The following is a 63636-nucleotide window of genomic DNA, read 5'->3' as shown; positions in this document are numbered from 1 at the left end:
TCTTCCTCCCATGTAAAAAGTGTCATTATTTTCTATTTTGCAACTTTATTTAAGAAGTTAGAACATGACTAAATACTACCTTCCCAAGTTGTTAACTTGAATTATGTTATACATCTATGTAACATGTATGTTAGATCAACCTTTGCCACCTCTTAGCTTATTAGTATTTTTCATGTAAGAGATAATACGTGGTGGAGCATCTTATCTCATGACTATGCTTTTAGGTTTTAAAAAATGGTAATTAAAAAATAAAATAAAAAATATATTCCTAAAATTTGAGTTTACAATACAAAATTAATTTATTTCTTTTCTCATTTAATTAAGATTTCCCCTTTCAAAAAAAAAAAAAAATTAAGATTTCTCTTTGGGCTGCAATACATAAAGTATAGAATAAATACTACTTTGTAATATAGTCAATAGTACTAAAAAAAATTAAGGGGGGTGTATTCAATCATGACTTTCATAGAATTTTAAAGACTTTTACGAATTTTAAAAGTTTGGGGGTATTCAATTCAAACTTTTAGAGAGTCTTTAAAAGTCAGACGGTATTCAATCAAGTTTTATCAAGATTTTTAAAGAGTCTTTAAAAGTCGTGTGATATTCGATTAAGACTTTTATAGAGTCTTTAAAAGTCATGTGGTATTCAAAAAGTTATGAACTTTTGTAGACTTTTTAATTTTAAGACTTGTAGACTTTTCCTTCTCAAATATAAATAGTTGAAATCTAACCATCAACCTCAAGATTTCAAAATTTTCTTTCTAACAACTTTGAATGTTTTCTCTCCCTACTTAAACTCTATTTTTCTCCCTATTTAAACTTTATAAACCTATCTAAATTTAATAAAATTAATTTTTTCTTCATTATCTCATATTTTCCTCATACCTAAAAGTCTACCATTTTTCTCTCTCTCCTAAACTTTACAATCTTCCTCTAAAAATTCAAAATAATATTATTTTTACTTCATTATTGCTTGTTTATATTGATTTTTATTTTTTTCAATGAATTTTTTATCCCTAATTTTCTCTAATTCTCCCTAAATACATGAACAAAGCAAATTTCTCATCATCAAATTTTAGTATATGTTTCATAATATTCATATAAATACTTATATCTTTTGATTTTTATTCTTTTTATGTTTATATTCGTAATATATATTTTTCATATTTTTAACAAGTTACTATGAATAGCGAACTACTGTTCGCAACAACAATTTGGGGTTGCAACCCGTAGCACCTTCTTGTTGTTCGGAGTTTCTTATTGCAAATAATAGTTCTTTGCGTGATGCCTAGCAATATATCATGTATAATTATATATATATATATATATATATATATATATATATATATATATATATATATATATATATATATTATAAATATTAAATTTTTTATTTTATTTTATGCAACTTGTAATTATATTTTTAAATATTTTATTTGATCAATTTTTTTATTATAAATTTTATTATTCAATATTGTTATGAATTTCTAATGAAATAATTTTTTTTTATGTTTATTAATAGTTTATATAAGTAATTAGCATATAAGTCTCAACCTAGCTACATACTATGGAGATAAATAATAATGTTGATGTGGGTGAAGAACTATATAATAAGAAAATTTTATGATATATTATAAATGTTTTGTAAGAAAATTATATAAATGATAAAAATCAAAATCATTGAAAGTTTGTAAGGATGTATTCAATTTAGAATTTCAATGACTTTTGTAGACTTTTTAAAATAAAAAGTTGATAAAAGTCTATTTTTTATAGACTTTTATAGAGTCTTATAACATTTTAAAAAGTTTTGAACGACTCTATGAAAGTCAATTAAAGTTTATTAAAATCTATCATTTTAAAAGTCTTTAAAACTCTACAAAAGTCATGATTGAATACACTCCCCTAAGATTTGATTTGCATCTACGCGAGACAACTTCTACGCTATACAATTCAAACTTCTTAAAAAGGTAAATTGTGTTTATAGTACTAGTGCAAACTCACATGTTTTTCCAATGCGAGACAAATGCTACATACTTTTCTCAAATTTCATTTTTCCCACCTAAATATTGGGTACACTTTGATAATCATTTTATCATTCACCTGTTATTATCCATTTTAAGCGTATAATATATTAAATTCATCATCTCAATTAGGAGAATCAAAATATATTTTGATTCGATCCCATCCAAATTAACAATAAATCCACTCAAATTAATACCTCAAAATGACCACTTAACATACAAATTATATTTATGCTATTTTTTTTTCAACATAAGATTGGCATAGTCACAAAAATAACAATCATTATGCTATGGACACGGGTAACAGTGCCGTTAGTGGCACTGTTATTTTTCACTTTTTTTTTTTTTAAATTTCAAACTGCTTCGTTATAGGAGTATATGTTCATAATTTTATTACTATATGTTCATAATTGTAAGTTCATAATGTCAGAGCTCTATGTTCATAATTCTATAACTGTACATTCATACTTCCATAACTGTACATTCATAATTTCGTAACTGTACATTCATAATTCAATAACTGTAACTTCATAATTTTTGAAACTCTATGTTCACAATTTTAGAGCTCTATGTTCATAATTTTATCACTATATGTTCATATTGTAAGGTCATAATGCCATAGCTCTGTGTTCATAATTCCATAACTGTACATTCATAATTGCATAACTGTACATTCATAATTGCATAACTGTACATACATAATTCTGTAACTGTACATACATAATTCCGTAACTGTCAATTCATAATTCAATAACTGTAAAATCATAATTTTCGAAGCTCCATGTTCACAATTTTATAGCTCTATGTTCATAATTTTATCACTATATGTTCATAATTGTAAGTTCATAATGTCAGAGCTCTGTGTTCATAATTGTATAACTTACATTCATAATTCCATAACTGTACATTCATAATCCTATAACTGTACATTCATAATGGCACAAACGAATAACGCCGTTAACGGCGAGACAAAATTAATTTTTTTTTTTAAACTGGAATAACGCGTTTTCCTTTAAAACGACGTTGTTTTGAACTCGTGTCCACAATGCATTGTGGACACGGGTCCATGGCATAATTTGCACAAAAATAAGCTACATAAAATTTTGTGTATAAATGGAGAAACAATAATACTTGAAGTCTTGAACTAACATTTTTCCCATATAAGGATAAACCATCAACCTCATTTCACACACTAGTGTAAGATTTGTTCTTAAATAGGTCAAGAATATATAATACCATTTCACATAATAATCTTACTTTGTTGTTTGGTTCGTTAGTTTCCTACTGTGCAAAACAAAATTCCTTAGAATGGGGGACCATCATCTTCACAATGGGTCCATGGGAATGCATGCATGCATGCTCCAAAAGAGACAGAGAAATATCTCCAATTTTTTATATTGTTTTGAGAATACTATTTATTATTATTATTATTATTATTATTATTATTATTGTTATTATTATTATTATTATTATTATTATTATTGTAAAACATGCATATTGTTGTTATATTGTCAGTAATATAATGAACATTAGAGAATAATTTTATAACGAAAAATGTGTCGTATTACTCATCATCTTACAAACTATTTTCCCAATCAAATTTGTGTGAGATTTGACCTAAATTCAATTTTTAAATATAATGGTCCAAATTAAATAACATGAAACTAATTAGAGTATATAACATTTACTAGTACGTAAAGATGGTGCACTTCAATTGAGTTGTTACATTTGTAGACTTGACATTGGAAATCAAAGATGGAATTCCTTTGTCGATTAGGGTTACAACCACCGCTGAAAATTATGGAATTTTCGACCACCTGAAAGTGATCTTAAATCAAGTTGAAAGCAAAAAAGATCGGAAATAGCAACAAAGGTTTTTCCAGATATTAAAAGTGGTCGGAACAAGACTTTCGACTTGATTTAAGATCACTTTCAGGTGGTCAGAAATTTCATAATTTCCAGCAGTGAACACAAAGTTTACCCAATAATGTATACCAATCCCCCACCAAAAAAAAAAAATAATAATAATGTATACCAATGGATAGTGACGGTGGATTTTCCTCGTCACCTAGAAAAACAAAGAAAGCTAATAAAGAGCTCTTACAGAGTGTTGAACTTAGATATGATATAATGATAATTGCCACTTACAAGTAGTTGCTTTTTAAGATGACAAAATACCACATTATAAATATACAATAACTACTTAAACATGCAATTGTCACATCAAAGAGGGACTATATCTATAAGTAATAAATGTATATGTGTGTAACATGGTTCAACTTCAAATAATGTGTTGCGACTTTTGGTGCAATTGCTACGTGGTAGCTACTTGGAAAACAAAATGAAATTTGAAAATTCTTTTGTGTGTGAGAGAATGATGTAGATAGTTTTGTAGCTAGTTGAAAACAAAATGAAATTTGAAAATTCTTGTTTTTTTTTTGGAAAATGATGTAGATAGTTTTTTTTTTTCCCTGTTGCATTAAATTTCTTGCACTAATGTGCATACTTCCTTATGAAACTATAATCCAATAATTATTTCAAGAATCTAAACCATACCATCAACCCAATTAGGATGCTTATTATTTATAAAATTGTAGTTAATCTTTAGTGTATTTATTCTTGAGATTTAGTGATATATATATATATATATATACTAGTATTTGTCCCGTGCGATGCACGAAAAATATGTTATAAAAATATACCCTATATGAGGTTTATTTATATATAAAATTTTTGTTATTTAATAATTATTATGTGTGAATTCCTATGATAAAATTATGAACATAAATATATTTACAATTAAAATAATATTTAAGGTGGGTGATTACTACAAATCTTAAACTATATTAAAAATTTAGTACATAGTATTTAATATTACAAATTTTTAAGGATTTAGTAAACTACAATAGTAATTGAATTACAATTTTAGAGTCACCACGGATCACAATTTTTAGACCTTTGAGATTTCTAACTCTAGATATAGCAACATACAATTGACCTTTAAAGACCAAAATCACAATCTTAGTTCAAACATTGATTTTTTCTTCCAAATACTATCGAATTAAGTGTGTAATCAATAAAAGATGAGAACTAAAAATTCGAGAATATAATCTTAATGTTACTAAGCCTACTTCACGTCAATTAAGTTGGAGAGTGTTGTTGGATAGTATCCGATGAATCCACGAATAACGCATCTTTGTCTCCGTAGTCCTCAATATGCACATCAACAATCTTAAATATTAGGCCGCCTAGCTATGCCATATAGTAATTTCAAACTTATGAACTTTGAGGTTGCATGCAATAAAAAGTATATTTTAAATATACTAAGGATACATTATATATGTATGTAAGGTACTTTCAATATAAAAATAATGTATTTTTAATATATTAACAATGTATTTGATATTCATGATCCATACAATTATGTGGACAATCGTTCACACGATAATTTGCAAGTAGAAATTGAAATATAAATGAATATCATAAATAAATAAATAAATAAATAAATATATATATATATATATATATATATATATATATATATATATATATATATATATATATATATTATGTGAAAATATTATGTTTTATATACAATTTAAATTTAAGAAGTTATTTATTTCTCTATATGAATAGTATAATATAATTTGTGTCACTGTGATTCCTCCCCCACAACAAAATTTATTCCACATGTAGGTATGGATGTCGATACAGGTACGCACTATTGTCATCCCTATACTTGACTTCATTATTATTATTTTTTTTTCATGATCACATTTCTATAAAAATCCAAATTATAAACCTTCACATATGAAAATTTTATGTGATATAATATTATTATATTGGTCGAGTTCGATCCGATCCATTCAAGAAAAGTGTATATACAACTATATTTAAATGTAAACAATTTTTTTTAGAAGAGTATAACATTAATTATACGATACTTTATCAAATTATTCTATGCATACATGCAGTAATTGTTTTTAAGCTGTATTTTGAATGATTTTAATTTCCTTCAACTTAAAGTAAATACCCCTCAACCTCGAAGAAAGTTCAAAGAAATTCGCATCACCTTGGACTGTATTTGGTCATACATCACTACTATATTTTCAACCTCTCTTCAAATAAAAACTAAACCAAAAAAAGTTCCAAAAAAGAGTGGTCGGATTGAATGGTGAAACATTATTCGAAGCAAACATATTTTTTAGTCAATAAGTTCGTCGCATAAGTATTCCTAGTGTGATTTATGATTCATATTTACTTCTCCTATATCATTTGCGGACTATTATACAAGCTAAGAGTACGTGCACACTTTCTAAATCTCTAATGTCTCTGCAAGTAGTGGATGGTTCCAAGTTTCCCTTGTCACCAAAATAAAAACTAAAAAAAGTCACGAGTTTGACTCCTGCCAACACCATTTTCGATCAAACTCGTTGCACATAGTCTTCCTAGTGATTTGTCTGTCTGTAGGCTATTGCAGTATTACATATAGAAACATAATTTACCAAGTGCAAAGCTTTGAGTAGGGGTTTTGGGTTTCCCTCGTCACAAAATAAAAATAAAAAATGGATGAAAATAAATTAAAAGCTTGTCAAGGCCTGTGATCAATGATCAAACAGTATAACTATGACTCTCCCAAATGAAAAGTCACATGTTCTAATCTCCGTGAAACATTAACTCTTTGTGTTTCTTGAAAAGATATTGCATTCTAATAGAGTAGAAGTACTTAAAAAACAAAAATAAAAAACAAACGTGTTTGAAGGATTAAACTCAAGAGTCAATCGATTCAAACTTTTCTTGTGGTCCAATCTGATTAGTACAAAATTTAGAATTCAAACAAATTGAACGTAACCCAACTTAAACTACAACAACCCCTAACTATATAAGTACCCATGCAACCCTTCAAAAAAAAAAAAAAACACCGTATTTATCTTACGATCTTTTGCATAGTGTTAATTACATACGTACTTAGTGAAATAATCACGTACATAAAAGTTTAATAAATTATATTACGCCCCCATAGCTAGCCATGCAACGTTACTTGTCCACAGCCAAGAACGCCGGCAGCCAGATTGTCCGGCGCCACCGGAACAGCAACTTCCGGCCGCCGCCATGCGACGTGTTCGTCAACCACCGGGGGATCGACACGAAGCGGAACGTGGCGGGGCTGCTTTACGACCACCTGCGGAGGGCGGGGCTGCGGCCGTTCCTGGACAGCAAGAACATGAAGCCGGGGGACAAGCTGTTCGAGAAGATCGATCCGGCGATCCGAGGATGTAAGGTCGGGGTGGCGGTCCTGTCGCCGCAGTATTGCGACTCGTATTTCTGCCTGCACGAGCTGGCGCTGATGATGGAGTGGCGGAAGAGGGTTATTCCGGTGTTCTGCGACGTGAAACCGTCGGAGCTTGCGGTGGCGGATAAGTGGAATGGGGTTTATCCGGCGGAGGATTTGGAGAGATTTAGGTTGGCTCTAGAGGAGGCTAAGTACACCGTTGGACTCACATTTGACACCTTGAATGGGTAAGCATGAAGGAATATTGGTATTACATGAAATGAGAATAATTTTTAGTAAGATATATACTCATGGGTTCCACTTTATGTGTCTATCGACTAACCAGTCTTGACTGAAAGTTATTTTTAATTCAATAGGGAGAATATATAATTTTTTATGAGTTAATAAATATTACATTTTAATTAATGCTTCTAAGGAACACAAGTAATATTTTTGAATACAAATTTATATATACTTGTTGTCTTGTTGACTCGTATATAAATTTAAAAATATTATATTTATTTTTTACTAAAATGTATTATATAGTTGAAATTCGTTTCAGGTAAAATTGTTCTATAGAAGTTTTTTTTTTTTTTTTTTTTTGGGTGGATTTAACCAAATCAATTATCACATTTCTAATATTACATTTTCTCAAGATTCGAATCTACAAATTTAAGAGGATGCATGCATGAGATTGACAAAAAATAACTATTTTTTTTTTTATTTCATACTATTTATGAAAATATTACCATCTATATATATATAAGAATTTCGAATTCTTGATACTATATGTATATATAATATATAATTAACTCAAACTAAATGTACATTTAGTACGGAAAACTTGCACCTAGTAGGCAAATGTGTACATTAAATACTTTTAATTTCTTCGATACTATATAATATATAATATAACAATATATAAACATGTAGTAATTAAATATATATTAGTAAAGCCCTTACAACTAATTAATCAGATAGTAAATATCATATCATCTTTTTTGAGTACTTAAAAAAAAATCATATCATCGATCTATATATAGTAATATACGAAACTAATTTAACAAGACATTGGAGGTTGTAATTTTGTGTGTTTATTTGTGTAGGGATTGGTCTAACTTCTTAGTTTGTGCTACGGAAGCTGTGGTGAAGAATTTGATAGAGGTAGAAGGAAACGAGTGGATCAAGAGACACAAATATTATCATCGTGGTCATAACATCAAATTTTAAAGACAATAATCGACTAAGTTAATTAATCGGATAGTAGACTATCTAGTAAATCTTCTTGTGAGAGTTCTATTGGACGAATTTCTCAAATTGAGCTGATCTGATCAACTTCAATTTTAGTCACAATGCTGGCTTCACATAAAATTTCAAAGGACGATACTAAAAATTTAATGACATATTCTTTTGATTCTTTTAATTATTGTTGTGATTCATTTTAATTTCATGGCCAAGTAGCCAATTAATATATTCATTCTTTGTTTTATTCTTAGTGTTAATATTCCTTTGTATATATCTTTTCAGACCAGCTTCAATGAGAAATGGCTGAATGGATTCTCAACTTCTCACTTCAATTCTCAATAAAATTAAAGCTCTCTAACATTCAATGTTTTATTAAGAGAGTCACATCGTCTGATTTATGCACATAATATGTTAACTACAGATACATACACATAATATGAATGTCATTTTGATTCGGGTAAAAAAAATGCAAGGTGGACCTGGTCCATTATTGGCCAATCCTGAAACAATAGGGCCATATTTAATAGTTAAATTTGAACCTTATTTTTTGTAATTATTATTTTGGTATAAGTGTATATTGAAAAAACTTTAGTCAAAATATGGTATATAAAATATTCTAACAAAGAAAAATACAATTCAAAATATAACATAAAAATAACCATCTCCATGCATATTTAAATATATAAAATCACTCACAAAATTTTCGATATCAATTTTTTTTTCAAAGTTTCATTTTCAATTACTGGTAAAACTAATACATGAACTCTAAAATTTAAATATCAAGTATAAAAAAAAAATGATATATATATAATTTTTTGAAAGTGGGGGATCTATGCTGTCGCCTAATCGGCCTAGCTAAACATATTATGCATTTGCTTCTTTATCACGCTTTGCGTCCTCCAGAATAAGGGTGTGTGCGTGTGTTTTTTTTTTTTTTTGTCACATTTTAAAATATCTCAATTTATTTAAAAATTCATAAGGAATGAAATTTTAGAAAGTGTTACAAAAATTAACTATAAAATTATTCTCAATATTTTTTTGTTGAGCGAAACTTATAATCACTATATTAGCAAAAATTGAAATCGTGACCTTCAACTACAAAAAAAAAAAGGATCTATTAACTCAATCACCCGTTTCGAAACAATTTTTTTTTCTTTTTTACGTTACAATTCCTAAATTCTAAGTTGGTAATATGAATGTTAAAAAATAAAAAAGATAAAAAGTTGGTAATATGAACAAAAGGGATAGACTCAATTGCAAGGTGGTCAAAACCAGTGTGTACGGACGTATTGATTCACTGTACGTGTGTTGAATAGTTCATTATTTAGGAGTTAGTCAACTCCGCTTAGAGTGAGCGACTGAGCGATATTGTTTTGCATGTTATTACCATATGTGGGAATTCTATACTGTACATTGACAATAAAATTTGAATGGATAAAATAGTGGACGGTGATCCGTGCGCGGTAAGGTAATTGCAACCGATTCGCCCTGGGGAGGGGACGGTTAGGAGCTCTTATATAGTTATATATAAATAATCATATAAATTGTCTTCTTATGACATCTCATCTCTATGGTCTAAACACATATTCACTTTGAAATCACTCAATCTATTGTAATAGCGTTACATAGAAGTACAAGATTGTCCCCGTTATATACATCCATTGTCCTCTATTATTTTACCGTACCCATGGACGGAGCGGGGGGCGGGAGGGGGGGGGGAGGGGGGCAGCTCATATATAATAGTTGTATGTATATATAGTACAAGTTTTAGTTTTAGTATAAAGAAACAGATAAATGTTAACAAGAAGTGAGATAAAGTAGTTGGTAGAGCATATGTTTAGTACAAGTTTTAGTTTTAGTATAAAGAAACAGATAAATGTTAACAAGAAGTGAGATAAAGTAGTTGGTAGAGCATATGTTTGGTTATAATCAAGGTCCAGAGTTTGAACCCTTTGTTGGTATTAACACAATTTTACAGTTTCTCTTGGTTTCAACACAATCACATTGTTAATAGCTTTTTTAATATTTAATAAAATACACACACATATATAGCATTCTTTTATACTAAAAATGAGACGTGTAATCTATAATGTGTTCTCTATTCAAATTATTTTATCAAATTAATTATATTTCATATTTTGTTATGAATATTTTTAATGAAATTTCGACGTGTTTTAATTTTTGCTCATATCTAACAATATTTATACTTATATTTCTTGGGTAATTTTTTTTTTTAAATTATCTCTTTTGTTTTAATGCTTCACTTCACTCGAAAAAATTGATGGATCCGTCCTGCTTCTTCGCCCCCTCTCAACAATATTTTTCTTTTTAAGTGTAAATCTCATTAATTCATTATTTTGCAATAGAAAATTGAGATTTATTCACATTTTCACAATGAAACATCTTCTCATATAAACTCTATCCTATTGAGAAAATACCTATCTTTTTCTCAATATGTATATTTGAAAGGTATTACCTGGTATGCAGAAAAAACTTTTAGAAATGAACGTTATGTGTTTTGAAAACATTAACTCTAACAAATTTGCAAAATCCCTATATAATCTTTTCTATTTGTATGTTTCTATCCCATTTTCTATTGTGTTCATATTTATGTTTCTACGTTACTTAGGATTTAGGAAATTATATTTTGTAAAACTTTTAAGATAAATCTTGATTAAAAAAAAAAGAAAGAAAAGAATATGTACTACAATTAAACATGTAAAAAAACAATGAACTTGCAACAAACATAAATCTATATAAATAGTTAAACAAATATGATGTGATATATTAAAAACAATCTTATATCAGGACCCTCTTCTAGCTGAAGTCATGACGGTACGTGAGGCCCTTTCGTGGCTACAAGAACACAACTACTAGAATGTTGAAATTTATTCGGATTGTGCGGTCCTCGTCTCTAGTTTTCGGGTTGCTAGTTCTTTTCGTTCGTATCTTGGTATTGTCTTAGATTTGTGTTTACTTTTGATTAATTCATTCTCCGCTTGTTCTGTTAGATTTGTACGCAGAGATACCAACTTGATAGCTCATGCCTTAGCTAAACATGTAAGTGCGGTCGAAGCACGAACGGTCTGGAGGGATGCTCTACCTCCTTTCATTGTTTCTCCCTTGAATTAATGTAATCCGAAGTTTTTGGCTTTCAAAAAAAAAAAAAAAAATCTTATATCAGGATGACCATATTGCAAGTTTAGGATATAATGACGAGTTTAGGTATTATCAATCATTATATTATGGACTCTTATAAAAATAAAAATAAAAAAAAACATTATATCATGGACCATGGTCCACCTTACACAAGTTGTACCATTTACTATATATTTTTAATATACTAAATATTCTATATATATTTGTAAGAACATCCATAATAGTGGAGTTTTTTTTTTTTTTTTGTAAATGTGATTGGGAAAGGAAAAACGATAGGAAAGAGAAAAATGAAAAAAAAATATACATAATGAACTAAATAAAAAAAAACAAAAACAAAATAAAAAAGGTAACAACCCGCACCCGAGCTGGGCGCGGGTTCTGTATTCACGCAAGAGTAAGACAGTATTTCGCTCAATCATGTGGACCCCACAAACTAACAAAAACCACTAACTTAGAGAAGAACCTTACACCATCTCTCTCTTCACTCTTTCTCATCCATGTCATTTTTTTGCCTAAAAAATTGTGAATAATCCACAGATATGGATGCTCTAATACACTAATGGGCTGTTTGGTTCACGGAATAAGCCTGGAATGACATAGCATTCCTAATAATAGGCCTATTCCTCTGTTTGGTAACCACTTGTATTCCCAGGAACATTATTTCCGGGAATGAGCTATTCCCCTTGCAAGGGGAATAGAGAATCTTGGGGAGGGGGGGGGGGGGGGCCTGGTATTAGGCTATTCCTGAGTTTTCGGGAATAGCCTAAAGTTTTTATTTCCTATTTTACCCCCCCCCCCCCCCCCCCCCCCCCCCCAAAAAAAAAAAATTAAATTTATTTCCTATTTCACCACTGCCACCACCACCACCATCGCCACTGTCGTCGTCGTCGCCGCCGCCGCTACCACAACCAGCACCACCACCCTAGCACCGCCACCACCACCACCGCCACTGCTACCATCGCCATCGTCATCGCCACCCCGCCACCAGCACCGCCACCCTAGCAACACCAACGCCACCGCTACAACCTCCATCACCACCACCACCGCCGCCACCACTGCCGCCGCCAACGCCAGCATCACATATTTTTATAAGGGTATTTATGTCTTTTAATAGATATTTCATTTCTATTCCTTAAATCAACCAAACATTGTAATGTAATCCTAAAGTCTATTCCTTCCGCGAACCAAACCTATTCCATATTTTTATAAGGGTATTTATGTCTTTTAAAAGATATCCGTGAACCAAACCTATTCCATATTTTTATAAGGGTATTTATGTCTTTTAAAAGATATTTCATTTCTATTCCTTAAATCAACCAAACATTGTAATGTAATCCTAAAGTCCTTCCGCGGACCAAACCTATTCCAAAAGATATTCCATTCTTAGCTACTGGCTCTATTACAATGTAGTATTTGTTCATATACTTTCTCAACCTACTGAAACACAAAGAACTAATAACGCCTCCACTGAGGCTCAAACTCATAATCTTCCAAATGGAAGTCTAATCCGGGTACCATTAGACCACATAGTCCTGGTCAACTAATTAACATTTAGTATATTAAAAATAAACATTATTCATAGTCCACAATATAATTGCCAGGTAATTATCAATCATTCTTTCAAAAGGTTGAACCCCACCCCGACAGAGCAACTCAACTGAACATGAACCAGTGCACAAGGAACCCCCTCACTTTGAGAGGTTGCTCCCACACTGCCTCTGGTGAGACTCGATCCCTGATCATTCTTCCAAACTTTCACCTCTATGACTAGTTGAGCTGCCCATGCGGGTGGCAATTATCAATCATTATTCAATGGATTATGGATCATGGTTCACACAGTTGTGTGAACAATAAATAAAAAGTACTCCGTACATTTTTAATATATTAGAAATACATTATTTGTGTGCCGACCAACATTTAGAGTGATGACATTCTGATTACCATTCCAAATGGGTGGTCATAGGGTTGAACCTCGGTGAGGCCTTAGATTCGTTGGAATGAAAATGTTTGAGAAAGTATAAAATAAATACTACATTGTACTGAAAAAATGTACATTCAATACACAAATAGTGTACTTTTAGTATACATTGGGGTCAAATTTATTAGCGAAAAATACTATATGTATTCTCATTCTCTACTCTCACACTTAAAAATTTTGATGTAGACACATTAACAGGGACCCACAAGAAGAAAATGCAAAATACTACATGTACTTCCATTTTATACGCCCAAATTTTACTCTTATACACAAAATCTTGATGTAAACACTTGTATTGGGACCCACATGAAAAAGTAACCTATCAATGTCCGCCACATAATGGAGTAAAATTTAGGAAATATGATTTGAGAATCTATGTAGTAGAACTCGAAGAAAATAGCTTATAAATGCCCGTCACATCAGAGAGTAAATTGGAGAGAGTAAGATTTAGAAGAGAGTAAGATTTGGGAGTACTAGTAGAACTCTTTATAGCATAAAAGACTTGGTGTGTGTTTGGTTGACAGATTTAGCTCTAATGAATGAGTATCAAAGTGATTGGTATTGTTTGATTGATAGACTTTTAGAACACTGCTATGAGTTTCAAATACTCTCTTAATTGAAAAATTCATACCCAAATAAAATAAGAGTATCATCCCCTCATTATCCTATTCCTTCCCATCCCCTTTGATTAGTGCTTTTAATTTTTTTTTTTTTGTTCATATTAGTATTTTGGATGTCTTTATATTAGTATCAATTGTCTTAATTTTGTGTTTTTGTATTTTTAAAATCTTTATTTTTATTATAGAATCATACATAACTAAACATCATTATTAATAATAATTTCCATTTCATCCTACTACCAAACATGTAAAATACTTTCACTAAAACACATTACAGTAAACACATTACACTTATTAAGTATTTGATATCCATTCTGATTTCCATTTTCATGTGCAACCAAACAGACCCTTGGAGTCTCAATGCTCACTGTGACGGATCTGACTCGTACGGCTGTACCCTTATTGCAGCTCATCGTCGCTCAACCCTTCGCCGGCTGATTTTCTCCCATTGACGACTCCACAGAATTAGCTCAATTTCACGTAAGTCTCCTTCTATCTCAGTTTCAGAATCATTCCATTTCGGTTAGAAATTGAAATGTTTTGTTCTGTTTTCTTCGTCAAATTGATTTTTGACCGCATGAGCACGGAGTGTAAAAAACCGAGGTTTAATGTAAAGTTTTGGTTTTAGAGGTTGATTGTTGTCGATAAACTCACTTACTGTAGAAATCGAAAGAGTTTGAAATTTCCTTCATGGCTTTTTGGTTTGTGATTTTGCATTTTATTAGGAGCTTGTGTGCTTAGTGTAAGTATTAAGTACTAAACTTCAACATTACCACATAGGTAGGATACAGGAATATGAGTTGGTGTTTCCCTTTAGGTGTGGTAGTTCTTAAAGCCTTGGTATGATCATATTTAGCAAATCTTTGCAACATTTGGTTTGTTTCATTTTATAATTTTCCCTAGCTGTCTTTATTCATGGAGAAATCTGGTGTTGAATGGGATGAAATGAGAGGGTGAAATCTGTGCAAAATTTTCTTGGTTCAAGTAGTTAAAATCTTGATGGGCTAATAGAAGGAATGACTTGTTATATATAGACATGAATTAATAATCTTTTGCATTTGAAGAGCTGCTGTTTCTGCTCTTCCGTGTTTATTTGGTATTAGTGGACTGATGCTATTATCAATGCATCTATGTTGACAGGAAAGATAAGGGCTTCATAAGTTTGTTGTGTGAATCTGTAAGACTGTAACTAGTGATGGCTGCATCTTCTTCTCGGTTGCTCCGTGGTAAGAGAGCTCGCTCCTTGTGCTTGTAATTAGTTACAAAAGTTTAGAACTTGTTCAAGTTGATCTGTATGATTCATAATATTTTCATATAAAGTATATTCCACCAACTAAAATGACGGGCTTCAAGACAACCTCTTTTTCTGCTTTATTTACTTCCTGCTAATTCTGTGCATTTGCACTGCTTATGGTTTCTTACCAGGTTGTTCATTACTGGGTGGCCTTTGTAACAACTCTGCCATGTTCACGAGAGCATCACCTGAGATTATATCCAATGATTTATTCACACAGGTTCCTCTGCTCTATTGCATATCCTTTTTATCTTTTCCAACTTTATCTGTGATATAGCATGATTGTTGGGTTCTGAGTAGAGTAGTCATTGTTAGTATATGTATTTATTACAAATGTCAGTATGACACACTATCCCAAAGGCTAAAGCATATGTATTAATGGATGATTGTTAGAAATTTAGAACTACATAGTAATACATACTTTAAGAATCTCATGTCTGAAAAAAAAAACATAAGATTATTAAGAAAAAAAAAAAGGATACATGCCCGGCTGCCTTAATAGTTTATAGCTTGCCCTGATACTGCAAGATGGACTCTCTGGACTGAGTTGTTACAATCACTCAACCAACCTCACAAAAATAACAATATATCAGTCAATAATAAATTGCGTGCCTATATATATCTTCATTTTAATGATATTAATAAGAATTTCAAACTTCTGGAAAGCAAATGGGTTTAATCAAGGTCCCAGATCAACCGGGTCAGTTAATTGAAGAAGCATGTGTCAATAAGTGGTTTTGAACATCATGGCATTTGTTCCATACTTCCATCAGACTAATAACAGTGAGTCTTCATATCGTGACACTTGTTTCATCTTGCTGATAGTAGCGAGTTCTTATTGCTTCACTTTCTTTAATCATGATTTTTTTGCTTACTTGAAGCTGCATTACCATTGTAGTGTTTGTTATTAACGGATGTAATGACGAGTGTTTAAAATTAGATAATTAAATTAAATTGATTGCCTATTTTTCATCAAGAAAAGGCAACACCTTGTGAAAATGTGGCTTGGATTTACGTTCCTGATTCCTGGAAGCACATTTAGACCATCTAAGCTTTCAATGACTATATGATTCTTTTTCCCCTTTCAGCAACTAAGAACTTTTATACAAATGAGGACCAACCTCAAAGTGGTAGACAATTCGGGTGCGAAAAGAGTTATGTGCATACAAGCATTGAAGGGCAAGAAAGGAGCAAGGCTGGGCGATACAATAGTTTGCTCAGTAAAGGAAGCGCAGCCAGGTGGGAAAGTGAAGAAAGGAGAGGTCCACTACGGCGTAGTTGTTCGTGCTGCAATGCCAAGGGGCCGCTGTGATGGGAGCGAAGTTAAGTTTGACGACAACGCTGTGGTGCTTATCAACAAGCACGGAGAGCCAATCGGTACCAGAGTTTTCGGCCCCGTTCCCCACGAGCTTAGGAAGAAGAAGCACATCAAGATTCTCAGCCTCGCCGAGCACATTGCCTGAGGTACATACATGCATACTCTGGCTGCCATCTCAGAGATGATATGTTCATATCCTGTGCTGTGCTACTTTGGAATAGGTCTTAGTACAAGCTAGTCTTCTTTTTGTTAGGTACATTATTTTACCCATGTTACCAGTTTGGGTATTTTCGGTTTCCAAATCAAAATTGTTGCCTTTTTCACAAACAAGCTTAAAAATTGTACGGAGTAACAGCTGCAATAGTGCATCGTTTTTTTGTTTTTTTGTTTTTTTGTTTTTTTTTTTTTTTGTTTTTTTGTTTTTTAATTAATTTATTTATTTTTTACATACATTAGGTTTCCGAACTTATGTAAGACAAATTTTAAGCCCCAAGAACCAACTTAAGATATTGAATACCAAAGTGTTTTATACAATATTCTTATTTTGTGAAAATATTATTTTAAAGGGTAAATGACTTGAGACTTGTGTGACAATTAAAACTACTCGATTTATAATATGAAATTTACTAAAAAGTTGTTTGGTAGCCATTAAGGTGAAGATTTTTTTATTTTTATTTTTCAATTTTTTTTGTTGGCTCTAACGTTCCACACTCACTTCTACTTCAACGTCTATAGATTGATTACATTTTTAAAATGGTGTTTTTATTTGTACCACCCTCTAGTCAAAAGTAGGTGTAAAGTACATTGAAATTGTAAAAATGACAAAAAATTCAACAATCTTATAAGAGCATCCACACTAGTGGATAATATGGAGATAATGTCATAACAATTATGTTGGGTGGGGTTAATAGCAAATGTGGAGTGGAGTTATTTGAGGAGATATTTGTCCTGCAAAACACAAAATAATGTCAGAAAAAAAAAAAAAAAAAAAAAAACAACACAGATGCTGTGCGCGTAAGCGCACAGCTAAGTGCCACACGGGCGCATGCACTACACGCGCCCGTGTGGCGCGTCAGGCGCGCTGACAGCGCTGTCAGCGCGCCTGACAAAGCTTTATTTTTTTTATTTTTTATTTTTAAAAATCAGTTTTCTATTATTTTTTTTTCTTTTTTTCTCTCCCCTCCCACAATCTCTTTCCTAATCACTCTTACATTATCCCCTCATTCTTCCCAATTGATGTGGATGCTCTAAGAGCATCTACATCAGAGGAGAAATGGGGGAGAATTTACTATTTTTGAGGCCAAAATGCCATGGTGGCAGAAAGAGAATCAAGAGAGAGAAGAGGTGGGGAGCATCTGCAAATGTTGGGATATTACTCTGCCCAAGAAAATGAATTAATGATGGAGGAGAGAGAACCAATAGAGAAATGACATGCTTATTTTTTATATTTTTTTTTTATAAAATCAGCTTTGATTTTTTTTTTTCCATCCCCTCCTACATTATTCTCTTTCCTACTCACTCTTACATTCTCCCCCTAATATCTCCAACTGATAAGGATGCTCTAAGTAGGGTAAATAGTCATAGGGGTGTTCATATTGCTATTTACACCACCCTGGTCAAATACAATTTACGAGATTGTATTAATAATTTTTAATTAAAATTTTAATTAGTTAAACAATATTATTTAAAAAAAAAAAAAAAAAAAAAAACTCTTTGCCTTCTCCAGTGAGAAGGCAGCCCAGTGTTTTAGTTTGGGCGGGATTTCTAGCTCAATCTATAGGCTTCTTACTATAGATTACCACCCTCTTGCAGGTAAATTATTTCTTCCATATTTCATTTTGTGAAATGGCCTTCTTACTTCAATGTTCTTCATTTACCTGCAAGAGCAAAAATAAATAATTAAAAAAATAATTAAAAAGACCATTTTAATATTCCTTCCTTTTGTTTCTATTCATTGTAGGGGAGTTTCATACATGTCCATATACCTAAGGATCAAGTTCAAAAGTACAAGACTTATTTTCAAGAGGGTTGTGTCTATGAGATTCGAAACTTTCTATGTATCACCAACTATTTCAAGTATAAAACAATTAATCGCCAATATATGATAGAATTTAAATTTGATACTGCTGTTAAGCAGTTCAGACGTATTGATTTTCTATCTAAATTCCATGTTTCAGATTAAAAGTTACACGGATGTTCTGGCGAAGCATGGTGTCAATGAGAATGATTTGTTTGGTAAGGGTATTTCAAAATTTTTTGTTACCTTTTTGCCAAGTCATATTTCTCTACTATCTTCTTCTTCTTCTTTTTCTTCTATGTAGATATAATAGGCAAGATTGTGGAGATATTTTCTTTAGTGGAGAAGATTATTGGTGGAAAACTTTCAAGGTTGATGGACTGTGTCTTAGAAGATGCTGAGTATGTTTTTTTGGCACATTTGTATTCTTTTTTTCCTCAGTCTTTCTTTCCAGTTTTATAAGCTGTTGCTGTCCTAATTTTTTACCAGTAAAAAACGACTATATTGTACCGTGTGCAATGGCGCCCAAGTAGGATTGTCCATGATGTGTCAGTAAGTATAATATTAAGTAAATTGATTGTTTTTTGGTTTGATTTAAGAATGTCAAAAAGCTTCATCTCCCACAAAGAGAGAAGGGAGATTATTTGTGATGCATATATACAAGGAATCAATGTGCGTGTACAGTGAGTGCTAGAATTGTGGGTGTCAGTAGATGAGTTTTTTTTTATAAAAATAGGATTGTGGTTGTCTTTCATTGTACTCATCTTAGTGCATATCCTGTTAAAATTCATGCTGATGGTGATCTTAGAGATCATATCTTACAGGGTTCTAAAAGAAAGTTGTTATCTTGATGGTAATGTGGATTTTAGAACTTATCCGACACGACTAGCTAATATTGGAGGTGAAAAATTTTGTGTGATCACGAGTTCTAACAGTGTAGATCTTTTATAAACATGTTGAATGATATTATGATAGTAATAAATGATATGGTAATAATGTATAAATAAATTAATAAATATGATTATATCTTACTACCTCCTATCTCTACGAGGTCAATAAAATATTATTAACACACTTTGGAAGAATGACCAGGGATCGAGTCTCACCAGCGGCAGTGTGGCAGCTACCTCTCAAAGTGAGGGGGTTCCTTGTGCGCAGTGAGCACCGATCTAGCCTCTGTGGTTCATGTTCAGTTGAGTTACCATGATTTACATCCTCCCAAATGCTCTGTCGGGTCGGAGTGTGGGGGGCCCTTAGGGTTGGAGTTCAGCTTTTTGGGAGAATAACAAAGCTGGTTAACACATGGTATAAGAGCTTGTTAACGCAATGTATCAGACCTTGTTAACTTTACTGGGAAATTGGCTAGGCCGAATTCAAGATTGAGATTGTATTTTTCAATCTTCAACTTATTTCGGCACACTTCAACCACCATCATACTATATATTCGATTGGGGTCAAGAAGGATATAAGTCTGTATATACCGATATAGGGCTTTCAGATAATTTTTTGAATGGAATTCTGGTGGCCTTTCATGGTATTTAGCTTACACGTGCTTGCACGAGTTACTTGTACGTAAATTCCATTCAATTTAGTATAATGTGCTTTAAAAATATCTAATACTTACCCAACCCATATGTTCATTTGTTACAGACAAAGGTGTGTTTGTTCAACACCGCAGGGATCAGATCTATTTGTATGTCCGAGACCAACTCAATTTCTCACAATCCATATGGCACGGAATTCGCCAGCACGAAAACTTGCTTCTTCACATCACTTGTGAGAAGTTGCTCACACATTTAGATAGTTTTCGTCTACTTAGCGGGCAGGAGGACGTTACTAGGATGATGATTTTTGAGTGCGGTATTGAGCTGCGATTGCGCCCTAACAAGATTGTGCATGATGTGCTAGTAAGTATAATATTAAGGAAATTGGTTATTTTTTGGTTTGATTTAAGAATGTCAAAAAGCGCCATCTCCCACAAAGAGAGAAGGGAGATGATCTGTTATGCATATATACAAGGAATCAATGTCCGAGCAGAGTGAGTTCTAGAATATGGTATCAGCAGATGAGTTTTTTGATAAAAATCAGATTCTGGTTGTCTTTCATTGTACTCATCTTAGTGCATATCCTGTTAAAATTCATGTTGACGGTGATATTAGAACTCATATCTTATAGGGTTCTAAAAGAAAGTTGTTATCTTGATGGTAAGGTGGTCTTTAGAACTTATCCTACACGAATTGCTGATATCAGAGCTGGTTAACACATGGTATCAGAGCTTGTTAACTTCACTGCGAAAGGCCAGACCTAGGTCTATTTAATAGCCTATTTAGTTAAATAGGCTCAGGCTTATATATGAAGGCCTGGCCTACGGGCCTGTAGGCCTGACCTGTTTATTTATATAATATATATAAAATTATATTTAATATTTAATTATTTTATACTCTCCCTGTCCCATTTTACCTGTCCTATTTTTTTTTTTTAGTTCGTCCTAAAATATTGTCATCTTTCTAAAATTGAACATTATTATTACTATATTTTTTCCAATTTACCCTTCTATGTTCCTACAATAATTAAGATATTTATAATTGGTTAAAATTGAAAAAATAATACGAAGTAATCCTTTATTTTCAAATATGCCAATCCTTTCACAACTCATATTACAAAAACTATCAACATTTCTTAATAATTATGTACCAAATTGATTTTTTTTAACAAATTAAATTCAGAGCAAATTACACTTTTGGTCCTGTGACTATTGGGGGTGTGTTAATTTGTGTACGTGACTTTTAAAACTAACAATTTAGTCCTTTAACTATCATTTTTTTAGCAGATTTGGTCCTCCAGACCAAATTGCCGATGGAATTTGGCCGGAAAGACATTCGAATTTTTAAATCAAATATTAGTGGGGGTAATTCGGTCTTTTTAATTGTAAAAAAATAGCGTTTGATTTAAAAATTCGAACGTCTTTCCGGCCAAATTCCACCGGCAATTTGGTCTGGAGGACCAAATCTGCTAAAAAAATGATAGTTAAAGGACTAAATTGTTATTTTTAAAAGTCACGTACTCAAATTAACACACCCCCAATAGTCACAGGACCAAAAGTGTAATTTGCTCTTAAATTCATCGTAATAGATTGTTTGGTTATGGTTTTTCTTTTTTTTTTTCTTTTTTTTTTTTTTTTTGCATAAACCACGAGGTGTTCCGGATCTTTCTCCATCCGTCTTACGGTTCGGGTTTACCCAACTAATCCCCTTGTATTTTTCCGTCAATTTTACGGTTCGGGTCCACCTGCCTAATCCTTGTTCGCTCCAAGAAGTCGGGTCTTTCTCTTTGAGAAAATTGAATTCCCCGTAATGGATTGTTTGGTTACGATTTTTTTGGTAAACTACGAGTTGTTTCGGGTCTTTCTCTGTTCGTCTTACAGTTCGGGTCTACTCAACTAACTCCTTGTCTTTCTCCATCAATTTTACATTTCGAGTTTGACTAATCCCCGTTCGCTTCGATGAAGCCGGGTCTTTCTCCGTCCATCTTACGGGTCAAATTCACACAACTAAGATAAAAATTCCCCACCATGCCACATGTCCTTAAGAACTTTAAAATGTCAACTATGCATTCTTGGTGCACAAACCGGACCACTGGACAAAGTGACTTTTGAAATAAACTTTAAAATTTTTGATTTTTTTAAGCCATCCAAACTTTGTCAAAGCAAACCATTAATTCCCTAGCATAATGGACAGTATCACAGTGTCTGAACACATACAAAGTACTAATCTTTATTGTAATGTAAAAAAAAAGGATGAACACAATACATTTTTCACCAATTCCACAATACATAGACTTTTAATAAAGCACTTCAATCCCAAAATGGACTACATTAAGCAATTTACTCCATTCTGTTAATTGCAAATACTAAGAGCAGCAATGCCAAACTTTTACAAAAAGAGCAAAATAGATTTCACTAATCATCATAGTATCTAAGCAATTTACTCCATTCTGTCAACTGCAAAATACTAAGAGCAGGCTGCATTAACGAGCTCAAACTCAAGCCTACCTAGGCTCGAGCTCGGCTCGAGCTCGTTTACACCCCTAAGAGCAGCAATGCCAAACTTTTACGAAAAGAGCAAAATAGATTTCACTAATCATCATAGTATCTACTGCCATTTACTTATACACAAAATATTAAGACAACAATGCTAGAGTAAAATGTACACACAAAAATATGAAGAACAACTACAAGTACACTTCATACCAAGCAACCTTGCATTTACAGTACATCACTGCTGGAGACTTGAAATTGCTTCAGTCAAGACTTCTGGATCACATAAGATATTGGTAGGTAATCGACCTTCTCGTGCTAACTTCTGCTTATTTATGTGTGGCAACTTATAATTATTACCTCCAAACTTTTTCATAACTTCAACCATGTATAGTTGCAATGTCAGAAAAACATTACTAAGACTTTCTATTGAGATCTCATCAAAGGCTTTATGAGTAGCAGCAACTAGTTCATCCACATTGCGAGGAACTTCTTGAAGTTGTAAATACTGAAGAGCTCTAAAAAAACCAAGATCCAATACATTCATGTCTGGGCTATTTGGAGGCTGACAAGTTAAGTGAATATCAAAGCCATCTTTCTTTGCAGCCTCAAGAAATTCAGCATCATTCATACTAATATGTGGTTTTGCATTATCTTGTTGAATAAATATAGTCTTTGAACTACTTGGAGGCCATTTTGCTCGTATTGCAGGTAATACATAATCAATCAACCATTTTTTCGTAACTTCTTTATTTACCGTTTCAATAGGTTTAGTTTCTAAGGTTCCAGCTTCTCGGTTCTTACTTCTACGCTTAGCTGCTTCTTTATAAACAAATGAAAATATCCCAATTTTCCCGTCAAACATTTCATTTCTTTCTAAATCTAACCGATGGCGAGCAACGGCACAAAGAAACATAACTTTTGTTATAAACTTTTTACTTTTGTTATATATATATATATGTTGATTACGAACCCATTGCCTACAAAGTACCATGCACAAGCCTTTACTTTCAACATTAGATTTTCAGAATGGAAAAAAGGAGATGTCTTTGCAGTACTGATTTCAAATCAAACAAATTCTCCCTCCCTTTGGTCACAATTGTGATATGGGGCTTGTGAGCATATAGCCATCTAGCCATTAATGTGCAACCCAACTATGAGCTTATGCTTTTAGTTGAGATGGAGCACATGTTTCAATTTGGTATCAGAGCTAAACCAAAGGTCATGAGTTCGAATCTCAGCGCTATTCGTAAGCGACTACGGTTTACCGGTCCACGTGTTGCTTGGAACCCACCGCACATGTGAGGGGGCGTGTGAGCATATAACCATTAATGTGTATTTAACTATCAGCTTAGGCTTTTAGTTGAGATGGAGCACATGCTTCAATTTGGTATCAGAGCCAAACCAAAGGTCATGGGTTCGAATCTCAACGCCACTCGTAAGCGATGCAACCTAACTATTAGCTTAGGCTTTTAGTTGAGATGTCGGATACTTGATGGCTTTCATGGTACGTAACTTAGTGCATATCGTGTTGAAAGTCAAAACAACAATGATCTTGAACCCATATCTTACAGAGTTCTAAAATTACTCAAATTAACAATTGTGATCAATTGATTTATTTTTTATTGTTGTAATGCCCAAAACAGAAGATATATATATATAATATATATATATATATATATATATATATATATATATATATATATATATATATATATATATATATGAAAGAGGAATTGGGTTATGGTGCGGTTGGTGCGCCTAGGTGCGATTGTGCAGTTAAATATGATCCGTTGATCTTGCTTAAATCAACATCTAAGATTACCAAAATTAAAAGACAAAAACGCAGTGGCAATGTGGTAATTTTTGAATTTAGGTCAAATTTAAGATGCGTGGGTTTGTGCTTAAGGTGCGTGGGTTTTGTGCTTAAGGTGCGTGAAGTTTGTGCTTAAGGTGTGTGGGTTTTGTGCTTAAGGTGCGTGGATTGTGTGCTTAATGTGAGTAGTTGTTGAAACTTAAGGTGCGTGAGTTATGTGTTTAAGGTGGGTGAGTTCTGTGCTTAATGTGGGTAGTTGAAACTTAAGGTGCATGGTTTATCTTCTTAAGGTGCGTTGTTTTCCTCCTTAAGGTGCGTCAGTTGTGTGAAACTTAAGGTGAGCTATTTTAAACTCTTAAGTGAGTGGTTTGTGTTCTTAAAGTGCTTTGTTGTGTACTTAAGGTGCGTGATTTGTGTTCTTAAGGTGCTTTATTTGTGTGCTTAAAGTGCGTGGGTTGCATGTGTACTTAAGATGCACCATGTTAATGATTAAGGTGCGTCAACCGCACAACTGAATGGAAAGCATCACCCGCATCTGAACCCTTCCTTATGAAAGAGATTGTTGAGTTTATACACCATAAAGATACAAGCTAAAAATCTGCTAAAAATACACGTACAAATTTGTAAATAGCTCTATTACATTGTAGTATCTGTTCATATACTTTCTCAACCTACTAAAACTCAAAGAACCAATAACGCCTCCACTGAGGCTCGAACTTATAATCTTCCAAATGGAAGTCCAACCCGGATACCATTGGACCACATAGTCCTGGTGTAAATTCATGTAATCATGAATTAATTTCTACGAGTATTATATATCCTATTCTTATTTCAATTACAAATATTTATATTAATAATTACAAATCAAATTAACATAATTATGAAATTAAAAATTATATATATAAATGAATAGAGCTCATATCATATTTTTGTATATAAAATTTAATAACACTGTATAATTTAATATTTTATCTTTTTAGTATGTGCAGAAACAAATGATATTATATATATCTTTTTAGTATGTGCATAAACAAATGATATTATATATATATTTTAGTATGTGCATAAACAAATGATATTATATATATATATATATATATATATATATATATATATATATATATATAACATAATGGAACAAATAAGATATGTACTAGTAACTTTTTAATAGTTTGTAATTTTGATTAGTTTTTTAATAATTTACAAAAGAAATTTTTAAATTTTCCATAACGTTTGATCTGACCATAACATTTATACTTAAATTTTTTATACGGTGCATCGCACGGATAAAATACAAGTTATATATGAAAAGTTCTACTTTATAATGTTATTATAAGTTAAAGATAATATATTCCAAAGTTGTTCTTAAGTTTTTTTTTTTTTATTTAAACAAAATTGAATTTATACCATCCCATATTCTTTTTAAGGTTAAAAGTGTTAACTTCACTTTTTTTTTTCATGGAAAATCTTACCGTTGTCTAAAAGTTTGTATGAGATAAATTTTATTCTTGATATAATAAATCACAAATCACACTAGATAAATCAATAAATCACATAAAATTTAAAAAAAAAAAAAAAAAAAACTCAGTATGTGCATAGACTCTTGGTGCTGGCAATAAATAAAACAATAATTACACTTCATTTGATTAAGTAGTGTATTTGAATTCTAATTTTATTCCCACATAATCTAAGAAAAAAGATATTTAAAAAATAAAATGTCAATAATGAATTGTATTTATTTATATTTGCATAAATTTGTGAAGAAATATCTGAAGACTAAAATGCAGGAGCAACATCAAGGTTTTGTATCAAGCACAGGATCGGCGATCTAGCAAGGAAGCTAAGCTTCAGCCTTCATTTCTACTACTGCTGATATACGGAAGCTTATACATATATATCTCTGTATAAGGTAGAACCGTAGAAATTGTCTACTCCTTTACAGAATAAATTGGAGTTTGCGGTGAAGAGTATGAGGTAGGAGAAGGAGATTAGGTTAAAAGATGCTTTTACCCTTATTATTTAACATTAACTGTTGACTTCAAATATTTCGGTCACATTTGGCCGATAATTTGGTCGGCGTGACCAAAATTGATAAAAATTTCATAGTCAAGGTACTAAATTAACAGTTTTGAAAGTCAGGTGTTGCAATTAACACAAGTTCAATAGTCAATGGACCAAAATTAAAATTTTCTCTTAACATATGGTATCAGAGCTTGTTGACAAATGGTATCAGAGCTTGTTAACTTTACTTGGAAATTGGTTAGGCCGAATTCAAGATTGAGATTGTATTTTCCAATCTTCCACTTATTTCAAATTTAGAAGAAAATAAGATACGGATCTATAAAAAAAACATGGGTGGTTGACTTATCTTAGAGACGATTTCGCGAATTAGGGCTAGAATCTCCATCTAGATCATCAATCAACGTTAGAGCCTTAAAATTGCCAGTAAAAATGAAGACCGACGAGTCAAAACGAAGATCCTTGAACTACAATTGCACCGATCTGCAGACCTCACCTAGGGTTTCAATACACAACCATGATCTGATGAAATCGGTCATTATCAGCTGCCCGAGACATCAAGATCTTGGTGAAATACAAACTAACTCATATTTTTAAGCTATAGTCTATGATCGGACAACAGAGATTATGACAGTGTTTAGAGAGAAGGTAAGAACAGATGAGAGAATGCTAGCTGATCGACAAAGGGGAGGTCTGGCTGTGAGGACACAACAGATCACATCTTTTAGCATATATACTTTGGCCGGGTTTGGGCTCACATTTTCTAACTAATTTGGACCTGATATGCAAATACAAAACATACTACATCTGTTGGGCTAATGGAGATTGTACCAAAAATATTTATTCATTATTTTTTTTGAAGAATATTTATTCTTTATTAAAATTTTAGTTAATTAATATTTTTTTTTTATGTTTAAAAATAGTATTTGTTCGGCTGATGGAGATTGTACCAAAAATATTTATTTATAATTGTGTTATTTTTTTGTTAATATATTAATATCAATATTATGTTCGAATAAATATTTTGAACAAATTAGTATACTATGTTTAATATATTAATATTAATAATTATATAAGTATTGGACGCATTGAGTAAATTGGCAGAATTATTATTATTAGGATCAATAATAATATTAATTTAATAGAGTCGGTAGCATTCAAAAAAATAATAATATTAATATTAATATATTTTCTAACTATTACTTTATTTATTGGTGATTCTTTCTTATTATAGTTTCATGATAAAAAAGAACGGTAATGCAAACTTCCACACATTTTATTATTAGTAATGTGTTCCTGTACTTGCTTCAACCCATTTTTGTTATAGATTTGTTTATATTTACTCTTACTTTTTTTTAGTAAAACCTTAATTGAAATACAGAAATAAAACGATAATAAGATCTTAATCTAACAAACAAAAAAAGATATAGACAAATCTATAACAAAATATAGAGTAAACGGACTGAAGCAAGTACAAGGATAAGTTAACTTAGCTCAATGAGGATTTTTTACTACTTCCTCAAATCGACGGTGCGATCATGGTTAAACTTCAATTTTATGAACTGAAGACGAAGATCGCTAAGCCAAAATTCCATAACTAATATTTTAATCCACAAAAATTAGGAATAACGAACTACGTAACCTATGGTTGATGTTCAAAGACTAAACCGGAGGTATAAAGAATCGGGAGTGAGGCGAGAGAATGCGAACCGTCGTCTAAGTATTAGGTCTAGCTAATTTTTGTTTATATATTTCCTGAATTGGGTCGGGTTATTTGTTGTGATTGGGTATCGGTTTGGTCCTAAAGAAATTGGATTGCAGTATAATTTTGGGCCTAAAATTAGTTACAAAAATATTTTTAGCCTGATTCTATATGTTATTTATATTGTTATATTTTGGTGTCTTATAATATTTATTATGCTTCTATATATTATATTAGTATACATATCATATAATAAGATGACAAACATATTATTCAAATTTGATTAATAAAAAATATTTAAGGTTTTATATTTTTTTCATACTTTAATTTTTATTATACATCTATACACATGTTCATTATATATTTGTTATAAATGTTAAGATTGTGAAAATAGTATGTAATTTTATTGTGTCTAAGTTTTAGTACCATAATAAATAAAGATCATTTGGTGGATTTATGATTGCAGATAATGGAGACAATTCATCATTAACAAATATGCATTCTGGACTTTCAGAATATGATAGTTCTAACATTTCTAAAAGATACTCGGTTAGAGGTTATTTTACAAAAAATAATACACCAATGAAGGTATTTTGTTTTTGTTTTTGTCTATTATATAATTATCTAAATTATATAAATTATGTAATGATTCACTTATAATTTCAATTAATATCAATTATTATTTACAGTTAATGAAGGTACTTTTAGTATACCCTTGAGTAGCCGTAACAAGTCACAAACCAAAGGCTCAAACAATTTCAAGCATTTTAGATTACGAGATTTATAGGTCTCAATATCAACAAGACGAAGCGATATATTACCGGATAACTTTCTATACTCATATTTGTTTTGTGGCGAAAATTTACCAATTCTAAGTACAACTAAAAATGTTATGTACAAAGAAATTTGCAGTAATGTGTAATAAAATTGTAATTTTTATTGTTTTAAAATTTTTAAATTTTCATATATTATATTCTCTCCTTATTACTCTAAAAAAATTATCTTCTTATTATATTATACTGTATATTCTATATATTATATATATGGCCGTGAACGTGTGTAAATACTAGTTATAAGTTAAAGATAATATATTCCAAAATTGTTTTTAATTGAATTTATACCATGCCCTATTATTTTTAAGGTTAAAAGTGTTAACTTCATCTTTTTTTTTTCATGAAAAATCTACAACCGCTATCTAAAAGTATGTATGGGATCAATTTTACTCTTGGTATGAGAAATCACAAATCACACAAGATAAATCAGTAAATCAAAAAAAAAAAAAAAAAAAAAAAAAAAAAACTGTATGTGCATGGACTCTTGGTGTTGGCAATAAATAAAACAATAATTACACTTCATTTGATTAAGTAGTGTATTTGAATTCTAATTTTACTCCCACATAATCTAAGAAAAAGATATTTAAAAAATAAAATGTCAATAATGAATTGTATTTATTTATATTTGTGAAGAAATATCTGAAGACAGGAGCAACATCAAGGTTTTGTATCAAGCACAGGATCGGGCGATCTAGCAAGGAAGCTAAGCTTCAGCCTTCATTTCTACTACTGCTGATATACAGAAGCTTATACCGTATATATCTCCGTATAAGGTAGAATGTAGAAATTGTAACTCCTTTACAGAATAAATTGGAGTTTGCCGGGGAGCGGGCAGTGTACATGGGTCAATACTGAAGTCTGATGTCATTGTTCTGGATTGTTTTACGCCAATTAGCAGAAACTGAAGCCATGGTACACAACAAAAACCTTTTTTTTTTGTTGCTTAATTTTGTTCCCAGTTTCGCCTGCTGTGATTTTATCTCTTCTGCGTGTTTTGTTTAGCATTGCAAGGGTTTTGGTTAGATGTGGAGATTTGCAATTGGATAGCGATTTTTGTTGATTTCGAGAGAGGATAAGAGTGAATTGAGGGGAAAAGGAGGGAAGAAAATCGGTTGAATTCAGCAGTCTTTCCCTATTCTGCATATATTTGAATTTGGGGAAGTTGATAGCTGTTGCTAGCGAATTAAGTTGTGCATTTTAATTGCTAATATACTGCATAAAGTTTAGTAAGAAGAAACCTAATGGGAAGTATCTGAACTTATGCAGCTGTGGGCAACATGCAGTTTTGTCTAAATGCGGTTTATTATCTAATTTGAGCTATTGTATATGCATAAATGTCATCTCTTGCTTCAATTTGTTTGGTTTGGAAAGTTTTAGAGCTGGGAATTGGGATGCATAGTTGCATATTGGTTATATGCTAAATGTAATGAATCATATGAGGTATGAAGAGTTTGGTTTTCTAATTATTTGATTAATCACGTGTCATATTTAGGGATGAGAATGTGGTGTGGGGCATTTGTGGGTATAGGTGTGGCATAGTGCTGGGTAGATATTGCTCAACATGTTGATTTTAGACTATTCTTTTTCTTACACCAGGGGTGGAAGAGACTTCTGGGTTATAAATGTTGCATACTTGCATCTATGCATTTCTGTTTGAATTTATATAATCTATTACTTATAGGCAATGTCTAAGAAAGTAATCACAAGAGAAGAGTGGGAGAAGAAGCTGAACAATGTTAGGATTAGAAAGGAGGACATGAATAAACTAGTGATGAACTTCCTAGTCACTGAGGGTTATGTGGAAGCAGCAGAGAAATTCAGAATGGAATCTGGGACAGAACGTATCCTTATATCATCTTTACTTAGTTGCTGACATGCTGTGTACATTTAAGAATTCGTTTTTCCTTATGAATAACCAGCTGACATAGATCTTGCAACCATTACTGACCGGATGGCTGTGAAAAAAGCAGTACAATGTGGTAATGTTGAGGATGCTATTGAAAAGGTCAATGATTTGAACCCTGAGGTATGCCTTCCTTTCCTTCGTTGTTGTGGTCATTGAACCTTGTTGGAGCTGCATGCTTGATTAAATTGTTATTTTTTTTAGAGTTTCTTATTTCTTGATGTACATGTGGGGAAATCTCTTATCATCTTTCTATTAACTTAGTACTTGCTTGGCCCAGCTTATTTTGTGGCTTATCTTTCCAAAAAGTAGGTGGGTCAAATTCTAAAAATACTAAAAGACATTAGGGTTAGATGAGAGGAAAAAGCCTATTTTGTCAAGAAGCAGAAGCCTGGGCCGGATGGAGCTGTTGCCACAAGGTTTCTTCACAAACTCATGGACTCAACTTCGTCCTTCACCCTTGCTCTCAAACTTTCAGACATAGCACCATCCTGGGAGATCATGGCTTTGATACCAAATGGAAGCTTTCAAAAACACCTCATTTCAAGAAGCAGTAATCTATGGCTAACAAACTCAAATGCAACTTTTTCTTCATTAAGTTTTCCTCAAGAAGTGTACATTAAATTAGTGATATGGAGAGAGATCAAATTGGTTAAGTGTTAACTAAGTTCATACTATATAGTCATCAAAGAGAACTGAATATAGCTTTTGCTTCTCATAAAATGGAGGCGAACCAAGCAGGCTGTATTGATGTGCATGGATGATATCTGGTGTTGTTTTATTATTTGCAGTAATCAACTGTCAAACATATTGAGAGTGAAGTAGTATTTATACCTTATCCACCCTATTGACATATGTCTTGTGTTATGAAGTCAGTGTTTACTATGAAACCATGGAGTTTCAAGCTGAAAATATATTCTTTTTTTTGGGTGGTGATAGATTGGACTGAATAAAAATGTGTGCTAGAAATTAACATCTGAATCCACGTTGTCAATGGCACTTTCAATTGCATTTTAAGTTTTTTCCTTTTTGTCAATATTTTGATTCTGAGATTTATGATATGGGTATTTCTAACTCTGTGCATCCATTGTGTGTGTATGAGAGAGATAGATGCATTCGTACTCTTTTTTGTGTTTTTGTGAATTGCTTTAGAACTAGGGACGACTTTGATTGGTTAAATTTGCTTTTAAAATAATTATACATTCTTGGATTCAGATACTGGATACAAATCCCCAGCTCTTTTTCCATCTCCAAAAGCAAAGGTTGATAGAACTGATAAGGAATGGGAAGGTGGAAGAAGCTTTAGAGTTTGCTCAGGAGGAACTTGCTCCAAGGGGAGAGGAAAATGTAATAACTGTGTTCGGTATTCTATTTTTTCTAGAATCTAAGGATCAAAGCTAAAAATCTCTGTCTCTAGCCATAAATTTGACTCATAATATGGAATTTTTTAATTATTATTATTGTTATTATTATTATTATTATTATTATTATTATTATTATTATTATTATTATTATTGTTATTTTTGTTTTTGCAGCAAGGGTTTTTAGAGGAGTTGGAGAGGACGGTTGCATTGCTGGCATTTGAAGATGTTGCAAACTGCCCTCTAGGAGAGCTTTTAGATATATCACAGCGTCTGAAGACAGCAAGCGAGGTGAATGCTGCAATTCTCACTAGCCAAAGCCATGAAAAAGGTTATTATATTATTCACTCAATATCATTCTACCACTTGTGCTATCCACGGAAAATAAGTTTTTGAGTATATGGAACTTTCCCAATTTTCATATATAGAATACTTCATTAGTTGATAATTAAGCTTGCCACTTTATTTTCTTGGCACATCAGGGATGGTTGCAACATTGAGGTGTTACATATTCCTTTCTATGAATTGAGTTGTTCTCAACTTCTCATGACAATAAAAACCTTTAATTACGTCAGCTGGCCCAAGAGAGATGCACATGAATGGAACCATTCTGAGGGAAAAGAGTTTGGAATTAGTCAATTAGATGTGTGAATATGTTATAACTTTGTTGATTGGATTACACAAGTGTTGTGAAAAGGGAGAACTTTATCTGTAGTAATAGTAAAACTTAATCATTAATTTGTCACCTAAAATTTTATATCTTTATTGAATGACAGATCCCAAGCTTCCAAGCCTACTGAAGCTGTTGGTATGGGCACAAAACCAGCTCGACGAGAAAGCTGCTTACCCTCGCATAAACGATGTTTCCACTGCCACACTCGAAGACCCAGCGGTTTGAAAGGCACAAAAGCCAAATCTTTGGGATTCAGGTTAGGCGATGACCAGATTCTGTGTTTGAACGCCATGAAACCTAGTGGTAAATGTCGTTGTACTTTACGAAAACGTAGCTCCCTAGAGAGGTTTTACTGGTATCAAACTTGAATGCAGAGTACAGGGTGAATGCCTCTTTTGAAATTTATATGGTTCTATGACTCTCTTATTTTATGGCTTTATAGATATATTCAACATAGTATAATAAAGAAGAGATAGTTACATAACTTTATTGCTTTTTATTTGTGTGCACATGGAGTTGCCACAGTGCCAATAGTTTTTCTCATTAGACAGAACTGATAACCAGTACCTAGACATTAATAATGTGATTAATGACCGTTTTGGTCCCTCGACTATGTCGTAATTACTAAATTGGTCTTCAACTATCAATTTTGACCAATTAAATCTTCAACTATTGGTTTCGTAACCTATTTGGTCCTTCGTAATTACTAAATTGGTCACCGATCAGTTTAACTGAGGATCAAATTGGTTACGAAATCATTTTGAAGATTTAATTGGTCAAAATTACCAAATTGGTCCTCGATCAGTTTAATTGAGATCGAATCGGTTACGAAATCAAGGATTTAATTGGTCAAAATTGATAGTCGAGGGCCAATTTGATAATTACAACATAGTTGATAGACCAAAATGGTCATTAATTCTTAATAATGCATAAAGATATATGGTAAAAATCTTGTGTGACGGAACGTGTTGTGATTCACTGGTTGGTTGTTCAATCAAGGTCTTTGTGATTTTTTTAATAAACTGTTTACAATGTGTTATGTCATGATTTTGTTATAACCAATAGTAATTTTATCATTTTTTTTTTTTTGTGTAAAATCACAAATTTTATCATGGTTCACAAAGCACGGTGAATTTTTTATTTTTCTGATTAAAGAGTTAAAGTTGAGGATAATATATATATATATAACATATATATTAAATATGAATTTTTATAACATATAAGCATGGGATAAATTATGGTTTAGGGTTTAGGGTTTAGGGTTTAGGGTTTAGGGTTTCTAAAAAGTATGGTGGACTGGGTTTTAAAGATATAAGAGCGTCTAATATGAAGCTAGATATTACCCAAAGGACTCTTTCTCAGATGCATGCCTGGGAAGTAATCCTAGTCATTGTTGGCGTAGTATTATGGCAGCTAAACCGTTAATTTGTAGTGGGGTAAGGAAACGTATTGGAAATGGAGTTACTACCTCGGTCTGGAGACGGCAAATTATGCCCTGGACCCGTGACAATGAATTGTGGACACAGGCCCAAAACGACATCGTTTTTAAAAAAAAAACGCGTCATTTAGTTAAAAAAAAAAAAAATCGCACGTGTTTTGCCGTTAACGGCGTTATTTTTTTTGGATTATGAATGTACAGTTATGCCGTTATGAATGTACAGTTATGCAATTATGAAATTATGAACACAGAGCTCTAACATTATGAACTTACAATTATGAACATATAGTGATAAAATTATGATCATGGAGCTTTAAAATTGTGAATATAGAGCTTCGAAGATTATGAATGTACAGTTATGGAGTTATGGATGTACAGTTATGGAGTTATGAATCTACAGTTATGGAGTTATGAATCTATAGTTATGAGATTATGAATCTACAGTTATGGAATTATGAATGTACAATTATTGATCGAATAATGAACAAAGAGCTCTGACATTATGAACTTACAATTATGAACATATAGTGATAAATTATGAACATAGAGCTCTAAAATTGTGAACATAGAGCTTCGAAAATTATGAATGTACAATTATGGAGTTATGAATGTACAGTTATGGAGTTATGAATGTACAATTATAGAGTTATGAACGTACAGTTATGGAGTTATGAATGTACAGTTATTAACATATAGTAATAAAATTATGAACATATACTCCTACAACGAAGCGGTCTGAAATTTTTTTTTTTAAAAAAAAAAAAAAAAAAGAGGAACATAGATCCAGACAGAAATGCCACCCCAGTTTGTACCGATAGTGAATGGTGAAGTATTTGAGGAACAAAGTGAATGGTGAAGTATTTGAGTTTGTACCGAGTATAAAGTCAACATTGCAAATTATTCTGTGGATTCGGGTCCAATATTCACAATTTACCTTTTTAAAATTCACAATTTACATAAATTTAATTGATTATCTTGTTTTGTATTCACAATTCCTTTCAAATACTGCAGTCACACAATATTAATATATTAGAATTTGATAACCCTATATTATATTCACAAATTCTCTTTTACAGTTATTATGTGTTTTGACTTGAAAATACAATTTATATGATATAACAACTCCATCAATATTGTCTTACACTTTTAACTTTAAATTTGTAGCAGGGTCACGATGTGGATCGGCATTGTTTCCTTTCACATATATATAGCTAAACATAGCCTAGGAATATAATCCATAATATGACTAGGTCATGTTCCTAAGAAACCCTACTCTACCAAATAATGTTGTTTGTGAGATATGATGTTGTCCACAGTCGCCTTTTATCCAAGATTTATATGCTAAGTTGGAGAGAGATTATGTTTGAATATGAGTTATTATTAAAGTTATAAAACTATGATTAGCTGCTTTTCAGCTTGTCTTCAATCAGCCTATACAACAGCATTAACTCATGCACACATCCTAATCATCCAAGGCCCAAATTTGCCACCTTTGACGGATCTTGCCTAAAGTGGCAAGTCACCTCTTTACATCGCAAATTATGTTCTGAAAACGTGTTCACCATATGTATGGTGAATATACAAGTAGATCTATAATTTCTATGCTGTAGATTCATAATTTATATGTTGTAGAAATTATGAATCTACAGTATAGAAATTGTGAATCTACAGTACGGTATAGAAATTATGAATCTACAGTATAAATGTTCGTGAGTGAAAGGACCGAGGGATGGCTAATTGGCTATCTAGCATTTCGTTTCTCTATTATTTATGTCATTCTTCTTATTTCACGAATATTTTTACCCAATTTGTATTTTTACTTAATTTGTATTCAGTTTGTACATAAATCGAAAAGTAAAAAAAGAAAAATATAAAAAAAAAATTAGAAATATGGTTATCAAGAAGAAAATAAATCAAAATGTACAAGTTATCAATGTACATTTTAACTTTTATTCTCATTATAACATTATTAATATTGGCTCTTATTACGGGTGCAAACCTAGAAATTAATTTGATGGAACATTACTCTCACACTCAACCTTTCGACCACTGAGTTATACTCCGAACATAAAATATCTATAAAAGTTCAAACCACAAACCTAAGGGTCCTCAATGCCTTGCCTTAATTGAGGTCTGACCATCTGAGTGCTTGCATTTTGCTTCAAAGCTAAGAGTCTAAGATCTTCCCACTGAGAATTCAAAACTGAATATTTATTAGATCATTACACCTAAACTCAACGAATACTGAAATATATATAAATATATATATATATAGAATTAAGTTTCCGTGTGGTTGTGTTGTGAGTAATGTGCGTGAGTTTTATGCTTAAAGTGTGTAAGTCTTGTACTTAAGGTGCATGAGTTTTGTACTTAAGGTGCGTGGGTGTGTACTTAAAGTGAGTAGCTATTGAAACTTAAGGTGCATGAGTTTTGTGCTTAAGGTGCGTGAGTTTTGTACTTAGGGTGCGTGAGTCTTATGCTTAAGGTGCGTGAGTTTTGTGCTTAAGGTGCGTGAGTTTTGTGTTTAAGGTGCGTGAGTGTGTTCTAAGGTGTTTTGTTTGTGTGTTTAATGTGCGTGTGTTGTGTATTTAAAGTGCGCCAGTTTAATGCTTAAGGTGCGTTTCTTCGCACAACCGCAAGGGAAGCCTTCCCCGCACCTGATCCCTTCCATAATATAATTAATTATTTAGATTAATAGGATCCCTTATATTATGGTAAATATTCTATTTTAATTATAACCAGAATTAAACACCATAATACAATTACTCTTTCACTCTTTTTTTTTTTTAAACTATCCTTAATTAAATGCTAGTTGACTTTTAATCGTATCCATCCATTCTAACCTTTTTAATGGTTGAGATTAGATTTCATGATCTCACTTGATCCGCACCCACATATATATATATATATATATATATATATATATATATATATATATATATATATATATATATATATATATATATATATATATATATATATATATATATATATATATATATATATATATATATATATATATATATATATATATAAGAGTTCATATGTGGTCATGTCATTAGGTGTGGCGGTGTGGTCGTATCTGGATCGTTGAATCAGGGTAATTTAACGGCAGTGACTAATTACTAAGGTTTTGAGGTTTTAAGTGCGTTTTGGTAAGTAGGGGGTGTTATGGTAATTACAGTGGCCATTTATAGTGACCGGGTTCCAGAAATACACCAACAATATTGACAACATGCACCAATAGTGTAATAAAACACACCATTGTGAAACACACCTATGGTGTATTCCCGAACACTGTATGGTGTATTTATTCATATCTAATGGCGCATTTTTAGTGATGCGTACATAATTTGTGTATGTTTTTTGCTGTGCATTTCATAACATGGATGGTGTATATTTGTATAACAATTGGTGCGGCCGCACTGACCACAGGGAAGGCGTTGACGCACCTGAACTTGGCACCAATGGGAATCTACAAATACATCAGAGTAAGGTTAATAATGCACCAATTACACAAATAAAACACACAACAATGTGATTTTTCCTATTTCGGTGCCTTATAACGAGTTTACCCTTGCAGTTCGCTGGGTAGGAGAACATGCGCGAAAATATTGGAAGAATTTTGATTAATGTGATTCATTTGATCTATCTAATCTAATAGTCTGTAATTGACCATATAACCACACCTAATAACATGGATGCACTTGATCTCCCATATATATATATATATATATATATATATATATATATATATATATATATATATATATATATATATATATATATATACCGTCTCATCGTAAGACGGATCGAGTCGTGTCAAGATAAAAAAAAAAAAAAGTAATACTTATACGCATAAATGTCATACTTATATGCTCAAATGTAATACTAATCTGAAATAAAAATTTTGTTACTTATCAGGATAAATGTAATACTTTTACATTTCGATTTAAAAGTATTACGTTTTTCCTCAAAAGTATTATAATTTCCCTTATAAGAGACACTTGCCAACATTACTTTTGAAAAATGTAATACTTTTAATGGAAAATATAATACTTTTACATTTTTCCTCAAAAATATTACATTTTCATTTATAACTAATAAAATTTTTATTTATAATTAATATTATATTTGAGCATATAAGTATGATATTTGTGCATATAAATATGACATTTACATATTAATTTGACCTGACTCAATTCATCTCATAAATAAAGATTCGTGTAACCGGTCTCACACAAGTGTCACCCATATATATATATATATATATATATATATATATATATATATATATATATATATATATATGTATGTATGTATATATATAGTCATGAGTTGTTGATAATATGTGGTAAGCATTTCTCAACGTAGAAAAAGCAGGCATCATGAAAAGGAGAGAAAGTGAATGGCATTTCTTCCTTCTCTCTGAGTCTCGGCCGAACAACAGAGATACCTTTCACGTGACCCCTTCATCACCAATTGACCAAATCAGCCACTCCACACGAGTCCAAACGGGCCCACGCCCCATCTGACCGCCTTCACACACTCAATGTTGTACCGTAGACCAATATTCACATTCAATATAAATTTGTGATAATATGTTCATTTTTAGTAAATTGTAAATTTATTTTAATTTTTATTCCATAAAAACTAAATTTGTAGTAAAATGTGTTAATTTTTATATTGTGAATCGAGATTTACCATTCGTATTATAGATCTTGATTCAGATTATGCACATACAGTTATGTATTATGTATTTTCTTTTGACGAGATATATTATATATTTTCAGTTAATATATTTACAATTTAAATATTATAAATTTAGAGCAAGGTTAGAAAATGGATAACCCCAATTAAATTGGTTGGACATTTAGCTTGGTAACTATAATGTTTCAAATTTTTACTTTCACACTCTGACACTCATACTTAGGGATGACAATTCAACACGATCCTGACAGAAAAATCGATCCTCGCCCCAGTGGGAGTGGGTTCGCAGAACGGGGATGAGGATGAGGATGGGGAGAAATTTCTCATCCCACCCGGGGACGGGGAGGACATCCCTGGTCCCGAACCCAATCCCGATCCCAATCCGCGCCCGTCCCCGCATAATATGTGCGTGTGTGTGTGAGAGAGAGAAAATATAAAATAGTCAAAAGACAATACTCAATAGTCTCAAAATGCAAAATCATAGTTCATTCTATCATAGTCGCAAGTCATACTATTAATTTAAACATTTTCAGGGAGAAGAATTTAAACACTTTCAATATGACCCACATGATAAAAATGACTTAAGAGTATATGTAGTTGATAACGTAAATGGAACAGGGGGTTACGATTACACTACGAATACATATATTTGTGAACGAGTATAATAGAGCGCTCGTAGGTCAGTCGGTCGGTCTACCGGGCGACGACTGAGCAATCCGAGGCTAAGTATTTTTACAAGTGCTTAAGTAGTTACAAGCAGCATGTCACAATGTAGTAAGTAGTTGTTGTAATGAGATGAAGATATGAGAAGTGAGGAGAGAGGCCTTCATATTTATACTAAGTACTAACTAAGTCGGTCTACACATTTAATGCGCTTGCTGCAAGTGGCTTGATGTGGCGTCTTCTTGTTTGCTTGGTCAGGCGGTCACACTGCAGCTACTTGTAGGTTGACTGACCGAGGTGACAGAGCCGCCCTACCTGCAAGCTGTCAGTCGCTGCTCTGCAGGCGCAAATTGGCCCCTATAACTTGTCGTATAAGTTATGTTTTCGGTTCTGCAGGTTGTGTAACATTGTACGTCGATCGGTCAGCCTACGGTAGACCGACCGAGTGGCTTTTCGTTGGGGCGATTCCAAGAGTGATCCGAGAGCATCTTCTTTTGTCACGAGGCCTATCGGTACGAGCAGTACAGTTGTTCACAAGTGATTTTAGTTCCGTCAGGTTGGTGATCATAACAGACCGGTTGGGTGACTTCTTGACGGACCGACTATACGGATCAGTCTTGTATGCGTATTTACCCATCACGAGTCCCCCACTTCTTGAATCCGCGAGAATCGTCGAGTTCGAGAAGTGAAAAATATTTTCTTTGTAATTTCTCCAATCGGTATGTCACGAACAAAGTTCCCTCTAGTTCGCCTACCGTAGTCCTCCCGGTCGACCTACCGTATTCCTCCCGGTCAACCGAGCGCTTCATGGTAATTTCAAACTCCAGTAGCTTGTTGAAATTTTTGATCGGACGGTGTTCATGCAATGAGAAGATTTCTTTTTTGGAGAGGTCGATTGGTCCGATTGCATTGTTTGAGGTTGATCGTCGTTGTTGTTGTTGTTTCCTTTTCTCCCGGCCAACCGGCCTTGAGCACAGACCTGCCGACGGGCCTTGTCCTCCATGTTTCACTCCATTTTTTTTGTCTTGTTTTATTTTTCTTCCTCCTTGTTCGGTCGAAACACTAGCTTCCAAGTCGCCTAAGACACAAAATTTCCTTCATTTTCTTCTTCGCTCAGTCGTCACCTGGTAGACCGACATACGAGCGCTTCATTATACTCGTTCACAAACATATGTATTCGTAGTGTAGTCGTAACCCCCGGTTCCATTTACGCTATCAATAGTATAATTCTTTGCCCCCCCCCCCCCCCCAAATATACTGTGGACCATGGTTGTTAAATGAAATTGTAGTAGAATTAAAATGATACTTTACTGTTGCTAAAATGAAACTAGTGTGTGAAAAATGAAACTAAAAAGCATAGCTCATTCAACAACGTATATTGTTAAATAAAACTGTAGTATAATTAAAATAACTTTTTTTAAAATAATTAAAATAATACTTTAATGTTGTTAAAATGAAACTAGTGTGTGTGGAAAATGAAACTAAAATTCAAACTCATACAATAACATATATTGTCAAATGAACGTAGAATGTAATTAAAGTAATACTTTAACATTATTATAATTAAATTAGTGTATGTGGAAAATGAAATTACAAAATAGAGCTTATATAATAATGTATATTGTCAAATGAAACTGTAGTAAAATTAAAATGATACTTTGATATTGCTATAATGAAACTAGTGAATGTGAAAAATAAAACTAAAAAACATAACAATATTGTCAAATGAAATTAAAATGTAATTAGAATGATATTTACTTCTTGGTTCATGGTCCAAACTCCAAAGTAAAATTTGTCAATATGACAGACCTAAAATCATACGCACGCACCTAAAGTTTTCTACGCCCCCGCACGCGACCTCACTTGCGGTGCTGTACAAGCACATGCGCACAGAGAGATTCTTCTTTTGACTTTTTTCGAGGCGTTGACGGTCGACCCGTTATCGGAACGGTGCGGATCCGAGGGGATCTACAGTACAGAAAGGATCTGAGCCGTACACTGGGGGACACTCGCCGGAAATGAATGTCCCCTCTGCTGGTGAAAACTGGATAATCCGACAATTAGAGAGCTGACATGTCTGGAACTGGAAGTATAGAGAGTTCCAAAGAACATTGTTTTATTAAGGATAATAAATTCTGAGAAATACTATCTGTACTTTTAAATTTTATTTTCACTTTTAAATTATTGATGTAAACATTTTTCTTAAAATTTACAAGACGAAAACAACCTATTCTTGACTATCAGTCTATCACATTAGAGAGTAAAAATAAAAGAATAAGAGTACATGTAGTAAAACTCATAAATTTCATATACATTATGTTTTTGCACATAAATTTATACACACTGCTCTCATTCGAATTAATTAATTCATAGCGTTGATATTTAATTTATAAGTAAGAGCATTTTTTCGCACAAATAATAAAATTTCATCGCTTTCAAGGTCTTCACATCACAACTCAACAAGATAGTGAATGAGTAAATTACAATGAGTCGATGACTTAGCGGCTCATTAGATGGGAAAATTAGTGTTTAGTATCTGGTGCGGTGGTGCCTACAACTCTACAAGGAGCCTACCACATTAGGTGAAATTCCACATTGCGGCGACTAGAGTTTGATCTAATAGAAAATTTGTATGACGTTGATTGATATACATTATTGTAATGGATATGATTGATATTATAATTTTTTTAATATAAATAATAATAAATAGGAAATTATTAAGTATGTATTATAAGTTAAATAAATAGTGTAATTGGATCCATTAACTAACACAACCTTCAATGAGGTACCTTAAATTGACAAAGTAGTGTAATCAGGTCATAACGTTGCCTCTTCAACTACTTATACATTACACTTAGGCCCTGTTTGGTAAAAAATTGGCCTATACGCCAATTTTGGCCTGTTTGACTACTATTAATTGTTTGATTTAGTTAAAGGCCATGTTTGGTAAAATGGCTGTTAGCTGATAGCTGTTAGATGTTAGCTGATTGTGTTAATTAGTGGGTATAAATAGTTGATAACATTAGCTGATTGTAGAAAAATGTTTGGTAAATTAGCTGTTAGTTGATAGCTGTTTGGTATAATTTCTTTTCTCAAAAGCTAATTGAAAAAGTTGCTTGGAGTAGCTTTTTGAATTTTAGCCTTTTGGACTACTATTAAATGTTTGGTTAATTAGCTTTTTGCAACTCCAAAATGTTAAAATTCAAAAAGCTACTCCAAGCAATTTTTTCAATTAACTTTTTGAAAAAAGAAATTATACCAAACAGCTATCAGCTAACAGCTAATTTACCAAACACTTTTCTACAATCCGCTAATGTTATCAACTATTTATACCCTCTAATTAACACAATCAGCTAACAGCTATAAGCTAACAACCATTTTACCAAATAGGACCTTAACCAATCATTCACAAGTTAAACTTATTTTAGATTTGACAGTTAAAATAAATCAAGTTAAAACGATATAGGGAGGTAGCAAATTAAACTTATTTTTAGACAGCTGTGATTTGATATACCTAATGAATATATGCAGCGCCACATCCATGGTTGTCTGATCTTTAAAACTTTTTAAGTCTCGTTTATTTCAAAAAATTGTTCTCTATTTTCTGTTTAGAAAATTTGTTTATTAACACTCATTTTTTCAATTTTTTTTACTAATATTATAAAAATTAACAGAAATTTAATTTTGAGTGATTTTAAAACTTTATATTTATCCTTCAAAAAAATCTTAATATTTACAATATTTTTGGATATGTTGAGCTTAAATTGAATAAATATAATTTTTACTTTTAAGTCTAATATATGTATGATTGTTACATTTAATATCCGAACCAAATTCGTATCAGTATATAACATAACTAAAAACATATCCAAACCAATAACCTGTTAAGATCACCTACAATTTAGTTTAGATAATATTAATATTTTCTGAGCTCATATTTACAATATTTTTGGATATATTCATTTGAATGACTTGTATACGTATAATTTTTACTTGGAAAAAGGATCAAATAGACCATCAAACTATTGCTTAAAAGTCAATTAGCCCCTCCAACTTTTTAAAGGTGCAATTTCGATCCACCCATGAACAATGCATTTTGATGCAATGAAGCCCAAAATATAGGTAAATGACCTGCTATCATAGGTCATTGCAGATCAGGCCACTTTCCAGTATATTTTCAGGCAAAAAAGTGACCGGTAACCGGCGAACGGTCGCTGGTCACGGAGAAGGCGACCACTGGGTGTAATAGTTTGAGGGCCTATTTGACCCTTTTTCCTTTTTACTTTGATGTCTAATATATGTAAAATTTCAATATCCAAAATCCGGACCAAAGTTGTATTACAATATAACATAAATAAAAATATTCAAACCAATAATCAATTGAGTTCAATCAAAATCTAAAATTTGATGTAGATTTGAAATTTTAATTTTGATAATGTGAATAATGTCTAACTTTAAGCGTAAGCAAATAAGTTATATTTATATAAGTAAATGCAAGTTGAAAAGATAGAATATGGTGATAAGGAAAAGAATATAACAATAAATGTAATCATAGTAATATATAACCAAATAGATGATATATGATTATGTTTCCATTTAGAAAACACTTTTTAAAAGTTCTCCAGTTCTCCAGAAAACTGAAAAATGTTTTTACTTTTCAAAATGAAAAATTGTGCTAGTAAACATGTTTTCTGTTTTACTTTTAATTCTCCAATTCTTCTAGGAAACTGGAAAAAAAATATTAATTAGTAAATGATCCCTTAATTTTTTTATTTTTTATTTTATGATAGTTATGGGTGACTATTGTGTCCATGGTCACCTTCCTCTCACAAACGTTCATATCTAGATCAGATACAAAACAAGTTATATAACCATGACTGTAATAATTGAAGCATGTGTTCCATATCAATTGATAGTTGGATATATGCTCAACACGCCTCCTCATGTATGAGGGTCAATTACTTTTGATGGATTTCAACAACACATGGACCATATTTATGGGGTGATGGCTGCACGATTATGTTTATATATATTATATCATCAACATTAATAATACTGGATGGAGACATCCAAACTGTCTTTGTTTGGCATATTGATTTTTAATTTTTTTTTTTTTAACTGAGAAACTTTTTTAACCTATCAAACCAAATTCTTATTATTGTTTACGTGCAAGTCTAACAACTTTCATGTTAAAGGTAACATGTTGAATGTGTAACATTAGAACTCAATTGTATTATTTTAAAATTTAAATGTTTAGAGTACCTTATTGTAGTAATTATTGATTAGGTTTAGGAAGCCAATTTGCTCGGTATATTTAAATTATTATTAAACTCAAAAGGTTAAATATATAAAAAAAAATAGTGAATTTGATCGATGAATATTAAATATAATAGATTAAATGGGTCTGAGAAAATAGCAATCCTTATATCGTGCACCACAGCGCACATAGCACTGTCGTGCCTCCCAAAATGACGTCGTTTTGTTAAGTTATTACAAAAAAAATCTTCTGTTTCGAATGCACATAAACTCATAACAGAATACACATAATAAACTCATAACAGAATATACATAATCTAACATAATACATAATATACATAAACTTTTAACTGAATACACATAATAAGATTTGGTTAACATAATACACATAAACTCTTAACTGAATACACATAAACTCATAACACAATACACATAAACTTTTAACTGAATACACAAAATGGAGTTTGGTTAACATAATACACATAAACTATTAACTGAATACACATAAACTCATAACACAATACACAAACTTTTAACTGAATACACAAAATGGAGTTTGGTTAACATAATACACATAAACTCATAACACAATACACATAAAATTTTAACTGAATACACATAATGGGGTTTGGTCTGTTCGGACGGACGGAATGACGTCAGCAAAAAACGCGCGCATTTTGTACCTGAGCGCACATTGTTATGTGCGCTGTGATACACGATATAGATTGCCAGAAAATAGTACTCCGTATTTGTTTAAAAATTACTTTTAACTTTCCATGTTTCTTCTTTTTAAAATAATAAAGAGAACTATACATTACACTTTGCCCTTAAAATATTGTACAACTTTTCATTTAAATAGACAAGCACAATAAAATGATACTATGTCAATTATTTTAACACTTCTATATTCATTTTCATTTATTAAAAAATAAAATAAATTGTTTTAAAAGTTTTGTTTTTAAATTATACATTTAAACTCGATCAGAGGTGAAGGTGATCCAAAGAAAAATGATAGAGGGCATGACGCAATGAAATTTGCACTCATTGACACATGTTCCATAATCAATTTATTGATTATATGAGATAGAAATAGAGAAAAAAAAAATATATCTTTAATACTAAGTGAAATTTTATAATGCCATGAATTATATATAATCTTATATATTATACAAAGTTGTACTTTATGTTTTGTCAAAATATTTTTTAAAAAAATGATATAGGGCATGACATTCACATGTCAACTTGCCTTCAATTTATTAGCCGGACAATAAAGGGGTAGAAGAAAAAAAAAACTGTCCAATGCACAAATTATATATATATATATATATATATATATATATATATATATATATATATATATGTATATGTATGTATGTATGTATGTAACAAACGCGTGGTGCACGATGCCAAGTGTGTGTTGTCCATGCTCCATTTAGATGCACAGAGGGTTGGAGACAATTATCCCCACAATATATGTTTTATTTAAAAATAAAAAATAAAAATCAAGTTCTTTTTTCAATGGCTTGATTTTATTTTATATTTTATTCAGTTTAGTTTAGTTTTGATATTTTATTTTTTTTAATTTGTATATTTAAATCTATTTTAAAAATTTTTAATTGTATTAATTTTTGGTATATTTAGTACTTAAAATTTTATATTCGGTCCCAATTGTTAATTTGTTCCATAAACTATTTTGAATGCGAATTTTAATTTATTAAATTTTATTTCGAAAGAGAGAGAGATTTAACTACGGCAAATATAAGTTTTTTGTGGGTCTTAATGTCACAAATAAAAGAGGGAATTGAAGTTTTGTGTGGATCTCACCAACGGGTGCATGCATTGAAGTGATCTCCAGTTGGTAACCACCCTGACTTTGGAAAAAAAAAAAAACTTTTTTACTTGATTTTTCTTCCTGCTTGGTAACGTAAAGCCGGCTGAGGCTTGAACATGTGACCTCTCATTTGGAAGAATCACTTCTTGCGACTAGACCACAAGGTCATTGGCCCCGCCACTTGATTTTAAAGCATATAACATTATAAAAATTTCATTGATCGTAAGCCCTGTTTGGTAAAAAATTGGCCTATAGGCCAATTTTGGCCTATTTGACCACTATTAATTGTTTGATTTAGTTAAAATATCAATATAAATGTTTGGTTAATTAGCTTTTTGCAATTCCAAAATGCTAAAATTCAAAAAGGTACTCCAAGCAACTTTTTCAATTAGCTTTTTGAAAAAAGAAATTATACCAAACAGATATCAGCTAACAGCTAATTTACCAAACACTTTTTTACAATCAGCTAATGTTATCAACTATTTATACCCTCTAATTAACGCAATCGGCTAACAGCTAACAACTATCATCTAATAGCCATTTTACCAAACAGGGCCATTATCGTTTGATGCGTTGACGAGTAAACACTCTGGGGACATATTGCTTGGTATTAGTCTAAAGGAAAGGCAATAGTGTGGGATGAGATGCCCCCAGTCCATGTTCTTGGTTTTCATGCAGTAGGGGACCAAATTTTAGCTAGGTTTTGGATGGCCATTGGCACAGTATAGGGAGGAGGGGACCAATTCAAAACACATATAATGTTTGTGGAGATGAGGTAATGCTACTCAACATCACCCTGTCCTTATCTCCCACAGCTCCATCATTTTCATCATGTCTATATATTGTCTTGTCTTCCATGCAATCCTTAAATTCCCACTTTAATTATCTCCGACTCTATGCCAATGGGTATATAAATTTCGGGTATTTCAATGCACCCTTATCTGATTATAGGGTTCGGTATTCCATAATCGGCTTCAAGACAAATACGGATAATATATATATATATATATATATATAGGGAAGGGTTCAAGTACGGGTATAGCTTTCCGTGTGGTTGTGCGATTAGATCTGAGCTTTTGATCAAATCTAGATCAACGGCTCAAATCAATAAAAATTAAAAAAAAAAAAAAAAAAAAAAAAAAAAACGCGTGTCTGGAAGTAAGAAGCATAAGCTAAAAATGGCGCACCTTAAGTGATAGAAACACGCACTTTAAGTGTTAGATCTTAAGCATAAATTCACGCACATTAAGTACAAAACTCACGCACATTAAGCACAACCTCACGTACATTAAGTACAAAACCCACGCACTTTAAGTATTAACTCACAGACCTTAAGTTTCAACAACTACTGACATTAAGCACAAACTTACGCATATTAAGTACAAAACCCACGCACATTAAGCACAACCTCACGCACATTAAGCACAAAATCCACGCACTTTAAGTATTAACTCACAGACCTTAAGTTTCAACAACTACTGACATTAATCACTAACCTCACACACATTAAGCACAAACCCTAGGCACATTAAACACAAACTCCACTCACATTAAGAACAAATCTCACGCACCTTAAGCACAAAAGCCCACACTTTAAGTTTTAATGAAGGATTTTGTTTTTATTAATAGAATAGATTCCGTTTTTTTTTTTTTTTTTCATTTTTCCGTTTTTACTGCTAACATTATTAGTATTAATCAGTGAATTAAGGATCCTTTTTATTTTGATTTTTTACCACTAACTTTTTTATTGATTAGTATTTATTATTAATCAGTTTTTTTTTTTTTTTTTGAAAAATAGTATTATTCTGTTTTCCTTTTATATTGTTTGGGCAGAAGCAGTGACGGATCCAGAAAATCATCTGAGTGGGGGCGAATATTAAATGACATTAGAAATGTCAATGACAAAATATCAAACAACCATAATAAGGTTAAAATACAAAATACATTATAAATTAAAATATATTTATGAGAAAATATGAAACATAATCAATTAGATAAAATAATTTGAATAACAATATATTCATAAATACTTTTAAATTTTAATTTCTTTTATTTTAGTTAGATCGATTTTTCTAAATTAATTCAAATACAATAAAGTATATTATAAACTTGTATACTACATTACTTAAATAATTTATAAAAACTAGACTAAAAGAGCATTTAATTTGTTAATTAAATGATTCATAAAAATTAAAAAGTAGACTAAAAATATTTAATTTATCTTGTGAAGATAATTAAAAGTGTTGTTAATGAGATTTGAACCCATAACATAAGCCTTTTATAACATAAAATTTGAAATTCAACCAACTAAACTACTCAAACTATTTATATTTTCAACATAAATATAAAATTTATATAATATTTCATGCTATATATATATATATATATATATATATATATATATATATATATATATATATATATATATACATACATATATATAAAGGGGTGGGGTGGGGGGAGTGGGGGCAGCTGCCCCCACACTGGGTCCGCCCCTGAGTAGAAGTGTTTGGGCGGAAATTCGAAAAATGAAGATTTTATTCTTAATAATAGTATAGATGTGTGTAATATTTCTCTAGTAAGAAACTCTGTGTTATAGTACTTTATTAGAAAGATAAACTTTATATAATGATTATTGAATAATAAGTTAAATAATTAAATTGATATGTTTATAGGCTTGCATCATTAAAGTTTTTAGCCCGCTTGTGATCGTTAATAGCAATGTTGCAAAACACGCTAGGCGCCCCCTAAGCGCCAAGGGGGCGCCTAGGCGCCGATTTTTTATTTATTTTTTTTTATTTTTTTTAATTAAAAATAAAATTTAAAATTTAAAATTTTTAAAATTTAGTAATAAAATATAAGGTTTCCATAGTTATTTCTTAGAAACTATTTATGAAAGTGGTTGTAAAAGTGTTCAAAAGATTGTTTAAACCATCTAAATACATAAAAAACTAAAATTAAGAGCTAAAGAAGCATTTTTTTGAGAAATTAGTGGACCAAACTGCCTTTGGCTGTTTGCGGTGGATAGATCTCGAAAAAATACGCGATTTGAAAAAAAAATTGATCAAAACGGACAACCGAGTCAAAAGTTATGCATTCCGAAACTTTTCCGACATTAAAAAAAAATAATAATAATAAAAAAATAAAAAAAATCCGCCGAACCGGCCGCCTAGGCGCGATTTTTGCAACATTGGTTAATAGTGTAATAATCACTTAATTCACATATATTATAATCATTTTTTTATTCGTAGGTATTTATACAATCAAACAATCGACAAGTATTTGTACAATCAAATATTCAAATAATTAATAAATTTCGATGATCGAGTAAGCTAATGTAACAAATTTACAATAATAAAATTCAACATGTACTTCCAACTAAACAAGACTAACCACACTATACCTTATAAATAAAAACTTATCATGCATTACTAAATAAGTTTATATATTCTCACAATAAGAAATATTGTCACCTGAACGAGACCCTATATTTATATTCGGTCAGTAATATGAAATATAATTTCATAAATATAAAATATAATACTTGTATAATTTTGTAGTAATAAAGGTAGGGAGATTGGAAGAGTTATTATTGGGTTAGGGCTCCTATGGCTAAAAACTATGATACCAAATAATCAATCAATGAAACTAAACGGGGCCCATGGCCTAACAAGTATGATTTGCATGAAAGGAAGTGCAACTCTTGTTGCTCATTAGATGGACCATCTTTCTGGTCAATGTTTTCAACTCTGCTCTGCTAAAGTATAATACTAGCTGTACATTGGAAATGCTTTCCTGTAACCTATGAGTAACACCATCACTTAAGTAATTTTAGTTGTTTTTTTTTTTTTTTTTTTTTTTAACGAGGGAAATTATAGTTTTTATTTTAAGAGGTGTATTGAATAAAATTTATTCATGTATAATAAATTATAAATTATATAGAAGGTGTATTGGACAAGGTGTTGGCTACCCAGGATTGGCGGGAGCTAGTGGTTGACGCTAGTGTGCAGAATATATTGACCTGAAAGTCTGATCATTCTGCTCTTTTCCTTGGGATTCTGAATCTTCGGGAAAGGAGGGGTAGTTTGAGAAGAGGGTTTCGCTTTGAGATGGCATGGCTACATGATGAGGGATGCAGAGATGTGGTAGAAAAATCCTGGGATGAGGGAAGAGGTAGGGGTTTGCAAGAATGTATTATGTTTTGTGGAAACCGGTTAACACGCTGGGGTGGAGACCGTTTTCATAAATTTGGTGAGCAAATGATGAACCTACGGAAGGAACAGTTGCGCCTGAGGGGGTGTACAGACCCGGCTTTGTTGGCTGAATTTCAGCGACTAGAGGAGTGCCTAACTCGTATTGAAACACAGGAAGATGCTTATTGGAGGCAGAGGGCCAAGCAGCATTGGCTCAAGGATGCGGATGCAAACACAAAGTTCTACCACAGGTATGCTTCTCACCGCAAGAAAAAGAATACTATTGCTAAAATTATGAATGATAATGGGGATTGGGTTGAGGGGGAAGCCATGAGAAATGTTGTCTTGAACTACTATCGTAATATCTTTTGCTCGAGTTCTCCTGATGTTAATGAAGGTTTCTTTGAAAGTATACAACCACGGGTAACACCAGTACAGAATGAGGCGCTATTGCGGCCCTTTGACGTTAATGAGGTAAAAACCGCATTGTTTTCTATGTTTCCGAATAAGGCACCGGGACCGGATGGAATGAATCCGGGTTTCTATCAGTACTTCTAGGATGTAGTGGGTGGTGATGTGTCCACTTATATTGTGAACTGCCTTAATACTCGCTCTTTTCCTGCTAGTTTGAATGATACGAATATTATTTTGATCCCTAAGAAAAAAAGCCCAGAATTGGTTTCAGATCTTAGACCAATAGCTTTGAGTAATGTGATCTACAGGATTATGGCTAAGGTTATTACAGCCAGGATGAAACCACTAATGGGGGATATTATATTTGACTCCCAGAGCGCTTTTATATCTGACAGACTAATTACAGATAATATCTTGATAGCTTCGGAGGTTGGTCATTATTTAAACAGGAAGCAATGTGGGATCACAGGGTGGGGGGCTTTGAAACTAGACATGGCAAAAGCCTATGACCGTATGGAGTGGTCCTTTTTACGTAATATGCTTCTGGCTCTGGGGTTTGATGATAGATGGGTGGAGTTAATGATGTTGTGTGTAACCTCAGTGTCTTATAGTGTATTGGTAAATGGTTCACGAAGCAGTCAAATCATCCCAACTCGATGTTTAAGGCAAGGTGACCCTCTGTCTCCCTATCTCTTCATTATTTGTGCTGAGGGGCTTTCATTATTATTACAACAGGCACAGTTAAGGGGAGAAATACATGGTTGTAGGGTAGTTAGAGGGCCCCCCTCTATCTCCCATCTATTCTTTGCTGATGATAGTCTGCTTTTCTTTAAAGCAAATGTCTAGGAAGCTGAGGTGATAAAACATTGTTTATCGATATATGAGAAAATGTCTGGGCAGGCGGTTAATTACAACAAGTCAAGTATATGCTATAGTAAAAATACACGAGATGATGTCAGGGAGGAGGTGGCCAGTATCTTGGGGGTTGTGCAGGCCCCGAATTTTGGGAAGTATCTAGGGCTTCCGTCATTTGTGGGTAGGAATAGGAAGGCAGCATTCTCATACATTGAGGACAAAATCAGGCAAAGGATTGGGTCATGGAATAAGAAGTTACTATCGCAAGCAGGTAAGGAGGTTTTGTTGAAAAGTGTGACACAATCTATGTCCACCTTCTCAATGAGTGTCTTTTTACTGCCTATGGCTGTTTGTACCGCTATTGAGCGAACCATGAACCGTTACTGGTGGAGATCTAAAGATGACCAGGGCATCCACTGACAAGCGTGGGATAAGTTGTGTATTCCTAAAAAGTATGGATGATTGAGCTTTAAAGAATTACGTGCATTTAATCTAGCCATGTTGGGGAAGCAAGCGTGACGTTTTCTTACAAAGCCTGAATCGTTGGTGTCAAGAGTATATAGAGCCAGGTATTACCTCAAGGGATCTTTCTTTGATGCATGTTTAGGGAATAACCCAAGTTTCTGTTGGCGTAGTATCCTGGCGGCACAGGAGTTAATTTGTGGAGGCGTTAGGCACAGGATTGGGGATGGAAAGTCAACTCTAATATGGGATCATCCATGGCTCCACGATGAGCACAATCCGAGAATAGTTACAGAAAAACCACCTCAGTTGGCACAAGTAACAGTTATGGGATTAATGGATCAGGAAATAGGAACATGGGATCCTGATATCCTCACAGATATTTTTATTCCAACTGATGTGGCACGAATATTAAAAATACCTGTGTTACCAGATTATGAAGATATGTGGTATTGGTATGGAGACACAAGGGGTGTATACTCAGTAAGAAGTGGTTACAGGCAGACAGTTGGAAACTATGCTCAGTCAACAGGAGTCTTTGATAAATGGCTCAAATTATGGAAGCTCAAAATCCCACCAAAATGGAAGACATTTTTATGGAGAGCTTTAAATGATATACTACCCATTACGAAGAACCTGATTATAAAGAGAGTGGAAATTGATCCAACTTGTGCCATGTGTGGGATCATGCATGAGGATACTATGCACTCTTTAGCCAGATGTGAGTATACAACGAACATTTGGGCTCATTCTCACATTCCAATCCCCAATAGTGTGACAAATATTTTTCATGATTGGTTTAGTGAATTATTGAATGCTCTAGATGATAATGAAATTATTTATGCAGTGGCACTACTATATTATATATGGCGAGCAAGAAATGAGGCTGTATGGGATGCATACTTACCCAGACCTCGGAGAATAATTGCTACTGCAACCTCAGCGGTCCATGCGTGGCAGCTTGTCCACCCCAACCGGACACACCCGCCCATTGGAGAAGTTGCCGCCACAAATGTTGCCCACGCTCAGGAGACCAATGCCGAATAGCCCACGGTAATGAATATTGCTACAACAGTGCCTCCAAATCATCCGCCCACTGCCGTGCTGAATCAAAGCGTAACTGCTGCACCAACGGCCACACCCCAAGTTGGTCCTACTACTGTACGAAACCGGTGCTACTTCGACGCCGCTTATTGCCATCAGACGAACATGGCAGCGGTAGGGGTAGTCCTCCTCGACGGACAAGGAATGTATATCTCAGCTCTTTCGGCACCCATTATAGACTGCTTCTCCCCTCTTATGGCAGAAGCGTTCGCATGCAAAGAAGTTTTATCCTGGCTATGGGACCGTGGGGAACGATCTGTCGAGCTCTTAACAGATTGCTTAACACTTCAACAGTATCAATCATTTGCGACTAGTTCGCCTCGCTCGTATCTTGGCTATGATATTGATAGCTGCAGAACCCGTATGGTTTCTTTTAACTACTGTTTGCTTCGTTTTGTTCCTAGATCAGATAATTATTTAGCTCATACTTTAGCATCTCCTGCTTTCACTTAGTTAGCTACTTTGTATTCGGACTCTGGCCCGCCAGACTCTATTTCAGCATATTTTCAATGAATGCCGCACAGGCTCCTTCCAAAAATATAGGAGAGATAAATTACATTAGAAAAATAATATGGAATATGAATGATTGAGACTTGAGAGAGTGTTGACAAGAATCAAATTTATGATTTTCTATTTTGCTGGTATAAGACTATAAGAGTCATGTTCCATTCACTAAATTATCTCTTTCAAGACTTATTTTAAGTTGATTTTTGTCAAATCAACAAACAAAGAAAAAAATAAATATAAAGGGAGTGCGCTAAACGCAACGCACAATGGCCAATTTGTTTAAGTTTATAAAAAATTGTGCAAATTATTTTAGCAAAATAACTTGTCAACTCTCTCATCTCTCACCCCTCTCTTACAAATCAACATATTTACCTCAAAACTGAGAAAAAAATCATTGAAGATGTTGCTCTAAATGCACCACTTAAGGCATATTCAAACACATATTCAAATATATATATATATATATATATATATATATATATATATATATAATGAAAATATATATTGAACTACACAACTGCCATCAGGAAAAAATTAACGATACAAAATTGAATGCTTTAATCTCCCCCCAAATATTATCTACAAAATTAATAAACTAAACTCGTGCGGGTAAAATACTTTAACCTTATGTGATAGGAAGTGATTGTTTGTGATGGTAAAAAGTAGAGATATGTAGCATAATGATATTTAATATTTATTATACTGTATTTATTAGCAAGTTACCTGCAACATTGAAAATAGAATAAAAGAAATATCCCATTTAATCATTTATGATGGTTTTACTTGTTTTGTTTTGTTTTTTTTTTTTGTTTTTTTTTTTGTTTTGTTTTTTTTTTTGTTTTTTTGTTTTTTTGTTTTTTTTGTTTTTTTTTTTTTTTTTGTTTTTGCATTTACGGCAGGGGCATCCGCCCTGACACCCTGTTTAGGTGATTCTTTGAGACATCATAATGGTTTTACTTGTTATTACTTCATCTCTCCTATTTTTTCAATATTACTTCACTTTTATGAACATAAGTAGATTTTCAAATCACGTAAATCTTGCGTTCTTGTTTTCTTTATGCCGTTGTTGATATTTATTTTCATATTATTTTTTTCTCAACAAAATCGACTCATCTTTCTTCATTTATTTTCTTATATTTTTAACTTTAATTTTTTAAAAAAATTTAATAATAATTTTGATATGGTTTCCAAATATTTAAATGTTATATATTTTTTTTTACAGATACTACATTGTAATAGAGTCAGTAGTATTCAAAAAAAAAATTTATATGCTAATATTAAACTAAATGTTTAAAAAAAATTGTGAATTGTAACTAATTTGAATTAAATATCATTTACCAGGACTATGTGGTCTAATGGTATCCGGGTTGGACTTCCATTTGGAAGATTATGAGTTCAAGCCTCAGTGGAGGCGTTATTGGTTCTTTGTGTTTCAGTAGGTTGAGAAAGTATATGAACAGATACTACGATGTAATAGAGCCAGTAACTTTCAAAAGAAAAAAAAAAGAATTAAATATCATTTACACTCTTAAAATATTAAAAAAAAAAAATCGAACCAAACTTTATTGTTCCCAAAAAGTTGAATCTCCAACCCTAAGGGCCCCCAAGTTCCGGCCCGACAGAACATCTGGGAGGATGTAAATCATGGTAACTCTGAGGCAAATTATATCGTGCACCAGGATTGTGCGCCCTGGAACCAAAACGACGTCGTTTTGTATCTGTTTTTTTTTTTTTTTTTTTTAAATTGCATTTCCTGTTTCTGCTGTTAACTTCTAAAAAAAATCTCATGTTTCGAATGTACATAATTGTATAATAGAATACACATGAGCTTGGTTTGCTTGGTAGCAATATCAACATGAGGGTCAGTTACTGACCTTGGGTGTATGTTCCCCTCATCTTCTTCCAAAAACATAATACACATAAATTCTTAACTCTTAAAAAAATCTCATGTTTTGAATGTACATAATTGTATAATAGAATATACATAAACTCTTAACGTAATACACATAATCTTTTTTGAAATGATAATACACATAATCTAACATAATACATAATGTACATAAACTCTTAACATAATACATACATATATAACGGTGTCCGTCGCGTCAACTCCCCACACAACTTAACAAAACGACACCGTTTTGGGCAGGACGTACTTGTGCGCCCTAGTGCACGATATAACGTATATAACGTAATGATTGCTTTGCTGAACATAGATGCTAGACATTTGCTTACAGCGTACAGGGAGCCCCCTCACTTTGAGAGGTTGCTCTCACACTGCCGCTGGTGAGACTCGATCCCTGATCATTGTTTCCAAACTTCACTCCTATGAACAACTGAGTTGCTCATGCGGGCTAAAATCGAACCAAACTTTGACTGACTTGCTAAGAGGTTGACTCATTTTCACCCTTAATATAGAATATATTTACAAATATTTTGTCTTTGGATAAGTTTAAATATTAATTTGTCATCTAGTTCCTTCTAAAAATGCATTTCTATTTTTTGTAATTAACAAATGATGATCCACAATATTTCACAAGTTGACAAAGGCGAAATGTGGTCGGAATTCAAAAATCATCGTTCTTAGAATTTCCATGCATCATGGCTTTAAAACATTATCTTCTATAGTTAATAGTTTGATTCTGATGCATCTAGAACAAATTAAAAGTACTACATTATAGTTTCTTATGTAAATAATTGAATAAATTTCTTGATAACATGAAAAGATTGACAAAATGCAAAGTATATTATCTTTATCAAAGTGCTGGAAAGGAACCCAATTTGCTTTTTTTAAGACTCACTTAATAATTCATAACAGTGTATTTACAGTGGTTGTTCTGTAGCAGTCAATTTTTTCTTTATATAACTATTATTACACATTATATACTATTTATTGAATGTGCTACATCTTAACAATTTCAATACTAGCTATATAGTGAAATACAACAAAAGGCATTCTTTTAGCCGAGTTAGTCGTGTGATTGGCCTAGCTTCGTAATCAAAAGGTTCAAAGTTCAACTTCATATAAGAGTTATCTATTAATTTTTATTTTTTTCAATTTGAGCCCGTCACCATGGACATGCTAGTTTGGTTTGCCATGAATTAGTGACATTAGCGGCTAATTAAAAACTTGAATTAACAACCCAATCATATTTTATTGTCTAAAAATATTGGGAAATAAGTTTGTAAATAGTTTTTCTAAAATGTGTTTTTTTGTCGATCTAACCACAAGTTTATTCAGCTAATCTATTAATTAAAATGTTTTTTTTTTTTTTTTTTTTTTTTTTGTTTAAACACAAGTTTTCTCAATCAGTCAACTAACAACAACACATCGATACTAATCCTGAGACTAGTCACCTTCGTGCTTGGTAAAACCTCAAAGGGGCGGGGTTGGGTAGGACCTCAAAGAAGGGTGGCAAAGCACTTCCTTATGGGTTTTAAGGTTGTTGCACACCCCAGGGCTCGAACCAAAAAGTTCTTGTTAACATGGAAGGGACCTATACTATCTCATCCACACTCCAAGAGTAAAATGTGTTTTTTTTTTTTTATGACTAGGGAAAGAAACAATCACGCTACCTAATGGTACACACTAAGTAAATCTCGCTTATGTGTGTAACAACCCACAAACTACACAAGAGAAGTAAACCATACTAGAAAGTTCATGTATGATGGACTCGACTGAGAAGGTGTTGACAATAATAATCGAATTGAACTTGTGACATTTTGATACAAAAGTTATATTTCCACCCACTCGGACACCCATTTTAGGACAAATATGATTTTTTTTAGTGGTGTGTATGTACTTATTTCGGATACTAACATTCCATAAAAATGTGGCAATGAATTGTTCCTTATTTTATATTTTGAGAACAAAAATATACTTTAATTTCCCTTCATAAATTTATTTCTTCATCAATTCTTGACGAGTGACGTGACAATATATATAATTTTTTATTCATCAATTGTTCATGAATTGATTGCTTTCGAAGGAGTGGACGAAAGGATAAAATATGATTTTTGTACTTAGTCTTTTAAATGTTCTGTTGAGTCGGGGTGTGGGATCCTTAAAGTTAGGGTTTAATTTTTTGGAGGAATGATTTTTGTTCTTAGATGATAATGAATTTGATTCTTACCAATATTTTCTCGGTTAAACTTGTTACAATAGGTTTTCCTTTGTGTGTATTGTGGCAACGTGAGTGTTTATAAAAATATGCAATGGCTAATCTTGAAGTAGCTAGGTAGAACTTTTTTTATATATGTTTGTGTGTATTAATGTTGTAAGATTTTCCCTAATAATATATATTATATATTATATATTAGGGCCTTAATTAAGTGATGCAAGTTGGCTAGGCTTATTAAGTGGTCTGGTTGGACTTAATAACTAGTAGTTGTTAGTCAATCAAACTCTGTGCCTAATATAATCCTGAATTGATGGGATACATGATAATGATGTTAGCACATTCAGTTACGGTACTCAGACTGCTCAGTAGATACCAATACACCATCTAGGGTTCTGAGTCAGGTCTGAGGCAAAACATGGCTAACGGTCTACTGTTAAGAGGCAACACAACAGGAACATCAACTATGGCTGGAGATCAACACGGCTACGCTTCCGCTATCATACGAGGTCATGTTTCTCATATACTATAGTTCATATAGTTAGACTATTGTATATCTAACAAATGTATCATGACTTATATTTTCAAAATTTAATTTGACGAGTATTGGAATTTAGAATATATATACAAGTAATATTACTTAACGGTTGTTTTTTCCCGGCCCCTTATAATGTCCATAAAAATTTGCATGTTCATCATTATAATATTCATTGAATTTGATTTTAAAATTACTTTACATTAAATAAGTCAATATAAGTATGTAACATTGTCATTTATTAAAATTTGATAAAGATTTTTGGGGTGAAATCTTTCTCAAATAAGAGTTAGATTATTGTGTGCGGGCTTAAATATTAAAAAAAAAACTAAATATATAAATATACACACATGTATAAATATATATTTATTACATTATTATTATAATAATAATAATTATTATTATTATTATTATTATTATTATTATTATTATTTAAGATTTAGTTAATAAAGGCAAAGTTGGAATAATTTAAGGTAATCTAAAATTACATAAAAAAACGGGAGTAATCACATTACTTTGAAACATTACCGCCACATGGTAATATAACATTACCAGGTTATTTCATAACTTGAATCAAACAAGGTAATATAACATTACCAGACTCAGATTACCTAGGTAATTAAGATGACTTGAATCAAACGCCCCCTTAGGGGGCATTTGGCTCAAGTTATATAAGATAACCAAGGTTATATTTGCTTAGTAATATAAGATTCTCATGTTTGGTTTAAGTTATGTAACTTTTCAATGGAATGTCAGATAACATCCGCATTAAATTTTTAGTTATTGGAAGGGAATGTGAGATACCCTCCAACTTCTTAGGTAACCTCACATTCCCTTGTCTTATTACTAATGTTGGGCTTTGGACGTTTTAATCAATTTATATTATTACCATTGTCTTATTTACATATCTTAGTTTTAAACCAAACGCATGAATCTAACATTCCCTTAAGGTAATCTAACATTTCGTGAACCAAACACCTGTTTTAATGAGGAGTTTGGTGATAATAACAAACTGAGTTAGGTGATAATAACAAACTCTCATAAAAAGTAAAAATTGACGACCTTAGAAGGGTTGCTAAAAAAAATAATGAAAAAATGATGATGTTACTTTTATAAAAAGTACAGATTAGTCGTATTTATCCATTTAGATTGATCAAGAGCAGTGAGTTAAAGAAAAAAGTTGTAATATTTTTGTAATCACGATAATGCATTTGAAAACGCTTGATAATACATTTACAAAAATTGATCGTGAATTTATGACTAATAATAGTGCACTTACGCAATTACACTATTAATTTTACATGAATGCATAATCAAAAGTTTCTAAATACATCATTATAATTTTTTTTTTTAAATGTCACCATATTTATTTCATGTTTTCCTTAATTTTCCGTCCATGACCGGATGAAATTAATCGACACTGCATTTTTTACATGTGACATGTGTTATCACTTCAGCCTCACATCTACTATACTATATATATATATATATATATATATATATATATATATATATATATATATATACTAATAAGAGCCCAAGAGAATTAGGCCTATAATTAGTAGAAAAAATGGCGGTCACAGATTTTAATCAAATGAATGGCTCAGATTGATTAAAAGATTGATCAGATTTAAATTTTACACTAAACTTTTTAAAATACCCACGCACCGTTACTAATTCCGTTAAAATTTTAAGAATTGCCGTTAGTTCACCGTTAACTTACTCATTGATTTTAATTAAAAAAAAAAAAAAGGTCTTAGGTTCGAACCTCATCCCAATCAAAGTTGGCATAATTAGTACTCTGTTTTACTCTTATTAAATTATATATAAATAATAATTTAGTAGTTACAACAAAAAATAATACATATGCATTTCTTTAATTTAGAATTATATGTCCACAATGCCTTTATTCAAAAAAAAATTATTCATTATCAATAAATTAAATAAGAGAAATAATTTTATTAGTTATATTGTCTTTATTTTTCTTCAATATAAAAATTCTTTATATTCAAATTTATTAATTGATTATATTCGCTACATTGTCCTTACAATGTCTTTATTCAGTGAAAAAAAATTATTAATTATCAATAAATTAATTAAAAGAAATATTTTTCATTAGTAAAATTGTCTTTATTTTTCTCAAATGTAAAAATTTTTACATTCAAATTCATCAATTGATTATATTCACTACATTATCTATTATGTTTTTGTGCACTATTTTTCTAATTAAATATCAAAGTTATAATACAAAATAATGCTATATATTTATTTACCAAGTATTTTATTAATACCATGAAAAAATTTTAAAAAATAAAATTAATAAAGCCAACCATATTAACTACTTTGAGAGATTTTGTAACAAAGAGAGTATTCAAATCACACAACAAATTGAAGTGAGAATTATCTCGCAATGTCCTTGTTTGACAATCAGCAGTTAGCGGATTATACTAGCGGATTTGATCAGCGAATTTATTTAATTATTAACATTGGGTAGAATAAAATGACCGCCAAATTATTAAATCAAATGAATGGTTCATATTGTTCAGATTATAATTTTTTTCTTTTAAGATTTTCTAATTTATCCTTAATTATATGATTATCCATTTAACTTTTCTGTTAATTCACCGTTAGTCTAATTCTAATATTAAAGTCTAATATAGTATATATTTAATATTTTATGCCCTAATTTTTATGTGTTCTCCCTTATGTCCCGTATTTGGTTTCAACTATACCTATACAATTATTTTATTGACAATTATAATCAATCTTGATTATATTATCTTGCATTTGTAAATTGAGAATTACCTATTTAACCCGCACGGGCTTAGCTCAATGGTTTAGTGGGTAGTATTTAGGAGAAGAGACCAACGTTTGAACCTCGGCAGCGACAGTGCGAGAATTATGTCCAAAGTGGGCAGATTCCTTGTGCGTATCAGCATTTGGCCCTGTCTACTGAACCATTGAGTCACCGTGATTTACAACTTCCCACAATGTTCTGTCTGGCCGGAGTCTGGGGGGCCCTTGGGGTTGAGGACTCAACCTTTGGGAGAAGAATTACCTATTTAAATACGCAAATTCAATCTTCAATTATCTATGCATGAACCATTTCAATATAATCCTGCCTTAATATACTTTAAAGTACTTATTTAAAAAAAAAAGCATTGGACATTATCCCAATCGTGCAATGCGCCTAAAAAACTAGTATATATATAAAATCTATCAGACAATCACTCTATCCATTAAATATTCAAATGGCTTCATACTAGGAATAGAAATAAATTTAAACTAAACTGTACTTCAAACTGTCAACCGAAAAAAAGAGGTGATATTTCCAAGTTTTGTATTAAAAAGGACAACTACTATCCTGAAGGCTGCAGCTATTACAAGAATCAAAACAGAGAGACCTCTCTAATCTCTCCGGTCTTCTCCATCCAAATACCGAGGATACCTCTCTATTCTCTCTTTTCTAGTCTCTATCCACCCCCACCCCCACCCTATGTTAACCCCCACCCCCACCCCCACCCACCCTACATTGTCTCCAAGTATCACTACCAGTTTCCACCCATAAAACCATAGCTGCTCTCAAACCGCCATAACTGTATATATTGCTTTCTTCCTTCATTCTCATTCTGGGTTTAATTTTCTCGACAAAACATCATGTTAGTGAAATCCTAGTACTTACTTTCTTGTAAAAAAAAATTGTGTTTTTTTTTTGGTGTCTTTGATAGGTAGAAACTATGGGGGGAGAAGATGGGTGGGGGAAATGGGCGTCGCCGCCGCCAACGGCGCCCACCGGTGCTGCACCGTTGTACGCAACGGCGGCGAAAGATGAGCACTGGACGCACTTTGATAGCTCAGTCAATGCCGTGTCTTTCGGGTTCGTCGCCACCGCCATTCTCATCGCCATGTTCCTTGTCATGGCCATTTTTGAGCGGTTCCTCAGACCCACTTCCCCGGAGTCTTCGCCGCCGCCGCCGTCTTCCGGCCGCCGGATCCCCGGCGACATCGAGTCCCAGATGACTTTCCACCCAAAACTCTGCCACCCAACGCCTAAAGTAAGGATTTTTAGCATGTTGGTAGTCTCATGAACTCATTGATTGTTTGGAAATTATAATGAAATTCTGGGCTAGCTTCACTAGGAGTTTAAGAATAGATTGTATTATTAAATCTATCAAATCCCATGATTAAGTGCATCATTAGCGCAAAATCTTGTTGGTATCTGTGACATTTCCTGTCCCTTGATTAGGCTAATTACTGTCTTAGTGTCTTGTGTCTTGCATAGTTAC

At 32.2% G+C, this 63636-nt stretch overlaps 5 protein-coding genes across 5 annotated transcripts in view; 4 read left to right on the top strand and 1 right to left on the bottom strand.

The window, feature by feature from the left end:
- The first annotated feature begins 7041 nt into the window (after window positions 1–7041).
- Window positions 7042–8520, top strand: LOC109166498 (probable disease resistance protein RPP1). The gene is made up of 2 exons (XM_019315451.1): window positions 7042–7538; window positions 8397–8520. The coding sequence occupies exons 1-2, from the start codon at window positions 7048–7050 to the stop codon at window positions 8518–8520; spliced, it is 615 nt and encodes a 204-aa protein (XP_019170996.1). The 5' UTR covers window positions 7042–7047.
- A 6140-nt stretch (window positions 8521–14660) lies between these two features.
- Window positions 14661–17294, top strand: LOC109170598 (50S ribosomal protein HLP, mitochondrial-like). The gene is made up of 4 exons (XM_019319790.1): window positions 14661–14772; window positions 15433–15518; window positions 15718–15806; window positions 16675–17294. Exons 2-4 carry the CDS (start codon window positions 15488–15490, stop codon window positions 17047–17049), a joined length of 495 nt encoding a protein of 164 aa, XP_019175335.1. The 5' UTR covers window positions 14661–14772; window positions 15433–15487; the 3' UTR covers window positions 17050–17294.
- Window positions 17295–23195: 5901 nt separating this feature from the next.
- On the bottom strand, window positions 23196–23822 carry LOC109166493. The gene has a single exon (XM_019315446.1). The coding sequence runs from the start codon at window positions 23820–23822 to the stop codon at window positions 23196–23198; it is 627 nt and encodes a 208-aa protein (XP_019170991.1).
- A 2705-nt stretch (window positions 23823–26527) lies between these two features.
- LOC109170592 (glucose-induced degradation protein 8 homolog) lies at window positions 26528–33751 on the top strand. Its single transcript, XM_019319777.1, has 7 exons — window positions 26528–26735; window positions 30152–30239; window positions 31009–31168; window positions 31247–31353; window positions 32446–32577; window positions 32766–32922; window positions 33368–33751. The coding sequence occupies exons 2-7, from the start codon at window positions 30189–30191 to the stop codon at window positions 33487–33489; spliced, it is 729 nt and encodes a 242-aa protein (XP_019175322.1). The 5' UTR covers window positions 26528–26735; window positions 30152–30188; the 3' UTR covers window positions 33490–33751.
- Window positions 33752–62910: 29159 nt separating this feature from the next.
- The window catches only part of LOC109171395, a 2056-nt gene continuing 1330 nt past the window's right edge, over window positions 62911–63636 (top strand). Inside the window, exon 1 of the mRNA XM_019320482.1 lies at window positions 62911–63405. Within this exon, the coding sequence (XP_019176027.1) occupies window positions 63088–63405 (318 nt within the window). The 5' untranslated portion in view covers window positions 62911–63087. The remainder of the gene's footprint in view (window positions 63406–63636) is intronic.

This window comes from Ipomoea nil, unplaced genomic scaffold (assembly GCF_001879475.1).
Source record: "Ipomoea nil cultivar Tokyo-kokei standard unplaced genomic scaffold, Asagao_1.1 scaffold0317, whole genome shotgun sequence".
Taxonomy (NCBI): domain Eukaryota; kingdom Viridiplantae; phylum Streptophyta; class Magnoliopsida; order Solanales; family Convolvulaceae; genus Ipomoea; species Ipomoea nil.
This window is presented reverse-complemented; position numbering and strand designations above follow the sequence as displayed.

Excerpts from the sequence above, each read along its gene's own strand:
- LOC109170598 (XM_019319790.1), top strand. The coding sequence starts at position 15,488 with ATGGCTGCATCTTCTTCTCGGTTGCTCCGTG. Across the intron at positions 15,519-15,717 it reads TTCTTCTCGGTTGCTCCGTG|GTTGTTCATTACTGGGTGGC; the intron begins GTAAGAGAGCTC and ends GTTTCTTACCAG. Across the intron at positions 15,807-16,674 it reads CCAATGATTTATTCACACAG|CAACTAAGAACTTTTATACA; the intron begins GTTCCTCTGCTC and ends TTCCCCTTTCAG.
- LOC109170592 (XM_019319777.1), top strand. The coding sequence starts at position 30,189 with ATGTCATTGTTCTGGATTGTTTTACGCCAATTAGCAGAAACTGAAGCC. Across the intron at positions 31,169-31,246 it reads AATGGAATCTGGGACAGAAC|CTGACATAGATCTTGCAACC; the intron begins GTATCCTTATAT and ends ATGAATAACCAG. Across the intron at positions 31,354-32,445 it reads TCAATGATTTGAACCCTGAG|ATACTGGATACAAATCCCCA; the intron begins GTATGCCTTCCT and ends TCTTGGATTCAG.
- LOC109166493 (XM_019315446.1), bottom strand. The coding sequence starts at position 23,822 with ATGTTTGACGGGAAAATTGGGATATTTTCATTTGTTTATAAAGAAGCA.
- LOC109166498 (XM_019315451.1), top strand. The coding sequence starts at position 7,048 with ATGCAACGTTACTTGTCCACAGCCAAGAACGCCGGCAGCCAGATTGTC. Across the intron at positions 7,539-8,396 it reads ACATTTGACACCTTGAATGG|GGATTGGTCTAACTTCTTAG; the intron begins GTAAGCATGAAG and ends TTATTTGTGTAG.